Raw genomic sequence first — 72,089 nt, 5'->3', positions numbered from 1 at the left:
GACTGGGCTGGCCGACTGCCTGAGCCCTGCCATAATGATTTATAATTGCAGAGTAGAATCCACTGAATCCCCCAGAACCTCGAGACGTCTTGGTCTCCTTAGTTTCCTTTTTTCCTTACCCCGAACACATTCTAATATCTTGGCAATTTGTACAACTAGCAGAAATGAAGTATCAGCTTGTAGCTCCCGAGTCGTACAAAATTTATGATCATAATTGAGTCCTTTAATGAGTATGTGAACTCGCCCTCTGGCTGTAGGAAGCAAAGTAGGAGTATGACGGGCTAACTTATTGAACTTGATGGAATATTCTGACACCGTCAATGGTGACCTGACGCAACTGTTCAAACCCTATGTGCCACATATTACGGAGAGTCCGGGAAACAAACTCTTTCAAAAGCGTTTCTGAGAACTAAGCCAAGTGGGCGGTGTTGCATTGACTGGTCTGCCCTATTCATAGGCTTTCCACGAATACCGGTGGAGAATTATCTCTCCCAAGGCAAATTTCTTTTTTTGTTATGCTGACTCAACACTATTGAGTTGGCCCATTTCTTAACATACTCTTCGATTCTTCTTTGGGGTAACCCTTACCCCTATTTATACACAATGATCACAAAAGTAGAGCTCCATACAGACAAATTTTGCCACGAACCACATAGTCCAGACTCTCGTCAACAAGTGTACTTCCTCCGAAGCACCCCAAAATCCATAACAGTGACGTCCACGCTGAGTAGACCTTCTAAAAATTTAGAGTTGTTTCTATAACTTCTTTGGTATTGAAGTATAGGATTATTAAGGAGGCGGACATACCGCAAGTCCCAACCTTATCCTCTACAAAATCTCAGGCCTTAAACATGTGTAAATTTTAGGGAACCTTTCAGTACCACATATATACATTTCAGGCCCAAAACTGATACAATACATGACCCCGTAATCCACCCATTGATAGTGGACGACGTGAAGTCATAGGTCATAACGTCCGATGATCCACAATAATAACCTTCACAGCTCGTATAAATCAACCAGACGCCAATTTCCGTTGCATCCCGCACTTGATTCACTAGGTGATCTTCAGTCGGAACCATACGTTAAGGCAATGTTTGAGCATCTATGGGTCCCTCGTAGTCCATCTGTAGCATCACGAACCATTGACGCACAACTGATACCGAGTGCGCAATGTCATACATGAGTGGATACAAAGGAATATGTGATATATGTTTCAAGCTAAATCAATGCCGCACGATAAGGAATCAAGGAAATGAATATTTTCCTAACAGTTCCATAGCCTCTGGAAGATAAGTACAGACATCTCCGTACCGATCCACAAGACTCTACTAAACCTGCTTGTGACTCATAACACCTATGAACCTAGAGCTCTGATACCAACTTGTCACGATCCCAAATTCCCTCTGTAGGATGTCGTGATGGCACATATCAATGCGGAATAATAATAAATATCTGAAATAAATAAACTACAATTCAAACAATTTCAACTCCCAAAACCCAGTAGAAATAAGTCACAAGCTTCTAAGAATTTATTCTCTATGTCTCTATACATCAGAGTCTAAAGCAAATAAGGAAGACATCATAGTAAGATAGAAGGCAGATATACCTCGAAGTCTCCTCGTACAGCTAGTTTACTGATGCATGGTCTGATAAGATGTACCTGGATCTGCACAAAAAGATATACAGAAGCGTAGTATGAGTACACCACAGCGGTACCCAGTAAATGCCAAGCCTAACCTCGGTAGAGTAGTGACGAGGTCAGGTCAGACCCTACTGGAGAATAAATAATGGCATGGTAAAATGTAGAAACAATATTATAAGATAAAATGATAATGAAAATGAATCAAGTAGTATGTCACATTTAATTACATCAAATAATGAAAAATAAATACCTTGTGGAAACAAAACAGAATTCTTTCCAACTTTAAGAAAATCACAACAATAATCAAAGTCAAATGCGGCCACAAATCAATATCAACAAGGGCACTCCCGAGGTACCGCCTCGTAGTCCCAAATCATAAACAAATTCACAATATCTCATTTTCTTATCTCACCGCGGGAGCCTTCACAATTTATTTTAAAGAAAATATTTTTTCCGAAATAGCATCCCGCGTTTTAGCCATCCTTATCACACCGCATGCCTTCTAGTAGTTCCCCCTACTAGCCACGCGTATCAAGCCACCCTTATCTCACCGCATGCATTTCAATACCCAAACCTTATACCATCGCATGCGTATCAATATCATAATTTGCACCTCAGGTGCTCAAATAATTTAACTTGCCAAAATAATTTAGCAATAATATTTTTCCACAATAAAGAGCTCACGGCTCATGTCAAAATAATTCAACAATAATATTTTTTCACAATAAAGAGCTCACTGCTCCATCACAATGAGTACGAAAATCTTACAAAAATATTCAGGAATAAATAATTTAGGAAAATAATATTTCAAAATCTTCAATACGTTGCTTCAATATCAAGTTTAAAAATGTCAAATACTTCATATTAATAATATTTAATTTAAAAAAAATCAACCTTCAAATAATGCACAGAATAAAAAAAACCAAATTCCAACTAAACAGATAAAACAATTAGCAGAAAAAAGTCAAGCAAATTTAAAATATAAACATTAAATCAATAGTGAAGAATATAACAAAATGAAATAATTTAATTAATGCGCAACAATGATCTGCACACTTTAAACATAATCTTTCACATTTGGCCCGTGTACAGACTCGTCACCTCATGTACACGACTTTTCACACATTACAATTATAAATCCTAGGAAAAATTTTCCCCACACAAGGTTAGACAAGTCACTTACCTCGACTTGCTCCAATTTAACCAAATATTATGCTTTTTCCTCGATTTTCCGACTCCGATCGACTCGTATCTAGTCATAATTAATTCGATACAGTCAACAAAAATTATAGTAATCAATTTTATAAGAAAATATTACATTTTTCAATAAAATCCGAAATTAGCTCAAAATTTGCCCGTGGGGCCCACATCTCGGAATCCAGCGAAACTTACAAAATCTGACAACTCATTCAATTACGAGTCCACCCATACCAATTTTACCAAATTTCGATAACAACTCGACCTCCAAATCTTAAATTTTCGTTTTTGGAATATTTTGCAAAAATCTTGATTTTTCTTCCATAAATTCATGGATTCATGATGTAAATGAGTATGGAATCGTGAAATATAATCAATATAGGATAAGGAACACTTACCCCAATGTTTTTCCGTGAAAATCGCCCAAGAACCGTACTCCAAAAATCCAAAACGAAATGAAGGAAATGGCCATTTTTGGTCCTTAAGTTTTTGCTCATCCGTCACTAAAAGTCCATTTTCCGTCACTAAAAGTCCGCCAAAACTTGCTTGTACCAGCCTTCTTTCAATCAATTATAACATATATACAAATTTCCAAATGATGAATGGTTTAACTTTCTGGAAACAAGAATCAAACGACTACAACTTTCATGTTTTGACAATTTTCCGATTCCTTATGAATTGCGAGATACAAGCTTCCAAAGTCGGCTCCACGCATTAGAAATTTCTGGCGAAACTGCTCTACCGGCCTTCATTCAATCCATCATAACTTTCTGTACAAATGCCCAAATAGTGAATGGTTTAACTTTCTGGAAACTAGAATCAAACGACTACAACTTTCTTGAACAATTTCTGCTTCCTTATGAATTGCGAGATATGAGCTTCCAAAGTTGGCTCCACGCACCAAAAATTTCTCGCGAAATTTCTGCAATAGAAATTTCCAGCAACCCTCTTTATTCGAAATCCATTCCGTTTACCTTCCGAAATCCACCCGAGACCCTCGGGACCTTAACCAATTATTCCAACATGTCCCAAAATACAATACGAATTTAGTCGAGGCTTCAAACCATATCAAACAATATCAAAACGACGAATCACACCTCAAATCAAAATCTATGAACTTTGAATTTTTAAATTCTATATCTTGTGCTGAAACATATCAAATCAATTCGGAATGACTTCTAATTTTGCACACAAGTCATAAATGACCTAACAGACCTATTCCAATTTCCAGAATTGGATTCCGACCTCGATATCAAAAAGTCAACCCCCGGTCAAACTTTCCAAAAATTTAACTTTTGGCATTTCAAGCCTAATTCCACTACGGACTTCCAAATAAAATTCCGATCACGCTCCTAAGTCCAAAATCACCATACGGAGCTGTTGGAATCACCAAAATTCTATTCCAGGGCCGTTTGCACCTAATTTGACATCCGGACACTATTTAAACTTAAACTTTTAATTTTTCATCAAAATTCCATATCTCGGGCTAGGGACCTCGAAATTTGATTCCGGGCATACGTCTAAGTCCCAAATCATGATACGGACCTACCAAAATTGTAAAAACACTGATCCGAGTCCATTTGCTCAAAATGTTGACCAAAGTCTACTTAGTTGAGTTTTAAAGCTCTAATTCACATTTTAATCCATTTTTCACCTGAAAACTTTTCGAAAAATTTTACGGACTGCACACGCAAGTCGAAAAATAATAAATAGTAATTTTCGAGGTCTTAAAATGTAAAATTAATTATTATATTTAAAGATGACATTTTGGGTCATCACATTAAGTCTCTTGGAAGGGTTATTCACGAAGAAGACAAAGTTGAGAAGATTTTGACAAGGGTTCTGCCAGTCTCATGGGAGAGCAAAATCACTGCTATTCAGGAGTCAAAGAACATCACCACTCTCAATTTGGATGAGCTAATTAGAAATCTCACTGCTTATGAACTTAGAAGGCGAACCATGAAGATGGATGTACCCAAGAAGGAGATGAGACTGGCACTCAGAATTACTGAAGGTTCTGATCTAGAGAAAGATGAAATGGCTATGATCACAAAGGACTTCAAGAAGTACCTAGTGAGAGGAAAGGGTTCTTCAAGAAGTGGAGGCTACAACAAACTAAGGGTTACTGAAAAACAGACCAATGAGGGCTGCTACAAGTGTGGGAAGACTGATCGCCACATCAAAAACTTCCCTCAATGGGAAATTGAATGGAAGAAGGAAAGAGCTGAACGGAGAAACAGAAAGAAGGAACAGGTTCATCCCAAGAAGAACAAAGGATCAACAAAGGCTATGGTTGCTGCTTGGGGAGAAAGCTCAGATGAGGACTCGGATGATGAAGATGGAGATGAACAAGCACTTATGGCAATTGGAGAATCCGATGAGGAATATGAAGTAAGTATAATCCATCTAAAAGACAAGATTAAGTTTTTGTTTAAAGAAAGGCTATCTGAGTTACTTCTAGATTTCATTGATGAATCTGAAGATATAAATAATAAAAAGAAACAGTTGTCTAAAGAATGTGTGATTTTAAAAGCAAAGTGTAAGAACCTGGAACTTAGAGTTAATGAGACTATAAGTGAAAATACTGCACTAAAGAACCAGGTTCATGAATTTGAATTAAATGTCCTAGAACTTAGATCTGAAAATCTAAAACTGAAATTAGGAACAAGTAAGAAGACTGCTGATTGCACACAACTCACTCTAGAAGAAAATATAGGTAAACTAAAAGATGAGTTGTATAGGAAGGATGAGAAGGTAAGAATTTTGAAGGAGGATCTAGGCAAAGTCAAGCATGAACTAGACAGGACTTGTAAATGGAACACGTCCTCCGATGCACTGTCATGCCTACAGGAACATCATAGTAGCAATAGAAGAGGAATTGGCTTTGGGAATCTGCCACCTAAATGGGATCCCAAAAGTAAGTATCTCACACTTCCTGAGAATAAAATTTGCACACACTGTGGTAAGACTGGTCACTATAAAAGTGAATGCACTAGAAAAGAAAAGACAAGTCAAAAGAATAAAAAGTTTGTTCTAGGGAAAAATATGCTGCCAAGTTGGGCTAAAAAGAATTTAATTTATCTTTTTGCATATATAAAGGGACCCAAACTAGTTTGGGTTCCTAAGACTAACCCCTGATTTCCTTTTGCAGGTCCAAGTGAAGGTGAGCAGCTAGATATGGTACATGGATAGTGGCTGCTCAAAGCACATGACAGGAAGCAAGAACCAGTTCCTTTCATTTGAGGACCTCAAAGAAGGTAATGTCTCCTTTGGAAATGGGAAGAAAGGTGAGATCATTGGGGTTGGCAAAGTAGGTAAGACTGACTCTCACTCGATTGAGAATGTCTATTTGATAGACGGCCTAAAATACAGTCTAATTAGTGTATCAGAACTGTGTGATAGAGGTAACTTGGTAGCATTCACCTCTAATAAATGCTTTGTGATTAATCTTACCACTAACAAGATTGTTTTGCAGGGAAAAAGAGTGAACAATATATATGTTGTAGATCTGTCCACATTGTCAGAAAATGAACTCACTTGCTTAAGTGTGTTGGACAATGATCCCCTCCTTTGGCACAAGAGACTTGGACATGAAAGTCTGAGTCAACTCAACAAATTAGTCTCCAAGGACTTGGTGATAGGACTGCCTAACATCAAGTTCAAGGAAGACAAAGTTTGTGAGGCTTGTGCAAGGGGGAAGCGGGTAAGATCCTCCTTTAAATGCAAGAAAGTGGTAAGTACCACCAGAACGGTGGAACTGGTCCATATGGATCTCTGTGGTCCAATGAGAACATTAAGCAGAGGTGGTAAAAGATACGTGATGGTGCTTGTTGATGATTACTCTAGGTTTACTTGGACATTATTTTTAACATCTAAAGATGAAGCATTTGACATGTTCACTTCTTTTGTTAGAAAAACTCAGAAACAACTAGGTAATCAACTTGCATCAATTAGGTCTGATCATGGAACTGAATTTGAAAATGCTAAATTTGCTGAATTTTGTGATGAGCATGGCATATATCATAATTTTACTACTCCTAGGACTCCACAACAAAATGGAGTAGTTGAAAGAAAGAATAGGACACTTGAAGATATGGCTAGGACTATGCTTCTTTCTAGTAAACTGCCCCATAGCTTCTGGGCAGAAGCTATAAATACTGCTTGCTACATCATAAATAGGTGCATGACTAGACCTCTTGTTGAAAAGACTCCCTATGAGTTACTTAAAGGGAGAAAACCAAATATATCCCATCTTAGGGCATTTGGATACAAGTGCTTTATGCACAACAATGGTAAAGACTCCCTAGGCAAGTTTGATCACAGAAGTGATGAGGGAGTATTCTTGGGATATTCATCACATAGTAAAGCATATAAGGTATATAACAAAAGAACTATGTGTGTTGAAGAAAGTGTTAATGTGGTTTTTGATGAAACTAACATTCTTTCTGAGAGACAGGAACATGATGATGAAGCAATTGGACTGGTAAGAAACTTAAATGAAACCACAGCCCAGACTGAAGCTGCACTGGAAGAAGGAACAGGTGATGGAATAGGTCCTTCTACCTAGGGCAACGTGAAAGGGGGAATAGAACAAAGAGGAATGATTCTCAAACCTCAAGGGAACCTGTCCATGAACCTGTTCCACAGCAACAAAGCATTGAAGGAACATCAAGGGGAAACCAGTTGGTTGTAAAACCTTACAAGTATCAAAGTTCTCATCCCATTGAGAACATAATTACTGATCCAACCTCTGGAATAATAACCAGATCTTCATTAAAGAATCTTTGTGCTTTTGATGCTTTCTTATCTCTTATTGAACCTAAAAATGTTATTGAGGCTTTGCAGGATGTAGACTGGGTAAATGCAATACAAGATGAACTCAACCAATTTGAAAGGAGTCAAGTTTGGCATCTGGTACCAAGACCCTTGGACAGATCAGTAATTGGCACAAAATGGGTCTTCAGAAACAAACTTGATGAAGATGGAATTGTTACAAGGAACAAAGCAAGATTGGTGGTTCAAGGATATAGCTAAGAGGAGGGCATAGACTATGATGAATCCTTTGCTCTAGTTGCAAGGTTGGAAGCAATAAGACTCCTCATAGCCTTTGCTGTTTATATGGAATTCACCCTTCACTATATGGATGTCAAGAGTGCCTTCCTCAATGGCTATCTAAAGGAAGAAGTGTTTGTCAAGCAAGCTCTAGGGTTTGAAAGCAAGGAGGGTCCTGATCATGTGTACCAACTTGACAAAGCACTTTTTGGGCTCAAGCAGGCGCCAAGAGCATGGTATGAAATATTATCAAAGTTTTTGCTTGAGCATGACTACAAGAGAGGTAAAATTGAAAATACTTTGTTCTTGAAAGAAAAAAGGTAAAGATTTCTTGGTAGTTCAGATATATGTTGATGATATAATCTTTGGAGCAACTACTGATAAGTTAAGTAAAGAATTTGCTAAACTAATGGGGAGTGAATTTGAAATGAGCATGCTGGGTGAGCTTAATTTCTTTTTAGGCTTACAAATTAAACAAAATCCAAATGGAACTATGATCCATCAGCAGAAGTATGTAAAAGAGTTGCTTAAAAGGTTTAAAATGGAAGATTCCAAAGAAATTGACACTCCTATTGCAACAGCTACAAAGTTGGATATAGATGAACCTGGTTCATCTGTCGATCAGAAGTTGTATAGGGGAATGATTGGCTCATTGTTGCATCTCACTGCTAGTAGACCTGACATTGTTTTCAGTATAGGCCTTTGTGTAAGATTTCAGGAAAATCCGAAGGAGTCTCACTTGACCGTTGTCAAGAGAATTTTGAGATATCAAAAAGGCACCACTGATCTTTGTCTTTGGTATCCAAAAGGTAGTAATTTCAATCTTGTGGGATATGCTGATGCTGATTATGCAGGTTTTCTTATGGATAGAAAGAGCACCTCAGGTATGGCACACTTTCTTGGCTTATGTCTTGCGTCTTGGGCCACCAAAAAGCAAAATTTAGTGGCCTTATCTACTGCTGAAGCTGAGTATGTTGTTGCTGCCTTATGTTGTGCTCAATTGTTAAGGATCAAACAGCAATTAATGAACTTTGGAATTGATGTTGGTTGTATCCCCATTTTTTGTGATAACACTAGTGCAATTAGTATGACCAAGAACCCGGTTCATCACAAAAGAACTAATCACATAGATGTTAGGCATCACGTTTTAAGGGATAACTATAAAAATGGGTTGATCACTGTGAAATTTTGTGCTACTAACAAGCAAATAGCTGACATCTTCACAAAAGCCCCAAGTAGAGATCATTATGAAAGGAACATGTTAGAATTAGGGATGATTAAGATCACCTAAAAGGACCAGTTCAGAGTTCACAACGAAAAAAATAAAAAAAATAAAAATGAAAAAAAAAATTGGTTAGAAAATCTGAAAATTTTATACATAATTAGATTAATTTTTGCTTAGTCTCATACTTTCAATAGTATACTCTTGTGTCATGTGTTAAAATGACTCATTAATCTCTAATGAAATTTTCTCTATTTTGGCAAATTTAGATTTACATAAGAGAATTATCAGTGAAGAACCTGGTTTATCAAGATTACACGGTATGTTTTCTACACTCTGCATAATTTGAAATAATCATGTTTGAATCATGAGCAGAGTCCTACCTAATTCCAAACTCTTTTTGGATTTATCCTTTACAAGTGACCAGTTCCGCTCAAAGACTCCTAACCAAATTAAACTACCTAGATACTAGGGAAAGACTCCACCGTCTTTTCAAAGATGAAATTCTATTTGATTAGACTTCTAAAAGTCTGAAAAGCTTGCCGTTACCCATTAATGGCTAACACTCCTAAAAAGGGAAAAGAAAATGAGAGCAAGGGAGTTAGGAGTGTTGTGAGGGAAAATGATAAAAGAGTGGCTGATTCTTCACCCACTCCTGTGAGTTTATCCAAAGACACAGGTGCAATGGTTGTTTAGGAAGAAAAATCTGGTGGAGTAGACGAGATTGTACAGAAAAGAGGGGGAAGTGGGTCTGGCAAAGCTACTAAAGGGCTGGTTCAACTTGGGAAGAATATAGATGAACTTGTTTCATCTAAACAGGAAACCCTCGCAGACCTACTGAAGAGAGTGACTAAAAGTTATAATCCAAAGAAGAAAGGGAGGTTGGTACAAGCAAGGATCATTTTGGGGCAAGTACGCTGCTTGCTTGTGACTATGAAGTCCATACCACTCCTAAAGAACCTGGTTCATCTAAGAAGGTACCAGTGAATAGCAAGGTGTGAGCCTTGGTGCAAGAAAGTGGGGCAAAGGATGCTGAGATTGAGAGGATAAAGAAAAGGTTGGCTGAGGTGGAGACTGAGAGAGATGCTCTCAGAACTGAGCTGACAAGAGAAAAGGAGAATAATGATGGAATTCTTCAGGATATGCTGAAACTCCTTCAAACCAAAAACCAAACACCCAGTTCTTCCCAGCCTTAAGCATCCTAACCTAGGGTAGATCAACCAGTGACCCAGTTCGGGATTTTTTTTTTTTTTTGCTCATGTTTCCAGTATATTTATTTCTTTTTATGCTTTGTGGAAGAATCGTATCAATCATCAATGAAATTCACTATCTTTTGCTCTAACTGTTTGTTTATAATTCTTTGATTGTTAAAATTCTTAGCTTGATCTATGATGATTAATCCATGGTTGTATTTGAAGTAGCCCCAGTGGCCATGAGTAAGTTTTAAGATCTGGTTATCTCACATTTTTTATGCAACTTTTCAATGATGCCAAAACGGGGAAAAGGTTGTGCTTTTCACTTTGAATGTTTATAACCTAATGAACCTGGTCCTTGATGATAAGTGATAAAATGGAAAAATATTTCTATCATTGTGTTGATGTTGAGCTAAGTTGAAACATGGCCTAAGCTTATGAAAATCACAGAGTTTGTCATCATCAAAAAGGGGGAATTTGTTGTCCTAAGTGAAGGTTAGTTTTGAAGATTGACAAAGAAAACTCAGGCATGAACCAGGTCCATCACTGGTAGACATAGACACAGACAGATTCAAAGCACGTGATATGCACATGCAGGAAATAAACGAAATTTGGCATAGTAATAGATATCTCCTGATCGAAAAGATTGCATAAATGATAAGGAGAAGGACTCCTTACCCAATGAAAACATTATCCAAGATAAGGGAAGAGTTAGAGGTTGAGATCAACTAGAAACCTTCCACCAAGGAAGAGTAGCATTAGAACTCTAGTTGTTTTCTACTCTACTAACTCTATAAATCGCAGGAAGTTCTCATTCTAACTCTAGTTCTTTTCGATGATGCCAAAAGGGGAAAAAGGTTGTGCTTTTCACTTTGAACAGTGATGTTTATAACCTAATGAACATGGTCCTTGATGATAAGTGATAAAAAGGAAAAATATTTCTAACATTGTTTTGATGTTGAGCTAAGTTGAAACAGGGCCTAAGCTTATGAAAATCATAGAGTTTGTCATCATCAAAAAGGGGGAATTTGTTGGCCTATTGAAGGTTAGTTTTGAAGATTGACAAAGGAAACTCAGGCATGAACCAGGTCCATCACTGGTAGACATAGACACGGGCAAATTCAAAGCACGTGAGATGCACATACAGGAGATAAACGAAATCTGGCATTATAACAGATATCTCCTGATCGAAAAGATTGCATAAATGATAAGGAGAAGGACTCCTTACCCAACGAGAACATTATCCAAGATAAGGGAGGAGTTAGAGGTTGAGATCAACTAGAAATCTTCCACCAAGGAAGAGTAGCATTAGAACTCTAGTTGTTTACTACTCTACTAACTCTATAAATCGCAGAAAGTTCTCATTATAACTCTAGTTCTTTTCGATGATGCCAAAAAAGGGGAAAAAGTTTGTGCTTTTCACTTTGAACAGTGATATTTATAACCTAATGAACATGGTCCTTGATGATAAGTGATAAAAAGGAAAAATGTTTCTAACATTGTGTTGATGTTGAGCTAAGTTGAAACAGGGCCTTAGCTTATGAAAATCACAGAGTTTGTCATTATCAAAAAGGGGGAATTTGTTGACCTAAGTGAATGTTAGTTTTGAAGATTGACAAAGGAAACTCGGGCATGGACCAGGTCCATCACTGGTAGACATAGACACGGACAGATTCAAAGCACGTGAGATGAACATGCAGGAAATAAACGAAATCTGGCATAGTAATAGATATCTCCTGATCGAAAAGATTGCATAAATGATAAGGAGAAGGACTCCTTACCCAACGAGAACATTATCCAAGATAAGGGAGGAGTTAGAGGGTGAGATCAACTAGAACTCTTCCAACAAGGAAGAGTAGCATTAGAATTCTAGTTGTTTTCTACTCTACTAACTCTATAAATCGCAGGAAGTTTTCATTCTATAGGTGACGCACAAAAGCAGAAGTTAAATGTGAATTGAGAGCAAAATAGCAAGACATTTTGCAAGCAGTTCGTGTGTGATTTAAATATGTGAACCTGAAGCTACATGAACCAGACAGAAGAACCAGTTTCAAGTGTCTTTCTTGTATTCTAGTTCAATTGTAGTAGGTGTTTTCATATTGTACCTTTCAATTTTATCTAGAGGCAATTTTAATAGGTATTCGGAGTATTCAAGTTAGAGTTAACTTGAGGTTGTCGCAACAGTTAGAGACTGTGTGCCACAACGGGATTAGAGTTAATCCTAGGTTTACAAAAGTATTTTGTAAATACAGTTTTTGGCTCAGTGATTTAGTGAAGAGTTTTGGAAAAATCCTACTAGGAAGTAGGTCGTGGTTTTTTTTACCTTTTGAGCCAGGTGTTTTCCACGTAAAAATCCTTGTGTTCTTTAATTTCTGCATTTATTATTCCGCAACAGTAGGATAAGGAACACATAGCAGAACCAGATCCTTCTATAATCTGTGCACGCAAAAAATTGGACACCACACAAATCACCCTTCTTGTGTGGTATTGAAGTTAAAATATCAATGTCACATAGGTTGTCGTTCTTATCTTTACTTAGACCTACATGGTATATTAAATATAGTACCGAGTCTTTCAGTGTTCTTCTTTCATTTGTACACAATTACATTATTCAAACAACTATTGCCTGTTTGTGAAAAATTTTCCCAGGTACCATCTGTCTTCCTTACTTGGTTATTTTTAATGAATTTGTTTTTTGTTTGTTTTGGTTGAGTTATGTGTGAAGTTATTTGACAAGGACAGATCACAGAACAAAAGGTCGTGTGAATCACTTCATAAGAAGAAACGAACTACAAGTACAATAAAATTGTACTTCAAAATACATATTTTATTAGTCTCAGTTTACGTGTCCAAGTCACTATTTGTAGAATCAAAAATTTTCTACTAGAATCTTCTCAAACATTTTTAAATGTTTATTGTAAAGAATTATAACTTATATTACTATTATGTAGTTTTTAGATATGTAAGTTTTAATATAAAATAACATATAACTGGTATCAGAATTTACACTTTGAGAGAAATTTTCTCCAAATCCTCCTAAATATCTTACGAGTAGCTGAGATCACTGCTTAATTATGTCATAGGTTGCTGTTCTTAGTTATCTTCTGTATATTCTATGCACAGATCTTCATCACTAACGGTCGTTTGATCCACTTGTATATAAGTTCTCTCACGTTGATTCATTTTATGTAATTATTTTCCCTTTCTGCATCTCATTACTTTGCCATTACTTCAATCAGATTCAACTTCAATAAAGAAAAGTCTTCAAAGTATATACTATGATAAGTTATATGTACATTGTTATATTTTGACGATCTAACAAATTTAATGACAAGTACCAAATAAGGAACATGATACACATCCTCAAGTACGCGGGAATAACAAGTCTCTGGAGATATAAATCAACTCTTCAGAAGACAAAGAAACAACAAGGGGAATAGATGGACATCAGTTCCCCTGGTTACCGTACCCAGTCAACTCTCCAATAACTGTAAAGTTACTGCCTGCACACGCAACAGTGCAAAACAGTGCACCAGTCAACTTCATTGGGAATGCTCATGTATCAAACATGCTTGCATAATTCAAGTGATGTCACCAATGTTATATTAACATTAAACCAAAGGCAAAACATGACTTGAACATTGAAGAATTCATCGAGCACTCTCTCCAGTGACCAAGTGATTCTCAAGAGCATAAACAAAGAACAACATAACAACGGACCAGTTTCCTGTATTGAGTTATTACATATCCTTAGTTGTGTTGCACCTTTGTTAAAGTTCTTTACTTGTAATTCCTACTTAGCTTAGTTAGAAGCATTGTGTAGGAAACATTTGTAAATCATAAACTCTTGTGTTTGTGTCTTGGATAGAGTTAGTCGAGTTATAAGTCTTTGTAATAGAGTTATTACAAAGTGGCTTGTAATAGAGTTTTTACAAGTTAGTGAGGGATTAAGAGGTTAATTCCTAGGTTACAATAGGTTGTAATCTAAAGTTTGCTCAGTAGTGAAGTTGAAATCCTACAAGGGTAGGTCGTGATTTTTAATCCCGTGAGCTGGGAGTTTTTCACGTAAAACTTCTTTGTGTCATTTACTTATTGCAGTGTGCGTGTGTTCTGTGGGAACTAATAGAGAACCTGGTTCTCTATATAGTTTGGTGGACCCTTAAATTCTATCAATTGGTATTAGAGCAGGTTCTTTCTATCAGGCTAACACCTAGAAAGGATCCTCGTGGCTGCTCCACCAAACTTTGAAAAAGGTCAATCTACCTACAAGCCACCAAGATTCAATGGCCAATACTATGGATGGTGGAAGAGAAGGATGCACGACTTCATCATGGCTGAAGACTCAGAACTCTAGGACGTCATCTGCGATGGACCCTTAGTCCCTACAAAAACTAGTAGTGACCCAGCAGTAACAGTTCCCAGAACAAGAAAAGAATTCAATGATGTTGATCGCAAGGCCATAGAGAAGAACTTTTGAGCAAAGAAAATTCTTATCTGTGGTATTGGACCTGATGAATACAATAGGATTTCAGCATGCCAATTTACTAAGGAGATCTGGGAAGCTCTCCAAACAGCTCATGAAGGGACAACCCAAGTTAAGCAATCAAAGATTGACATGCTTACCACATAATATGAGCTTTTCAGGATAAAAGACGATGAGTCCATCCAGGACATGCATACTCGGTTCACCTCCATCATCAATGAACTTTATTCTCCGAGAGAAATCATTCCAAAGAACAAACTAGTCAGGAAAATACTCAGTGTTTTACCCAGTTCCTAGGAAAGAAAAGTGAATGCTATCACAGAGGCAAAGGATTTGCCGAAGCTAACCATTGATGAACTTGTTGGTAATCTGAAAACTTATGAAATGAAGAAGAAGAAGTAAAAGGATAATGAGATAAGAGAGCCCAAAAGTGAGAAGAACCTGGTCCTCAAGACAAACATCAATGATTCAGGTGGTAAAGATGCTGATATGGCTTACCTGACAAAAAGATTCCATAAAATGGTTCGCAGAAATGGAGGCATTCCAAAAAGGGGCAACTCTAGCAAGCCAAAAAGTTATGACCTATGTCATAAGTGTGGTGAGCCAGGACATTTAATCAAGGATTTTCCTCTCCTCAAGCAAGATCAATAAAAACACAACACAGACAAAGCAACTAAGAGGAACCCGGTTCCTGACAAACATTTCAAGAGGAAAAATGTCGCTGACAATGTTGTGAAACAAGCTCTTGCTGCATGGGGAGACTCTTCCAGCAAATCTGAAGAAGATGATGATCAAGGTGACAGCTCCATGATGGCAGTGGAAAGTGAAGCAGTTGAGTATGACTCTATCTTTGCCTTGATGGCACAGTCTGATAATGATGAAGATGACGACGACGATGATGAGGTAAATTTTCTAGATGTTCAAAGAAATCTGAAGTCTTATTCTCCTAAAAAACTCATGTTCTTAGCAAATATTTTAATTGATGCTTATCACAGTCTTATAAATGATAAAAATGCATTAACTGTAGAACTAGGAGACATAGAACATGAAAGAGATGATCTAGTGGTTGTTGTGGTCGATCTAAAAGAGACTATTGAGTGTGTTAAAAAGGAAAAAGAAGCTTTAATTGAAAAGGTTACTAACATAGAGCATGAGAGAGATGACCTATTAGTAGTAGTTGTAAATCTGAAGGATACAATTGAGGAACTAAAAAAAGAAGGTAGGCATGAGATTCTTCAAAAGGGAAATGAAGTTGCGGATGAAACACATCTTAGGCTTGAAAATGAGATAAAATCAGTGAAATCTAGTTTGTGTGTTGAACTCGAAAAAAACAAACAACTTCGGGAAGAACTAGGTAGAGTCAAAAGTGATCTTGAAAAATCACTCAAGTGGACCTGGTCCTCTGAAGTTATCACTGCCATGTACACGAGCAATGGGGGAAACAGACAGGGAATCGGGTTTCAAAGGGAAAAATCTCCCTACAACCCCCATAGCAAGTATGTTACTGTACCTGACAATTGGCTCTACACTCAATGTGGTAACACTAGCATTTTAAGGAAACCTGTAAGGCCAAGTTTCAGTCTCAACAGAAAAATAAAGTTTTTACTAAAAAGGTAATTACTGTTAGAGAACCTGGTCCCTCATATAAAAGACGCATGATGCTTGCTTGGACCAAATGAACCCTCATTCATCCCTTTACTCATTACAAGGGACCCAAACTTGTTTGGGTTCCTAAGTCTAACCCTTAATTTCCTTGTGCAGGGAATAATGGAGAGCAGCCAACAATGGTACGTGGATAGTGGTTGCTCAAAGCACATGACTGGAAGTACAAACAACTTCTTTTCACTGAAGGCCCTGCAAGGAGGGAGTGTATCCTTTGGAAATGGCAAGAAGGGATATATTCTAGGAGTTGAAAGGATTGGGAAGTCTCTCTATCACTCTATTGAAAATGTGTACTATATGAACAGATTGAAGTATAGCTTGCTGAGTGTTTCCCAAATATGTGACAAGGGAAACAAAGTGGAATTTGTGTAAAAGATATGCATAATCACTAATCTTGTGACTGGTGAAGTGGTGTTAGTGGCGAAAAGATATAAAAACATCTATGTTGCTGATTTTGAGTCCCTGCAGAGTGGTGATCTCAGTTGTCTAAGTGTTGTTGCTGATGATACTGAACTATGGCACAAAAGACTGGGTCATGCATGTTTCACGTTGCTGAACAAATTGGTCAAGAAGGACCTGGTTTGTGGTCTGCCCAAGTCAAGCTTCAAGGATCACAAGGTGTGTGATGCGTGTGTAAAAGGAAAACATGTCAGATCCTCTTTCAAACCCAAAAAGGAAGTTAGTACCTCAAGGCCACTTGATCTTCTCCACGTGGATCTATGTGGACCTATGAGGGTGACAAGCAGAGAAGGAAAGAGGTACATCTTCGTTATAGTGGACGACTATTCCAGATTCACCTGGACTCTGTTTCTCAGAACCAAGGATAAAACCTTCCAAGTATTTGTTGCATTTGTCAAGAGAATCCAGGTGAAGATGAGTAATAATGTAGTATGTATCAAGTCTGACCCCAAATTCAACGAATTCTGTGTTGAAAATGGCATCACTCACAATTTTTCAGCTCCAAGAACACCACAACAAAATGGTGTTGTGGAAAAAAGAATAGGACTCTTGAAGACATGGCAAGAACAATGTTGATTGACAGTGGTATTGCAAACGTTTCTGGGTAGAAGCAGTCAACACCGCATGCTACTTGATAAATAGGTGCATGATCAGGTCCCTTCTGAATAAAACACCATATGAATTGCTGAGTGGAAGAAAGCCCAAGCTAACACATTTAAGTACCTTTGGATGTAAATGTTTTGTTCTCAACAACGGCAAGGAAGCACTTGGGAAATTCGATGCCAAAATCGATGAAGGAATCTTTCTGGGATATTCATCACAAAGCAAAGCCTACAAAGTATACAACAAAAGAACTCAATGTGTTGAGGAAAGCATACATGTGATCTTTGATGAATCTCACCACTCTTGTGAAAAGGATTTGCATGATAAAAGTGATAAAGATGGAGAACATTCAACTGTCCCTGGTGAAGTCATTGACATGGCGAATGGGAAGGCTGACATGATGAGTCACGTCAAGGAGTCAAATGAGGATGGTACAACTATATCTCCAACTGATGGAGAGGAACCCAGTCCCGCAATTACAACAACTGAAGCTGAGAACAGAGTTGTCGATGTTGTCCAAGGCACCCCACATGCTGAGATGAGAAGCAGCCAAGGACCACAATCAGAAATACATGGATCATCTATCAATGAGATTCATGTATCTTATTGGGAGCACAAAGGTTCACACCCTCTTGAAAACATAATCACTCCTCTTGATTCAGGAATTCAAACCAGATCAAAGGCTAGAAACTCACTTGCCTTCTCAGCCTTTCTTTCTCAAATAGAGCCCAAAAATATCAAAGAAGCATTAAAAGATGCAGACTGGATTGCAGCTATGCAAGAAGAGCTCCATCAATTTGAGAGGAACATGGTATGGCACCTGGTTCCACGACATGCAAATCGAACTGTTATATGAACCAGGTGGGTATTCTGGAACAAACTTGATGAGTTTGGAAACACAACAAGGAACAAGGCAAGGCTAGTAGTTCACGGCTACAATCAGGAAGAAGGGATTGACTATGATGAAACCTTTGCTCCAGTTGCTCGAATGGAGGAAATCAGAATTTTTATTGCCTTTGCATCGCATATGAAATTCAAATTGTTCCAAATGGATGTCAAAAGTGCATTTCTGAATGGTTTTCTAAAAGAAGAAGTCTTCGTCAAGCAACCACCTGGATTTGAGAATCATGAGCATCCCGAGCACGTCTTTAAACTTGACAAGGCTTTGTATGGGCTAAAGCAGGCTCCTCGCGCTTGGTATAAAAGGTTGTCAAAATTTCTTCTAGAAAATGGCTTTACAAGAGAAAAAATTGACAACACCCATTTTCTGAAGAAACGAGAGAGGAACCTGCTCATTGTGCAAGTCTATATTGATGACATCATTTTGGAGCAACAATCGACTCTCTGTGTGAGGAATTTGCAAAACTAATGGGAAGTGAGTTTGAAATGAGCATAATGGGGGAATTGAATTTATTCTTGGGTTTACAAGTGAAGCAAACTCACAAAGGGACAATGATAAGCTAGCAGAAGTACATTAAGGAGATGCTGAAGAGATTTGACATGGAAGCATCAAAAATCATTGATACTCCCATTGCCACAGCCACTCGTCTGGACATGGATGAACCTGGTTCCTATGTGAATGAGACCATGTATAAAGGTATCATAGGGTCACTCCTGTATCTCACAGTAAGTAGACCAGATATTATCTTCAGTGTGGGTCTTTGTGCCAGGTTTCAATATAATCCAAAGGAATCTCATCTGAAGACAATTTTGTTCTCTATATCCCTCAGGAGACAATTTTGATTTAGTTGAGTATGCCGATGCTGATTATGCAGGGTATCTGGTGGATAGGAAAAGCACTTCTGGCATGGCACATTTTCTGGGTTCGTATCTAATTTCATGGGGTACAAGAAAACAAAACTCAGTGGCCCTCTCAACTTCAGAAACTGAATACGTGGCGGTTGCCTCTTGCTGTGCTCAACTGCTGTGGATTAAACAATAGATAGAAGACTTTGGAGTGTTCTCTGATTGCGTTCCCTTACTCTGTGACAATACCAGTGCACTCAACATGGCCAAGAATCCAGTTCAACATAAGAGAACAAAGCACATCGATGTGCGACACCATTTTCTGAGAGACAATATTGAAAAAGGGTTCATCTGTATGAAATTTTGCAGCACAAAAAATCAAATTGCAGACATATTCACCAAAGCACTGAGCAGAGAATACTTTGAAAGGAATCGCTTGGCGCTAGGGTTGATAAAACCAAGCTGAGGATCTGGCCACTCGATGATTGGCTATGAAAGAAATGTACATGTAAATTAGCTAAAAAGTGTTTTATGGCAAAGTCTAACTCATTTCTATACTGTTACAGGTAGACACGCGTGATGATTACAGATCAAACAAGCAGCTAATGCATTGCACGTTGGTCAAAGGATGAGGCTTACATTTGCAAAATCTGTCAGGGAACCTGGTTCCCCTGACACAGGTTAGTAGTTTCTCTGTACTCTCATGCACAATTTTTTAAACTGTTGAAACAGTGCCACGTCATTACACTGTAAGTTTCTTTTCTTTCCAGATTTGTCAACCCAAATGTCTCGCCCGTTATGAAGCGACCCGACTACCCAAATTGCCACATATTCCTAATCGGTCCCTCACCCCTCTTAAATACATCTATTCACAATCACTTTCACCATTGTTCACATCAAAAAATCCAAAATTCCTATTTTTCTTTCTTCAAACCAAACTCTCTCTTCTTCAACTCACTGCACTCTACCATGTCTGAACATCAAGAAACACAATATGTTCCAAGTGTCGTCCCCACTGTGTCCTCACCTATTGAAACGACAATGATAGAACCCACACTCTTTACTCCGACCAGTCCAAACCCTAAGATATAGTCACACCACCCTCTGCTTCCTCTCCAACCCAATCGAGTACTGGTTCTCATCGGATTCGCAAAACTTTGACTCCCAAGAAGTTTGTGGCTGTGACCACTCCTTTTTCCTCGCCGAAAAAAATGGTTGAAGAAGATACAGTAGAAGAAGAAGAAAATCAAGAAATTTCTAGTCTACCAATGGAAGAAAGCTCTGGCAAAGACCAAGATGTTGGTCATATCCATGATGAATCGAAAATGACTGCCCCTGGCCTTGAGTCTACAGGTAATGCTCCTTATACTTCTGGGTTTACCATGGGGTTACAAGAACAAGAGGCCATAGAAAATATATTGTCAATAGCTGCTGAGGGATGTGTTATTGAGGTTGGTAAAGGTGTGTCTGAGTCTCAGGGGGAAGAAAATAGTACACTAGTGGAGAATAGGGAACTGGTGCCTGTTGAAACATCAACACCGGACAGTACTACTGGGGCACTAGCTGAGGGACCTGATCTCTCCACCCAAGAGGAGCCAACCCTTGGTTCCTCTCAAGCACCCCAGGTTAGTACTGATCTTTCTCTATCTCCTCAATTTTATGTTGAGCCTTTGTCCGTGGTTGTTCCTGAAATGAGATATTTATCTGAAGAGAAGAATGAGGATAGTAAATATGATTCTGATAATGTGGATATTGCTAGTTTTATCAGGGCTAGGAGTAGACAGGCCACTACTCAAGTTCCAAATCATAAGAGACCTACCACTAGGTTGCAAAAGAAGGAGGCTCTTGAGTTTGTTATTATCAAAAAGCCAAGAACAACAAAAGAGGAGAAGATTGGTAAAGAACGGGAAGATTGTGAATGAGAATGTAGTGCATGTTGTCAATGTTGATGATGAAGTGGATGAGGAACCTAGTTCCTTAACTCGCAAGTTCTCACAGAAGCACATTATCCCCAAGTCAAAAAGGGGGTCCTCTATGAGTACGGAGTGTTTGAAAAAAGTTGAAGGTGACAACTCTGGTGAAAAGGTAGTTGCGGAATCTGGAGAAAAAATGACAGAATAATCAGTTGAAAAAGTATCTCAGAAGAGGATGTCTGAGAAATCTGCTGAGAAAGGAAAGAGTGCTCGTAAATCAGTAAAAGGAAGGGTGATGCCAGTAAGGAACCTGGTTCCTCCAAAAAGACCAAGGTTGATGATACCCAGGATGCTCGCAAGGTAAAGTTGAAAAATCAAAAGGTGTTGTGGGACCGTACATTTTCCCCTGATATTCTGGATATGGCTGGCATGCGCCAATTGGTGAAGATCTATGAATTTCAATAGTGGACACACCTGTTCACAAGTGACAACCCCAAAGTTTTTGAGGAAGGAGTGAGTTGTTTTTATGCCGACTTCTTTAAAGTTGAGGATGATCATATTTGTATGATGGTTAATGGTGTTGATTTTGTGATGGACTCTGGTGTGCTGGGAAATCTTTTGGGATTTCCTTATGAGGGTTTGTCTTCTATTCAGGGAAACTGCTCTTCGAACTTTAGAAATGCTATCTTGAAGGATAAGGTAGTTCAACAAGGGGAACGGGCACACAAGAAGGCCTTCCTTCCACTGTACAAACTGGTGTTTGAATTGGTGAAAAATGTTTTGCTCCCTCGTGCAGAAAGAAGGTCCATTACATCTCGAGCAGACCTGGCTCTCCTGGAAGCACTGGATGGCTAAACAACTATCAACCTGCCTGGCATCATGATATAACACATGCAGAAGGTGGCAGAGTTCAAGGATGGTAATCATGGTCTGCCTTACGGGTTCCTCCTCACTAAGATTTTTGAGTTCTTCAAAGTCCCTTTGGGAAAAGCTAAAGTGGGTACTCATAAGCAAATCTTCTCCAAGACCACCCTTGAGGAATATGAGTGCATTGATAAGGTTGGAGGGGTTGGTAGCACTTCTACTATCTCCAGTTGATCAACGCCCAAAATAGTGCCACTGATGAGATAAGGAAGTTGAAGGCAAGAAATGACATTCTTGAGGGTCAACTAAGTCAGCTTTAGGAGGCACCTGGTTCCAGCAGCTCTCACGGCACAGAGGTTGCCCGTCTGACCAAAGAAAATGCCGGCCTCAGGAAACAGGTTGAGGACCTGAAGGAAAAACTGCTCAATGAGCAGATATCAGCTAATGCTCGAATGGACATCCTTCTTAAAACCCTTGCCTCTCCATCTAAGCCTTCACATTTTAGTGCTCCCTAAAAAGTGTTCCCTTTCCAGTGTCTGTCCCTTGTTTAGTTCTGATGATGTTTATGACTGGTACTTCTATTTTTGCCGTTTTTATTTGTGGATGTATTGGTAACAATGGAACTGCTCCTTGCTTAATATCCAAATATTAATGAAAGCTTCCTCATTTTGTTGTGTATGCCTTGCTCTTATGTTCTATTTTTAATCATGTTTGTGTGCACACATGTGGCATGAGTTAATCAAGCTAGACTTCTTTTTGCTTATTGCTTGTTGGTGTTCTTTTTATGATGCCAAAAATGAGAAAAATAATTGAGGGGGAACAGATTCAGGGGGAATACAGGTTATGTGTATGTCATTCTGGTTCTTAGGGGAAACTTCAATTATAAGTTTGTCCTCATCAAAACGAGGGAAATTGATAGGTTATATGTACCTTGTTATGTTTTGATGATCTAACAAACTTAACGACAAGAACCAGATAAGGAACCTGATATACATCCTCAAATACGTGGGAATAACAAGTGTCAAGCTGGAGATGTAAATCAACTCTTCAGAAGACAAAGAAACAACAAGGGAAATAGATGGACATCAGTTCCCCTGGTGACCGTACCTAGTCAATTCTCCAACAGCTGTAAAGTTGTTGCATGCACATGCAACAACGCAAAATAGTGCAACAGTCAACTTCATTGGGAATGCTTCTGTACAAAACATGCTTGCATCTTGATGTCACCAATGTTATATTAACATTAAACCTAAGAAAAAACATGACTTGAACATTGAAGAATCCATCAAGCACTCTCTCCAATGACCAATCAATCTGGCAAGTGATTCTCAAGAGCATCAAGAACAAAGAACAACATAACAACGGACCAGTTCCCTGTATTGAGTTATTACAAATCTTTAGTTGTGTTGCACCTTTGTTAAAGTACTTTACTTGTAATTCCTACTTAGCTTAGTTAGAAGCATTGTGTAGGAAACTTTTGTAAATCATAAATCCTTGTGTTTGTGTCTTGGTTAGAGTTAGTCGAGTTATAAGTTTTTGTAATAGATTTATTACAAAGTGGCTTGTAATAGAGTTGTTACAAGTTAGTGAGGGATTAAGAGGTTAATTCCTAGGTTACAATAGGTTGTAATCTAAAGTTTGCTCAGTAGTGAAGTTGAAATCCTACAAGGGTAGGTCGTGGTTTTTAATCCCGTGAGGTGGGAGTTTTTCACATAAAATTTCTTTGTGTCATTTACTTACTACAGTGTGCGTGTATTCTGTGGGAACTAATAAAGAACCTGATTTTCTATATAGTTTGATGGACCCTTAAATTCTATCATACTATATACTATGCCAAGTGCACCTAATATCATGTGATGACTTTGCTAAACGTTTGTAGTCTATGTCAACTTTACTGGATTAAATTTAAAGGTGAAAAGGATGGTGGTTACTATATAAAATTAACGGCAAAGGGCCAAATGTACCCCTGTACTTTCGAAAATGGTCTAAGAATACCCATCGTTATACTATTGGGCTATATATACCCTTCCCGTCATACTTTGAAACAAATATACCCTTATTTCGGATGGCGTGCCACGTGTCAGCACCAGATGAAAACGACCCATTTCTTTTTTTTTACCCGATCCATTTTAAAAAATCCACCACCCAACCCGTTTTAAAATTTAGTTTTTTTAAAGCATATATTTTGTAAAAACTGAAATTTATTTTTGTAAAAACTGGAAAAAAAAAAGGAATTTGCAAAATATATATTTTTAAGTCTTTTCAGTTTTTAAAGTATTATTTTTTGTAAAAACAGAAAAAAAAATATTTTTTTAAAAATATTTTAAAAACTAAAAAAAAGGAATTTGTAAAATATATATTTTTAAGTCTTTTCAGTTTTTTTAAAGTATTTTTTTGTAAGTATTGTGTGCGTATAAATATTTAACAAACGAAAATGGGCAAAGTTTTTTGAAAAGAAAAAATGGCAAAGCTGTAACATGCCAATTGTCAAGTGTAAAAATTTATTTTTTTTCAGTTTTTATAAAAAAAATACTTTAAATTTTTTTTAAAAACTTAAAAATATATATTTTACAAATTTCTTTTTTTTTTTTCAGTTTTTACAGAATATATATTTTTTAGTTTTTAAAGCATTTTTAAAAAAATATTTTTTTTTTCAGTTTTTACAAAAATAATACTTTAAAAAAACCGAAAAGACTTAAAAATATATATTTTGCAAATTTCTTTCTTTCAGTTTTTATAAAAAAAATTCAGTTTTTACAAAATATATGCTTTAAAAAAACTGAATTTTAAAACGGGTCGGGTGGTGGGTTTTTTAAAACGAATCAGGTAAAAAAAAAAAAAGAAATGGGTCGTTTTCATCTGGTGCTGACATGTGGCACTCCATCCAAAATAAGGGTATATTTGTTCCAAAGTATGACGGGAAGGGTATATATAGCCCAATAGTATAACGAGAGATATTCTTAGACCACTTTCGAAAGTACATGAATATATTTGGCCCTTTGCCGTAAAATTAAAGTCCCTGTGCTCCATCCTACATGAAAGTCAACTATTCTGAATTCAAAATGTACCTCAACTTCAATTTAAGGGTTTGTCTGAAACGATTATTGAGGAAAAAGCTGAATTCTTTTTTACATCTAATTAAATGAAAGAGAGCTAACATTGATACATATATATATATATATATATATATATATATATATATATATATATATATATATATAAACCTAGCTCTTCGATTTCTGAAATGGTCGCTTGATTATCATTCACATCTCTAATGATTATATATAATATTACTTTGTGTACCCATGTGTATCTAATTAATCTTATGTGATACATCAATAATGCTGCTGCATTTAATATGACAATTGGTAAAGACGAAATGGGAAGGAATCTACCCATGTGCATACAAGGAATAAATAATGTGGACTTACTTACAATAAGTTGACTTGCTGCTTATAATTGATGCAACTAAAATATATGTGGAATAGTAAAATTCTGAGCAAGGGGAAATCAAAGTGAAGTAAGAAACAATAAAAGGTTGTGCGAATACATTTGATTTGTATCTCAACTTCTCTTATTCTTTTTCCGCTTGCAGTTCAAGTTCAAGAATCCCTTCTACAAATATCGGACTGCGGTAACTTTTGTAGAAAAAGTTACTGTCTTGTAAAGACCTTCAGCAAGTTAATGTGAGAACCTGGTTTTTAGCCTGATTTTTAGCACATGTTCATTGCGCACACTTGTTAATCATCAAAACACATAAATCAACAATTAATAAATTGAAGTAGAAAAGTTTGAGCCTATTTATTTATGTCCGCACAGGTTTTTTTCCCCTTCTTATTATAATTTGCGTTTAATCTTTTCGATCTTTTTTAGTTACTCTATGCTTCTAGTTAATTTATCTAATTTTTGCTTTCTTATCTCCTCTCCTCCCTCTTATGGCGGAGCAGAGGTAGTATTTTTATCAAGGTGATTTTACGGCATTCTCCTAGCTCCGCCCCTGTAGGTAGATCTACCAGTATCCATGTGATATGATTACCTAATTAATTGTGTATTTAAATTGACAATTAATAAAGAACTGAAAGGAATCTGATCGTGTCATATAACTACATGCTATGTTGCTCACACTATCCATGGCACGCACTCAACTACATTTTTGAAGAGTTCGATTAATATAGACCACAGGGAACAAATAATATGGGCGTACTTACAATAAGTTGACTTGCTGGTTATATTTGATGCAACTAAAATATATGAGGAATGGTAAATTACTGAGCAAGAGAGGAAACCAAGGTGAAGAAAGAAACTATAAAAACCTGCTGGAAGGCGTCTTATTTGTATCTCAACTGCTCTTCTTTATCCCCCTTGCAGTTCAACTTCATAATAGTTTCTTTTGTCACAACGTCTGAGAAAGAGGGAGAGTAATGTCTTCAGACAAAGATTTGTTCAATCTGAAAGATGGCTTCCTTCAATTACGAGAACACGATAGCGTATGCGATGTTGTGAGGGATCGTATGAATTTCTTTGTATGGGAATTAAAAATGGTGGATAGTTTTCTCGGTTTGCAGAGCTTTCCCTTCGCTGGTGAATGCGGCATTATGCTAAATGTCACACAGAAAATGCTCAAAATTTGGAAGACATTGTATGCTACTTTGGACAACCCAAATGCAGAATCCTATTTGGAGGAGTTCATTGTTACACCCCGACGGGACGAGTTCCTTGATTCAAATACTGATCCCTTTACCTTTCACGTGCCAACAGAAATATGGAAGACTAAGCTGGAATTCATAGCTAAATACTCCTTTCCCAAAATACCTCTTTCAGTCAACAAGGTGGATGATATTATTCCTACCCCCGATTTTTTGATGGAATTTATCGATTCTGTAGAAGAAAACCTCAGTGTTCTAGTGCAGATCGACAATCCATGTTCTTTGCTTTTTGTTCCGGGACCCAAGGACCAAATAGAAGAGGTTCTAAAGGAGTTGAAGTTACTGAGATTTTTTATCCTCTTTCTTTCACACAAATGCATAGATCCTCAAAGCCAACATTCTTTCTTCACTCACGTTTTAATTGAGGCTAGCCACGCAGCACTGGTTGCATGGTTGTATCTGCAAAACCATGGCAACAAAAATCAAGACTTGGCTCCTAGTGAGATGAATGTTTCGTTTTCTGATCTCCTGAAAATGAAGACTAACGCCATTCTTCCAGGCATTCACAAGGTCTATGTTAATGTCCTGCAAGCTTTGAAGCCGACAATACAACCAGGATGGCATCCCACTAATCAAAATGAGCATGCACCTGGCAGTGTCTTTATTGTGGAGACTGTCGCGCACAGTTTGGTGGAGCTACCAACTGTTAGTAATCCTTGTCAGATAGTTGGTTTGAACGATCAAATGGAAATCCTTCGAGAGATGCGCAACCTATTAAGAGACAATCTCATCAATTTGCCAGTACTAGATCTTGAACACCATTCTCAAGATATGGGCACTGTTATTGTTGATGCCGGACTTCTAATTTACTCATTTTATGATATCAAGGGGGAGAAGGAAAACACGATGTTAGAGGATGTGAACCGAGAACTTGGTCTTGATCTTCCGAGAAACATCGAGCCTGTCAAGGCGATGTTGTACCTCATCATTCGAAAGGCATTTCAGTCTAACCTATCAAGGATTCATGGTCTAGGCTATGTTGATTTTCTTTTAAACAACCTGAAGGAGTTCCAAAGCCGCAATTCAGATCCACTCTCTTCTGTCATGAGCCAGCTTCAAATAATTCAGACGGAAATTGAGAACTTGCAACCTTTTCTCAAGGATGTTGCTGAAGAGCGATATAATAAGCATGAGGGACCTCAACAGTGGGCTACACAATTTATTGGCAAAGCATATGAGTTGGAGTATGTAACTGATGCTTTCATAAGGAAAGAAGTTCCTCATTGGTGTCTCGAGCGTTGGATCCTGGATATCAAAGAGGAGATTACTCTTATCAGGGCAGAGGTAGCAGCGATTCCAGAAAAGCAAGTGGTCGAGGTTGACTTAGTATCACATGATACCCTTGATACGTCCACTGTTCATACACTATCACAATTGTCTATGAATCGAAGTATGAATGAAGAAATTGTTGGTTTCGACGACGTGAGGGAAGAACTAAAAAACAAACTAACAAAGGGATGCCGAGAACTAGATGTTATCTCTATCCTAGGTATGCCTGGCCTAGGTAAGACGACTTTGGCCTACAAACTCTATTCTGATAATTCAGTTATCTCTCGCTTTGATATTCGTGCACAATGTTGTGTCTCTCGAGTATATAGACGTATGGATTTGCTAATGGCCCTTCTACATGATGCTATTGGTATGAGGGATAGCGTCTCTTGTGAAGCTGATGCAGCAGAAAAGCTTAGGAGAACTTTAATGGCCAAAAGATATCTTATCCTTGTTGATGATGTGTGGGAAGCTAGTGCGTGGGATGATTTAAGTTCTTGCTTCTATGATGCCAAAAATGGAAGCAGAATCATTCTAACAACTCGACATCGTGAAGTTGCCAATTATGCTACATCTGTTAGTAAACCCATACCTCTTCGCATCTTTAATGATGAAGAAAGTTGGAAATTACTTGAAGATAAAGTGTTTGGTAAAGAAAGCTGCTCCTCTACCCTGGAAAAAGTTGGCCAACAAATAGCAAAAAAGTGTGGAGGGCTGCCTCTTTCAATTGTTCTGGTGGCTGGTATTCTGGCAAAGATGGAGAAAAACGAAGAGAATTGGAAACAAGTGGCTAGGACCTTAGGTTCCCACATTCACAGCGATTCAAAGGCTATTGTAGAACAGAGTTACCAGGATTTGCCTTATCATCTTAAGGCTTGCTTCCTCTATTTTGGAGCATTTTTGGAGGATACAGTGATTGACGCTTCATGGTTAACAAGGTCATGGATATCAGAAGCATTTATAAAAAGTTGTGAAGGCAAGAGTTTGGAGGATATAGCAGAAGCTTACTTGGAGCATCTTATCGGAAGAAATCTTGTGATGGTTTCCAAGAGGGCCTATTTAGATGGTAAGGTCAAAGCATGTCGCATTCATGATGTATTGCTCGACTTCTGCAAGAAAAGAGCAACCGAGGAGAATTTTCTACTATGGATAAAATGGTATTGTTCAAAATCAATCCAAGTATTTTTAGTTATTTTTGAAAATTAATGTTATGGTTTTACTAACTTATATATTCACAATGATCAAGTATTCATGTTGTATTCGAAAATCTATGTTATGATTTTGTTAATTTATATATTCACAGGGATCAGAATGTCAATCCTTCTTCCCGTATTTATTCTTCTCGCAAGCACCATTCTCAACCTCGCTTGGCCTTTTGTGAAGTCGATAATCTTGCTGAATGGCGTTCGTCTTGCTCACTTGTTGGCTCTGTACTTTCCAGGCGTGATAACACATCCTTTTGTAAACTTGCTATTTCTGGCATTTTACAGAATTTCAAGTTTCTAAAAGTGTTGGATTTGGAGCAAGACGTTGTTATTGATTCTTTCCCAGCGAATCTAGTTCACTTGAGGTATTTCTCTGCAAAGACTAATCAAAAGTCAATTCCTTCATCCATATCCAACCTTCGGAACCTTGAAACTCTCATAATCAAAGGTCGTAAAGGAGGATATATGTCAGTACCTATTACAGTTTGGAAAATGGTTAAATTGAAACATGTGCATATTTCCGGCAGCGACGGCAACGGCTTCGTTATAGAAGCTGCAGAAGAGGACTCCACAAAACTTCATGATTTGGGAACTCTTTCCACTCCATATTTATCTTGTGTGGAGGATGCGGAATTGATGTTGAGTAAAGCACCTAATCTTAGGGAACTGAAATGCAAATTCACGGGTGATAGCAGCGGTCCATTCCCAGATTTGGATTTTCCAACACGGCTTGAGACGCTGCACATTATCGCAGTATTCTGGTACCAGATGTTTCCTGTATGCATCTCCGGATCAAATCTCAAAGACTTAACAATATTCAAATTTAGATTGGGCAATGAGAACTTATCAAGCATTGCTCAGCTTCAGAACCTTGAGGCACTACAGCTGACTTCCATACAATTTGATGATGAAAAATGGGAAGTGAGCAGTGACGAGTTCACTCAACTCAAAGTCTTGAAACTAATAGATTGTAGCAGTCTTAAAGAATGGACTGTCTCCGATGATGCATTTCCTAACCTTGAGCGCTTGGTTTTGCGTAGATGCTGGAATATTAAGGAGACACCTTCTTGTTTCGGAGACATCTTATCTCTAAAGTCCATTGAGGTAAAGTATTGCAGTGAATCTGTTGTCAAGTCGGCCAGGATTATCCGAGAAACACAAGTTGAAGAATATCAAAATGCTGATTTCAAGCTCGTCATCAAGTAATCCGAATTCAGCTACACTACTGAGAAAATATAACCATATTATGTCTCATTCTTTAGACCTTGCTTTAATTCATTTTCCTTACTTCAAAAAGGTTGCCTTTTACCAACTATTCCTTTTATTTGTCACCTTGTTTAAAGTTTATTGTTTTATTTTAGTATTATATTTTTATTAAAGATAAAAGTTCTTGATATAGAAGTTCACCATCAATTTCTTTTATATCTATGAAACAAAATCAGTTTTATGTATGTTTTGTAGCTCTAAATATTCTAGACAAAGCAATTACTACTACTTTTCGAGCTATTAACTCATTCAATTTTGTTAAACAGAGTATGAAAAGTTTGTAGCTGGAGCAATTTGGAAGATCACTATGTACTTGTTTTATTAGTTTTTTCTTTAATAAATTTTATAAGACTGTCCATCAGCTGTCCCATTAGTTGTAAACTGCATTTCAAAGTTCAACTACGGAACGAATTACTCATTCAATCCTTAACGCTTGGTGTAAGTCATTAGGTTTTGACTCCTGAAGTGAATGTTTCCACTTTGTTCTTATGAGTGATGCTACCATTGTGCTTCTTATGATTTCGCCAAAATGCTGTGATGCCACTCTGCTATAATCTTTCTTCTACATGAAGCAATTCTTTCTTTGCTCTTATGTGTACCTGTTTCTTCCTAGGAAATGCCAGTTTATGTCCTCAACTTGTGTAGTTTCCTTCTTTTAAATTATTGCTCCCTCATTTTCAATTTAGATGATGAAGTTTGACTCGGCATGGGATTTAAGAAAAAAAAAAAAAAAATTGAAACTTGTGGTTTTAAAAGCTTAAAGGGTAAAAGCTTTGTGGGGCCATGACATTTGCATAGTTATAAAATCTTCTTTAAGTGTAAAATGTGTAAAATGAAGAGTTTGAAGTTTAATTATTTTCAATTACAAAAATGTATAATTCTTTTTGGAACGAACTAATAAGGAAAGTGTGGCATTATCAAAGATAAATAGAAACAAGAAGTATAAGTTAGAATATACTATTTGTCATTGTTGTTTGATTTCTTACAAATAGAGAGAAAGCATAACTGAAAAATCAATACTACTTCTAAGATAGCAAACTTCTGCAGCTTGTAATTAGGAAATATTGTAATAAGATCATGCGCTGGAAGTAGCTGATTACTTACCCCTTTGATTATATGCTTGGAGTTCTCAAAGGAAGGTCACATGCCTTCTAGGTGAGAGAGTAAAGTTTATCTATTGGAAGTTTTCCCTGACAAGGAGAGGATCAATATTATTATCTAAGATCCAACAGTTCAAAATTTGTTCTTTTCATCATCATAATTAACATGGTCAACGGCTGATTAAACAACTGAAAGAGAATGCTACTTAATAATTAGCATGACACGGCTAATTAAATTATTGAAAGATCCCACAAAGAATAGACTCAACTACTCCCTATATATTTAGTGGTTTGAAGCTAGGAAGAATATATGAAAGATGCAAGAATCGATGAATTCCATGTTCCTTTTGTGTTTTTATGCCTTTTCCGCTTCAAAATTGACCGTCCTCCTTAATAATCACGTTTAGGGAATATTTATAGGCTAGGGTAGGAGTCTCCATATTCAAAATTGAGTAGCAAATAATTTATTCGCGGATTGGGAACCAGGCTTTAGAGCTCGCGAGGCCTGGTCTGTAGCACGGTTGAGCATGCCTTAGACCAGGCGAGGCGAGGTCTGGGGCGAGGTTGAGTACACCTTAGACCAGGCGGGGCGAGGTATCTTGCCTTGCTCCGATTTTCTCATTTTCGTGCTCTTTTCTTGTGTCTTCAACATCTTTTTATGCAAGTTTCATTCCTTTATGTATTCCAATGATCCTACACAAGCAACTCAATTAAGCTCAAACGTCGCACAATTAATCATTAAAACATTAAAATGTAAGGTACGCAATGCACTAAAAATATATATTTATAGCTGAATATCACTACCCTACACTTAACCAACTCAATATCGCAATGCACTCAGGGCTTGAACACCCAGCATCACAGAGAAGTCTAATAACGTTACATATCCCTCGTGAAACCATGTTCCCTCATAACAAAAACAAGAGAGTAGATTGAATCCACACATTCAAATCAGATGCTCAAATATATTTTAAGGACTCATGTATCAAAGAAGATCTCTCACTCTCACAAAGAAGTCACATGCATGCTATTTGTACCATATGCTTGCCGTTAATGTAAATCTCTACTAATATAGGCTCGCTCGATCTAAAATCAATTAGGACTTTTTTATGATTGTAATGTGGGCTAAGGGACGGGTATGATATATTTAGGAATAGTGGTTCACTCTCCTAAGCATTTTAACACATCATGTGATAAATTTTAAGCGCAAATTCTTCAATTCACTTCAATTTCACAAACAAGATCACACCCAAAAAATATTCTCCCTTTCTTTACGCACTACTTTAGTTCATACCCACTAGCAAGAATAAGATATTAATTTTTTCTTTTGCTACTCTTTTCTTCTCGTGCATATTTCTTTTTCTTTTTTTTTTTCCAACTATTTTTTTTCTTTTCTACAATTCTAGCTAGTAGTGTAATCTTTACAAAACAAGTGCACCTTTCTTCCTTTCATTGGTTCCACTCGAAAGCTATCCAAATTCTCTCCTTACTTCTTTTAACGCTCATTTCACAATTAAAGTGCCTTAAAAGGTAAAAGGATTAAAATAATGTCAATCAAGAATAAAAGAGGGTATAGGCTTGTAATGTGAGTGCCAAATAAAAGTCTATAGGCTCAAAAGGGTTAACTAGGAATATACTTTATTTGTGATAAGCAATAAAGCTCAAAAGGATCACAGAAAGCCTAAACTCATTTTTCAAATCGAGCATCACCTAAAATTTCGCTTCGACTCACATACCGGGCAAGTTCTAGACACAAGCACAATGACATGGACTACACAAAAATCTCACTTCACACGTGGCACATGACTCACTAAGGACGGTCTCATTCTGACTCTCACGGAGCCACAAAATATTAAGCATTAAGCACAAAGTGAACAATAGACAAGTAAATGAGACATAGGTGTCAATAACATGCTATCCAATTCATAAAGGCACCATAAGCAATTTAACACATAGGGAAGATACTACATTATCTACACATGCCAAAGCATAAATATGCTACTATCAAATAAGTCGAGGGCGCCTAGGAATCTCATCATTCATCCTCCTTTTATTTCCTACATCTTACTCTACTCTTAAAAAATATTATTACCCTGTTCAAACTACATCCCATAGAAAAGAACCGAGGCACAAAGAAAAATCACTGAGGATTATTACAACCTAACGGAAACTAAAAGACATGTTTTTGTGTTTTTCTATTTTTAATTTTTTATATATTTTTGGTTAGACTTTAATCCCTCAAGAAAGCTGCCTAGGAGATCTATCGTCAGGAAATGTTCAAATTTTTCTTTGATTTTCTATATTTTTGCTTCTTTTTTCCCATTAAGCTATGTTAAAATAGAAAATAAGAAGCTAATCTTGAACTACTAAACTAAAATAAAAATAGGAAGCTAGCAATTAATCTACTATTTACATACCACAAAGGATTCCCCCCCCCCCCCCCACACACACACTTAAAGTATGCAGTGTCTTCAATGCATATAAACGTAATTAAAATTCAGCCCCCCCCACACACACTTAAAGTATGCAGTGTCTTCAATGCATATAAACGTAATTAAAATTCAGAAGGGTGGTAAGAAAACTTCCTGGTCACTCCTCGTCTTCCTCCTCATCAGCTCAACATGTGGTCATAATGACCCCACACATAAAATTTCAGCGCATGGCCCTTCCATTAAATCAAGGTTACTTAGACTTTACCTTGCACAATTTAAGCACGCTAGCATCATCCAATCAACTATTGCATGCAAGCACAACGTAATCACCATACTTTTAACAATATACCCGGCTCCGGTGAGCCACCCCACACTTAAAATCTTATGTTAATCACGCTCATAACCCACTAGTGTATCTATCTAGAGACTCGGGCTCCAATTGGGGGAAAATTTCATTTGAGTCATTTTAATAAATACATAGCGCGTACTAGTTGTGTAAGCTTTTGTGTGGGTGAGAGATTGCCTCACTCTCCCAAATCAGCTTGGGATTTGAATGTACGCACTCATATAATCAATAATCACATTCCTATGGGTTCATGGGGTTGTGTGTGCTTGTGCGGGAAGGGTGAGATAAAGATAAAAGAAGAGAGAAGAGAAGACTTACTCGGGCATCGCGAGCTAGGACGAGAGGCTTCCCGCGCAACTATGGGTAGGGGTGGTGTGGTGCATGGTGCGAGGTGTCACGCGAGCTGGAGCTCATGCCTAGGCAAGCGCCACCAGGTGTAACGCGAGGTCCCTCACTCGCTAGGCACTGTCTGGGACATGCACACGTGAGTTTTCAACCCGTTTTTGACTCCTTTATGCATTTTGACCTCCCGATCTCGCTCTCGTACCTATTCAAACACCAAAAATCAACCCATTAGTACCCAGAAGCAAAAAAGAAAAACTCAAATTAAACTAAACTAATCTATAAATTGAGTTGCCTCCCAACAAGCGCCTTATTTAACTTCATGGAATGACATTTAATAAATTACCATGGGTTGCCTCCCATGAACCGCCTGATTTAATTTCGCGGCATGATATGAACCACTTGCTTAGGTTGGACAATTTTGTTTCCTCCTCTTTGATCCACGTCCAATCCGCACTTTATAATGAGTGGAAACGGTCGTTCGAAGAATAGTACCCAACAAGAGTCAGGGCTGATTTCTACAGGGAGTTACTAGGGGTGTTAGGAGTATACACATGACGAAAGCGAATGGAATAACTAAATTGAACTTCCACAGAAAGTTAGGATTTCTAATTCTAATTTCACTTTAACAATTATAAAGTAAGAAAAGAAACTAGAAGCGAATCGATATTTTTGGTGTTTTTCCAAATAATTAAAAAGCCTAGGGACGTGACCATAACCTAGGTGTCCGCCTAATGGGTTAAATATGTTAATATTTATTTTATTTATTGGAGTGTATTATAGCTCTCAACTCTACGTTACCCACTCAATACCTCTCGGTCAAAGAGTGATTTTTCTCAATTTGGCTTTCTCAAACCCAAATGAGTATCAAACATAATAGTTGATATGAGCTCAAGTCGGGTTCTTACTATCTCTAGTTTGAACCCTTTAATTAGGCTAATCAAACCCTTAATTAGCCCCAATTCCTTGTTAGCCAAGTTATCCTAGACTAGGTCTCTCTTTCTCAAGTAGAGACTAAGTCAAAAAGGAATGAATCAATGTTTGCAACCATTAATTCTAAAATTGAAGCATAAACTAAGCTAAATAATCAACATCCAATCATAAACAAGTATTAAATTAAATACCCATAAGGTTTACACACTAGAGTTGGGTCACAACCGTAGTAAGAATCTAGCTACTCATAGTGAGAATTGAAGAAAATAAAGAAGAAATGCTAATTAAACTCATAATCTAAGATTAAAATGATAAAATAGAATGTTTAAACACTAAAATAGTCACAAAGTTCCTAAAATGGCAAAATGTTACGGCTACAGCAGCCCAAACTTCGAAACTTGACCTAAAAATGTAAAACTCGTCTATTTATAGTTGCCCAAACTTCGCTGACAAAAATACCCCTCAGGAGGTTCTGCGGCCGCATAATTCCATGTGCGGTCTGCAGATTTCTTCAGTTGGAAAGATCTTGGATTCTGCAGTCGCACAATTCTGGATTGCGACGGCGAAGCATCTTCTGCGGCCGCACAATTCTTGTGCGGTCGGCACTTCAGCATGGCTTCGGGTCTTGGTCTTTTGCACACTCTCTGAACTTTGAATCATTTGTCGGTGTAGACCTTGTACTGCGGCCGCACAATTCATGTGCAGTCCTCATATTGGCCAAATTTATGTTGGGCTCTTTCACTTGATCTGCAGCCGCAGATGGAATTCTGTGGTCCGCACTTTCTTGTGCGGCCACAGAATTCCTTCTGCAGACCATACTTCTTTAGTTCTGCGCCCTTTCTTTCTTTGTGATTCAGAACACTCTTTTTTGAGTCGGATTTTATCATGGGAGACCAAACTTCCAACATTCTTGCAACTTGCACACTTTCATAAGTTTCGGGAACATAAATCAATACCTTCAGATTAAAACAAAAGCAAAAGGTGCTAATAAGTAGTCAAAATCCCCACTTATCAACTCCCCAAACTTAAGTCTTTTCTTGTCCCCAAACAAATAAATTAGCTCCCACATCCTAGAGTTAAGGGTCATTTCAGTGAGTCAAAGGTGATCATGTCACACATCAGTTGGGACCAACTATTACTTACACTACTTATGCATTATCAACAAGGTGACAAGTCAAATATTCATGCACATATAGTTCTAATGTGACATTTGAGCTTCAAGAATAGACTTTACTCATCAAGGACACTTGTTCTATTATGTAGTTCATGGTGGACTCCAAACTCTTCCTCCTCTACTTTCCATTTGCCAAGCTCACTTAAGAAATTAGCACTCAATCTTAAGATTCATGAAAGGTTCACTCGTCTCTCACAAGAGAATGCCACAAGTACGACTTCAAGTACCATAAGCTTGCCCCTAATGTAGATCGCCACTAATGTAAGCTCACTCGGTTTGAAATCAAGTAGGACTTCTTTCGGGTTGTAATGAAGGCTTTTGGATTAGGGTAGGATACCATATGGGTAAGTGGTTATACCTTTCCTTAAGCACTCCACACTTTCATTTCTCGGCTCACAATTGCCAATTCTTAGAGGGTTTTTCTTTTCATTGGGGACTAGAGAGACTTAACATCACTCTTTCTTATTAATTTCATTCTTTTTCTCCCATTTTGATTGCTCATGCTAGGGATCATTACCTCCTTTTGAATCCATCAACCCTTCCACTTATTCACATTTTGCATTTTTCTTTTTGTTCTTTTCTTTTCTTGCCTTCTCTTTTCATAGAGATCATTTCTTTTCTATTTTTGTGCCTTGATACCTTTTTCAAATTCTTCATCTCTCCCTCAAACTTATGTTTTAAGCCACTTGTTTCACAAGAATGTTAAGGAAAGTCTAGGTGCCAAGAGAAGGTCACGACAAAACGGGTAAAGGCTTATAACATGGTTATCAAATGAGAAAGGCTAGAGGCTCAAAGGGGTTGACTAGGTATAACGACATTGGTTGGCAATAGAAAGCTCAAAAAGGCCAAGGAAAGCCTACAATCACTTCTCAAACCAAGCAGGACTTAGGATTTCTCCTTGAAACACATTCGGGGCAAGTTCTAGACCCTTCGCACGGATACTTGGATTTGCAATAATTCATCTCACTCCTCACACAACTAGATTGTAAAAGAGGATAGAGTCAAAAACCTACAATGACCACATTCAATTTTAAAGATCACTATGATACAATTAAACCATTCGATGATTACCAAAGTCAACTCAAGAGTCCTAAAGTCACTAACTAGAGTTATTTCTTTCAAAAACCTTGTCTCTAACAATAAGCACATAGTTAAGTGTGTCGATAAAAATTGAAGCATGGTTGACTCTTCGAGCATGACTTGATTAGGTATTTTTATTCATTACTACTACTATTATTACCTAAATACAAAAATAGACTCATTTTTTTAAGAAGGTTGTCACGCTATCCATCGTTGGGACGAGTCACCCGGTTCACACAACAACTACCTTTGGAAAGAACCGTGGCGTTAAGAAAACCAAAGGCTTATTATCTACTAAAGCATAAAAAGAAGCTAATTAACAAAACAAGGGCTAATATAGAAAAAATAAAGAAACTAATAAGCAAAAACTACTAAGAGACATAAATATACATAAGAGAAGAGAGATAAGCTAGATAAATACAAATAAGAAGAGAAAGAGTATCATCAAATTATTACATACCAAATGTATCAAAGTGTACCAATGTGTCAAATAAACTTCACCCCCGAATAAAAGTAAGCATTATCCCCAATGCTTAGCAAAATAATAGTAAAAGAGGAGAGAGTGAAGAAAACTTCCTATGGATCCTTGAACATCTCAGTGTCCCCAGCAATGGCATCTCCCTCAGGATCAGCCAACTGAATCTCATCATCATCAAATCTAGGTATGGCTGGGTTGGCGAACATCTCATGCACTACCTCAGCAGTGTCGGCAGCAAGGTTTGGCTCGTCAGACTGGCCAGCTGGTGCTACCGGTGCAGATGGTGCTGAAGGATCTGGGGAGGATTGGTGTGGGTCAAGCAGCGTGTCAAAGGAAAGGTCGCCAGCTGTAGCAAGTCTAGTAACTTCCCTCCAGAGCTTGTCCACTGATTTCTTGCTGACCTGGGACTTCCTCAAATCTTCTTTACTTCCTTTTCCAGCTTCTCAATCACTGACACGTGATGTACCAAGGTATCCATGATCTATTTTTGGTTCTCTAAAATCTCTTTCAATGTCTCATCATTGTAAGAAGGAGCTTATGGTGCCTGGGAAGTGGACTGTGGTGCAACGGTACTGGATAGGTCAGACAACTTAGAAGTAGCTGTCTGTATCCAGTTGTTGAGACTAGCCAATGTTTGGGAGACTCATAGAGCAGATAGGGGAACTGTGGGCAAGGGAACTGCTTTAGAGAAACTTTATGGGCTGTGGTAGGAGCTGAAGATGATGGTAGAGGCATAGTAGTGGCACTAGTAGAGGGCTCGACATAGGTGGATGGAAGATCAGCTACCTCAGAAGCTACCAATATTGGCTCATCATACTAGCCTGTGGTAGTAGAAGGCTGGGCTTTCTTCTTTGGGTTGCTCATATCCATCAGTGAATACCAATCGAAGGGCTTATTTGCCCTCACCTTGGTGTCAAAATCCCTCGGCTTTACCTTTGCATCGGTGAGGTACTCTGTGATAGTGTTGGGATAAGGGTAGGTTGAGCTATTATGCCGTGCAATCACTGAAATGTTGGCCGACATCATGACACCCACATTGATTGGGTAACCGGCCATGATGGAAGCCACAAGCACTGCCTGGGGGATAGGAAGGTGAGTCTCATTCTGGCATGGATCTAACCTGCTACAAACAAAGGTCGGCTACCCTTTAGCCTCAAAGTACTCCGCTGAATAGGAACCCCCATCTCCAACCTTTCCCAAGTAGTGCTTCACCCGATGACCATTGACTCGGAATACTTCATTGTTTTTGTTCTTCAAGTCTAATGCACCAAAAGGTGTCACACCCACAATTTCAAAAGGACCACTCCATTTGGATGCTAGCTTCCCGGGAAACATCCTCAACCTTGAGTTAAACAACAATACAGTATCGCCCACCTTGAACTCTTTGTTCCAAATGTATTTGTCATGAAGGTATTTCATTTTTTCTTTGTACAAGGACAAACTCGCATAAGCATGGTATCGGAACTCATCCAATTCATCCAAATGTGCATCCCTCAAGTTAGCGGCTACTTCCCAATCAAGATTCAACTTCTTTAGAGACCACATGGCCTTATGCTCTAATTTTACTGGAAGATGACAAACTTTCCCTAACACTAACCGGTATGGAGACATTTCGATAGATATTTCATAATCCGTCTGATAAGCTCATAATGCATCATCAAACTTCTTTGACCAATCCATCTGATTAGCATTCACCATTTTTGGAAAAGATACTCTTTATCTCCCGGTTGGAGACTTTCACTTGCCCACTAGCTTGTGGGTGATAGGGAGTCTTGACTTTGTGAGTAATACCATACTTGCTAAGTAAAGTGTCGAAAGTCTTGTTGCAAAAATATGACCCCCTATCACCCCATAGCTTATAATTGCACGTGGAGTACCAAACATTGTGAAAATATTCTTCTTCAAGAAAGCCACCACACTTCTCGCCTCAATGTTGAGTAAAGCAACGGCCTCAACCCATTTGGACACATAATCCACCGTGACCAAAATGTATGTGTTTCCACAAGAACTCACAAAAGGGCCCATGAATTCAATATCCCACACATTGAAAATATCAATCTCCAAAATGGTTGTGAGAGGCATTTCATTTTCTTTGAGATTCCACCAGCCCTTTGACATTCATCACATCTTTTCACTAACTCACTAGAATCTTTTAAAGAGTAGGACAATAGAATCTGTAACTAAGCACTTTGGCCTCCGTTCTTGCTCCACCATGATGACCACCATATGGTGAAGAATGACAAGACCCAAGAATTTTACCTTGCTCTTCTTCCTGTACACATCTTCTAATTACCCCATCCGTACAAATCCGGAAAAGGTATGGTTCATCCCAATAATAATGTTGACAATCCCATTTGAGCTTCTTCCTTTGGCTTGAAGAGAACTTCAACTCCAGGTAGGAGGCTCTTCAATAGAAGGCTTTGTAGGAGGAGTTGTCCTATTTTCAAGATACAATGAAAATTTTCGGGGTGCATAGTTGTACGACCCCATTCCCTACAAAGAGTTCACACATTCCATGAAGACATCCATCTTGTCATCATCAAAGTTGAGCAAGACTGCCTCCAACATATCACCAACATTGATTGTAGCACTTGTTTCATCAACAATAACATTGGTCACCAAGTCCATAAAAGAACACACCTCATTGCTATTTGGTTGCCGCATGGACTTACAAATATGGAATACCACTTTTTCATCACCAACCCGGAAAGAGAGTTCTCCGGCTTCAACATCACAAAAAGCCTTACCCGTAGCAAGGAAAGGTCTCCCAAGAATAATCGGCACTTCATAATCAATCTCACAATTTAGAATGACAAAATTCGCCGGAAGAATTATCAACACAAACCAAAACATCTTCGATCACTCCCAAAGGCCTCTTCATAGTATGATAGGCCATTTGCAATCTCATAGAGGTGGGTCTTGGTTTCCCAATTCCCAAAGTCTTGAAAACCGAATAGGGCTACCCCAAGATCACAAAGAGCTTTAGCAAAGTCGGCACTTCCAATTGTACAAAGAATCGTGAAAGCATCGGGATCCTCCAACTTATGAGCCATTGAATGCACAATTGCACTCACTTGATGAGTGACTTTGATGGTATCAAAATTCATTGACCGCTTCTTTGTCACAAGATCCTTCATAAACTTTACATAACCGAGCATTTATCTCAAAGCTTCAACTAATGACACATTAATTGAGAAACTCTTCATCTTTTGAATGAACTTCTTGAATTGATTCTCACTATTTTTCTTGGAGATTCTTTGAGGGTATGTAGGTAGAGGCTTAGTCAATGGTGCCTTAGCCTTTTATACTACCGGCTATGGTATGTCAATAATATATTCCCTAGATGGGTTCACCTCCTCTTGAGTATCTTCCACATTATCATCAATGTCAATCCGAACTTCATCATTAGGTTGCACCACAATGTTTGGGATCTATTCTTCTTGCATCATTTGATCATCATCAACAAGTTTCCTTCCACTTGAGGTGGGTGCATTCTCGCCTCTTCCACTTCTTGTGATAACCACCATGGCATGTCCCGTGTTGTTACCACCCTTTGGGTTTACCACCGTGTCACTTGGTGGTGCCCCCTTAGGGCGAGAATTTAGAGCTTGAGAGATTTGCCCCATTTGAACTTCTAGGTTGCGGATTGATGTGTTATGTGAGGCAAGTTGGGCATCCGAATCAGAATTTCTTCCATCACTTGCTTGAACATATTTTCAATACACACCATCTCATTGTTTGAAGAACTCGAACTATGGGAAGGATAAGGAGGTGGGTTGCTTGGTTGTTGGTACATTGGGGGCCTTTGAAAACCCGACCCCTGGTTGCCTTGATTGTTGTTCTATCCGCCTTGATTGTTACCTCCCAAATTTCCTTGATTATTTCCACTCCAATTTGCTTGATTGTTGTTGCTATGAAAATTCCCTTGATTGTTGTTTCCACTCCAATTTCCTTGATTGTTAGAATTCTAATTGCCTTGATTATTTTGAGGTCGCCATTGTTGTTGGCTTGGGCCTTGGAAGTTGTTTCTTTGCCCTTGAAAATTATTCGCATATTGCACTTCCTCTTCTTGTTCATTATAGGACTTATCTTTCTTAAATCCACCATCTTTTTGCGCTTAATTCTCCACTCGATTTTGCACTTGTGGATCCTCTGTCCTCCTCTTGTTCACTATCATGTTCACTCATTCCATAATATTGACTTGCTTCGGAGTTTGCACTTGATTTAGTTGGGCCTTTGCTAGTTGAGTCATGGTAGTTGTCAATTCGGTAATGGTTTGCCCATGGTCTTGAATTCTTTGTGAAGGTGGATCATATTCGAGTCACCTTGTGGAACATTGGCCTAGGATTGCCAACCCAACGACGTTTTTGCCATCTCATCCAAAATCTCACACGCCTCCGCATAAGGCATAGTTATAAAGTTCAAAATGGTTAGTTGATTCACTACACATTGGTTGGTTGTGTTAATCCCACGATAGAAGGTTTATTGAATCATGTTTTCCGTTATATCGTTGTTGGGACATTCCTTAGCCATTGTTCTATAGTGCTCCCATATCTCGTGTAGTGGTTCATTTGGCTCTTGCTTGAATGCCAAGATCTCATATCGAAGTGTATCCATGTGTCTGGGAGAGAAGAACTTAGCAATGAACTTTTCAGCCAACTCATCCCAAGTGTGAATTGAATGGTTCGACAATCGTTCCAACAAATTTAAAGCTTTCCCCTGTAGAGAGAAGGGAAAAAGCCTTAGCCTCAATGTATCTTCGGAGACACTTTTTCGCTTGCTACCCCAATAAGTGTCCACAAACACCTTCAAATGTTTATAAGCATTTTGTGTTGGAGCACCGGTAAAGAATTCCCATTACTCAAGCAAATTGAGCATCACATTGGTTATTTGGAAGTTGCCCGCCCTAATATAGGGATGGACTATTGTACTAGCATAACCTTTATTGAGAAATATCCGGTGTGGAGCCGCTCATGGTGGAGATGGGGGTGGAGTGGGCATATTGTCATGAAGAACCCGACCTCTTCGATTGGCTTGAGGTTCAAGAGGTACCTCCTCAACTTGCTCATCCTCGCAGTCCACATCCCCCAAAGGCACATTTTTGAGATCATTGTTCACCGCCATGGTTGTACCTAAAATTTCTCACACTAGTTAGTAACATGGAAGGAAAAGAAGATATTCCAAAAACAAACCCAAATATATAGCTAACATCGTACTAACTCCCCGACAATAGCGCCAACAATTGATCCACGTCCAATCCACACTCAATAGTGAGTGGAAATGATCGTTAGAAGAATAGTACCCAACAAGAGTTGGGGTCGATTTCCACAGGGAGTTACTAGGGGTGTTAGGAGTATACCCTAGATGAAAGCGAATAGAATAACTAAATTGCACTTTCACAGAAGGTTGTGATTTCTAATTCTAATTTTACTCTAACAATTATAAGCTAAGAAAAGAAACTAGAAGCGAATAAATATTTTTGGTGATTTTCCAAATAATTAAAAAGCCTAGGGATGTGACCATAACCTTGATGTCCTCCTAGTGGATTAAATACGTTAATACTTATTTTGTTGATTGGGGTATATTATAACTTTCAACTCTATGTTACCCACTCAATACCTCTCGGTCAAAGAGTGATTTTGCCCAATTTGATTTTCTCAAGCCCAAATGGGTATCAAACAAAATAGTTGATATAAGCTCAAGTCGGGTTCTTACTATCTCTAGTTTAAACCCTTTAATTAGGCTAATCAAACCCTCAATTAGCCTAATTTCTTGTTAGCCAAGTTATCCTAGACTAGGTCCCTCTTTCTCAAGTAGAGACTAAGTCAAAAAGGCATGAATCAATGTTTGCAACCATTAATTCTAAAATTGAAGCATAAACTAAGCTAAATAATCAACATCCAATCATAAACAAGTATTAAATTAAATACCCATAAGGTTTACACACTAGGGTTGGGTCACAACCCTAGTAAAAATCTAGCTACTCATAGCGAGAATAAAAGAAAATAAAGAAAAAATTCTAATTAAACTCATAATCTAAGATTAAAATGATAAAATAGAATGTTTAAACACTACAATAGTTACAAACTTCCTTATATGGCAAAATGAAATGGCTACAACAGCTCAAACTTCGAAATTTGACCTAAAAATGTGAAACTCGTCTATTTATAGTGGCACAGAATTCGCTGACAAAAATGTTTTGCGGTCGCACAATTTCATGTGTGGTCCGCAGATTTCTTCAATTGGCAAGATCTTTGATTTTGCAGCCGCACAATTCTGGATTAAGGCTGTGAAGCATCTTCCGTGGCCGCACAATTCTTTAGTTCTGCGCCCTTTCTTGCCTTGTGATTCGAAACACTCCTTTTTGAGTCGGATTTCATCATGGGAGACCAAACTTTCAATATTCCTGTAATTTGCACACTTTTATTAGTTTCGGGAACATAAATCAATACTTTCGGACTAAAACAAAAGCAAAAAGGTGTTAATAAGTAGTCAAAATCCCTACTTATCACTCTGTCCATGGAGTTTTGCCTTCTTGCGTGCTCTAGGAGGATCTCCTCTTTTCTCTCTAACCCTTTTCTCTTTTACCTTTACACATTCAGCTCGCAACACCACTTTTTCTAACTCAAATTTCCTTTCTATGCTACTAGACTCCACAAAAGACCTTGCTCTATCAACTTTGATTCTATCACAAAGATCATGCACAAATTCTCATAGTGCTTGGGAAGTGTAAGCGCCTTGTACACATTAAAAGTGACTTCCTCATCACGTGTTCTCATCTTCAACTTTACTTTCTTCACGTCTATAATTGCTCCACCCGTAGCCAAGAATGGCCGTCCCAAAATAATAGGCACTTTTTTATTTGCCATGTAGTCAAGTATAATGAAGTCTGCGGGAAGGATGAACTTCTCAATCATACGAGAACATCTTAAATATTCCCTTATGGCACTGCCAATGACCTATCCGCTAGTTGTAAAGTGTGTGTTATAGTCCTAGGCGCTCCTAATTCAAGTTGCTTAAAAACGGATAAAGGCATCAAATTAATATTTGCCTCTAAATCACATAATGCTCTACCAGCCTCCTATTTTCGAATGGCCAATGGAATTATAAAACATCCAGGATCTTTCATCTTTGGCAGGAGTTTACTTTGCACTCTAGCACTACACTCGTCATCCGGAAATTGGTCACTCGTGTGACCTTCTCCACAAATTTTATAACATATGGCCATTCTCTGAACTTGCTGCATCTGATGCCCTTGGCCCATTGCCATCTTAGTCACTTGGTTGGTCAGCTTAGCGATCTTTGCTCGCATTGCTAACATCTTATCTAGCCTGAGTGTACCTGTTGCGTTCTATTTTATCATTCTTTTTGGTTCACTCTCACTTTGCCAGTTATGATCATTCGTAGTGAAGTTTTTTACTAGGGTTTGAATTTCACTATATGTCTTTTACAAATGCAATACCTCCACAGGTTGAGTCTAAATTCAATTTGGAGGTCTCGTACAACCCATCCACAAATGTGTGACCCAAAACATCATCAGTTTGACAGTGATGCAGGCAATCTTTGAGTAGCTTTTTATATCCCTCCCAGGCTTGACATAGAGTCTCGTAATCTTTTTGTTGAAACTCGAGAATTTGGCTTCTCAATGACTTTGTTTTCTTTGTGAAAAAAAATTTAATGAGGAATTTTCGCGTTAGGTCGTCCCATGTGCGGATTGAGTTTGCTGGCACTTTGTTCAACCATTACTTTGCTTCCACCAGTCTGACATAGTCCTTGAAAACTTTCGGATAGTTGTATGTATCCGTAATCTCCAAAAAATTATATATATTCCTTTGGGGATCTTCACTCGATAATCCTACAAATTGCCTTGTGGATTGAATCAGTTGCACCATGTACTGTGTCAGCTCGAAGTGCCTAGTTATTTCAGGCTTCACGATAGCCTGAGTCATATTCGCGAGAATAGGCTTTGCAGCCTCAATCACCGGTCTCTCATCATTCTCTGAAATCTCGATTGGCTGTGGTTAGACTACAGTGCCCAACTCTACAGTTCTTGCTCTTGCTTCCGCCTCCCTCCTTAATTTGTGAAAGAGTCTTTCGGGTTCAGGACCAAAAGGAGGAAGATCGTTCAAGTTGTTACTTCTTCTTAGCATTCAATGTGAACACCTGTAGAGTTAGAAACAGTAAAACAAATTAAATCTCGTACAAAAACAAATAAAAGCTTATTTTAAACAAGTAGCTAATTTCTAAATCCCCGGCAACGGCGCCAAAAACTTGGTGGGGCCAAACATATACACAATTATACGCGGTCGATAAGTATTAAAGTGATAAGAAAGTATCGTTCTCACGAGAATTTATGATCAGTTACTGCCTAAACAAAACTAGTCACGAGGTATTTGTTCAAGAGATTTTGAGGAAAATGATTGTGTTTTTTACTAACTAAATTATTATGAAACTAATAAGCAAATAAGAGAATAAGATCGCAAGTAGAGCAAATAAACATGTAGGAGTGAATTCAAGATGATGGGGATATTTCGGGGTTATGGGGTTAATGACTCTCCTATTGTGTTTTGCCGGCTGATTCAACTATTTAATCTATCTAATTTATTGATTAACGGGATCTAAACTGCTTGTGAAGTTCTTTTGACGCCCGCTCGCATGTGCAAGCCAACCTAATACTATATGTCTATAGAATCAGAATTAACTAGAACGAATATGCACTACCTGCAATAATAACCAAGTAAGGCAACTAGAATATGTCTATCCTAATCGCGATTCTTTTCTCCAATATCCATATTTAAGAACTTACTCTATTCAATCTTGTATGCAATCTATAGTTTCCGCTTTCAAGTTCAACTATAAATTCTTAGATAGTATTCTATTGTTAGCTACGCCGTAAAATAATTGAGTGCAAGATTGAATAAATAAATTAATATGATAAAATCAAGCATTATCATCAACCGTCAAACAACAATAGTCAATAATAATTCATAACCCCAGAATAATGAGGTTCTTAGCCACTCATGTTCATAACAATAATCAAAATATTATTTTTAAATATAGAAGCTACGAAGACTAGATGAAAGATAGAAGAATCAATGAATTTCGTGTTTTGTTGTGTTTCTATGCCTTTTCCTCTTCTCAATTAATAACCCTCTTTAATAATCACGTTTAGGGGGTATTTATAGGCTAGGGTAGGAGTCTCCAAGTCCAAAACTGAGTAAAAAATAATTTATTCGTATACTGAGAGACCAGGCTTTAGAGCTCGCGAGGCCTGATCTGTAGCACAGTTGAGCGCGTCTTAGACCGGGCGGAGCGAGGTAGCTTGCCTTGCTCCAATTTTCTCCTTTTCGTGCTCTTTTCTTGTGCCTTCAATATCTTTTTATACAACTTTTATTCCTTTATATATTCCAATTATCCTACACATAAAAGCAACTCAATTAATCTCAAATATCGCATAATTAATCATTAAAATACTAAAATGTAAGATAAGCAATGCACTAAAATATACATTTATAGTTGAATATCAGGAGAAAATAACATTCATAGAAATGAAGACTAAGAATCAGCTGATGAAAATGAAACAAGCGAAGAGGAAGAAATGATGGGTGTGGAAGCATATGCAGAGGAGGATTAGCCGGATTTTCAACTACTTTTATAATATATATTAGTTTATATTGTTATTCTAACATATATTATCTTATACAGATGGCAGGAAAGGGTCGAGGTAATGATGATCAATTTAACCCTCGTGGTCGAGGGAAGAGTAAGAGGGATAAGAGGCGACTACATTCTGTAGATAGTAGCACTCCATTTTTTCCATTCACATCTTTTCGAGTTTTTAGTCAAAATTGTCCCTTATTTTGGGGGGTAAGTCTAACTTTGTCCTTTATCTATTGCCCTGAACACTTATTGTCCTTTAAGTTTGCTAAACTTGAGCGGGTTTAGTCCATTTAACAAAATATCCAAAGGGAGACCTAAAAACTCACATTGATTTCACTGAGTCAATTGGGTAAAGAAACTTTCAGTACTCAAATTTTACAGAACCGATGTAGTGAACCTAAACCTGTTTAAAACCAATAGAATCATGCATATATTTTTATCCAGACACTGGGTCCTCCATCACAAAGCCATAGGACTATACGTCTGCCATATGGTCTACTTGCATCACAACCACTTGGATCCCAGCCTTTTGGACCACAACCTTATGTATCACAATCACCTAGATTGCAGCCGTCTTCATCAACTACTCCTAGCATTTGCCACCTTCTACACTAACTATGCATGCTTCTGATACACAAGCTGAGGATAATCCAGAGAAAGTGCATTATGATCGTTATGGCAGACTCATCATTGTCCCCGAGGGGAATGGGCAAGATTTATCTGTTACTTATTTTTTATTTTATTTTATGATTCTTCAACTAAAATCTTCATGTGTTTTTATTGCTATATTGCAAGTTAAACCCTGACCGCCTCACTACAAAGATAATCACCAATGCCATTGCCAGCCTGTATGATGCCCCCTATGTGACTTGGAGTAATTTTTTATTCCAACTAAAGCAACAAATTTTCAATTAGTTTAAGGTATGAATATTCTTTTATGGAGTTTTAGGCTCTATATTTATCATGTTTTCATCTAATGCTTAAATTTTAATATGCAGAGTAAGTGTACATGGGAAGAGCACTATAGCAAGGCAATGACTAGTGATATTTAGTTCAAAGCCAGCAAGAGATTAGCCGATCTTTTCTCAGATCTTCGGAAGAATCAAAGGAAGCCTGAATGATGTCTACAACTTTTATAGGATGATTTATTAAGGCAATAGGTAACTAAGAAATTTTTGATGAAGAGCGAACAAGGAAAGAAAATCTCAAGATGAGTTATTCAGGGAAAGAAAATCTCAAGATGAGCTATTCAGGGAGATCTATATTCAGAAGAAGAAGAAGAACCACTCAGATCTAGATAAGTGGGTCGAGGACCGGGTAGAGACTACCTATGTAACCTTCGGATGAGGACGCCGAAAGAATTTGGTTGGAGGTTGTTGGCGGTCCAAAAAAGAGGAAGGAATACCGGCTTTCATGAGAAATCATTGCATCGCTACATGTGTGGAATATAAGGAATAGGGGCTTTCTCACAGGCCAAGGCACTTGATAGCGAGACCCTCTCGGCTATGGAGAAGAAGGTGGCACAACTTACAGTCGAGCTTGAAGCGGCGAAAGAAAGAGATAGAATTAGAGATGAACAATTTCATGGTCTTCATGCTCAAATAAGAGCTCTCCTTTCTACTAGAGCTTTTCTATTGCCCCAATCTCGTGAGTCATCGCTTGAGGCTCGACCTCCACGTGATCGTTTTGCCCGAGAGGAAGATGAATGTTCTTCACGCAGTGGAAGACTTAAATAATAGAACTTGTTTTAGAACTTGAATAATTTGCTAATTGCTATTTCTATAAAAATAATTAGAACTTATTTTAGTAGTTTTGAGTTAGAAGCTATTTATGCTTGAACTGTGCCTTTGTCGGGCTTTGGATGATTGTGTGTCCTTGTCCGGCCTTTTTTAAGTTTTGGGTATTGTGTGCCCTTGCCGGAGTTTTTGGTGCTTGTTGTTGGTTATGATTTATTTGTCAAGGGGTGCAGCTGAAAAACAAATACTTTCTGCCAATTTTAATCAGAAAATCGACTTCGGTCGGTAAAATTAGAAAAAATTAATTGTTAAATACCGATCAAAGTTGGTTGGTAAATTTACCAAAACTTTTCAGAAATTGCTAACTACCGATCAACGGCATTTGATTAGCCCAAAAAAAAAGGAAAATTATTTAGAAATTGACCAACATCATCGGCCAGCTAAATTAAATTTCTCAAATATTTAAATATATAGACCATTATCAATCGGTTCTCCGAAATATTCACAAAATAATTAATAAACTGAAATTATTTCACTGACCAAAGTCGGTGAGTTTTATTATTAAAATTTTAAGAAAATGAAATAAATCTGATTTAAAATATTATATTTATTAACCGATATCGATCGATTTATTAATTTTACTTGAGTCATGTGTGAGGCATTTGTTTTTGGTCTTTTTTAGGCTACTGACCACTATTGGTCGGTTGTATCCGACAGAAGTTGGTCTGTCTGCTTTACCGATCTCGCGATTATCGACCGCACCAGTCGGTTGCTTTTCGGAAGGTTTTTGTCAATTATCGACTAACATCGGTCGATTTTTGGCGGTCAGTTTTTGTCAGTGTTAATTGATTATTCAAATCTCTGATTATTGTATATAATAGTATTAATTAGTGTAGGTAGATGTACGTGTACCCATGTGATATGATAACCAAATTAATCTCTGTGATTGATCAATTAATGATAGTTTCACAATTGATAAAGAAGAAAGGAAAGAAACCTTGCGTCACATGGATACACGGAACAAATAGTGTGGACGTACATAAAATAAGTTTACTTGCTGGTTGTAATTGACGCAATAAAAATATTCGTCGAATAGTAGATTAATTCTGAACAAGAGGAATCCAAAGTGAAGAAATTAAAGAAACTACTCCGTCAAAAGGCTGTGTGAAGAAGTCTGATTTGCATCTCAACTTCTCTTCTTCTTCCCCTTACAGTTCAAATTCTAAACAGTTTATAGTAATTCTTTTGTCACAACTAGTGAGAAAGAGGGAGAATGATGGCTTTTGACAAAGATTTGTACATACTGAAAGCTGGCTGTCTTGGATTGCAGCGAGAGGATAACTTCGATAGCGATATTAAAAGGGATCGAATCAATTTCTTTGTATGGGAGTCAAAATTCCTGGAGAGTTTTCTCGGTTTGAAGAGCTTCACCTTCGCTAATGAATGTGGCATGCTTGGTTAGTTGGTTTCACACAAAAAATGCAAGAAATTTGGAAGACCTTGTATGCTGCTCTCGTCTCAGATTCACATGCAGATCCCTTTGACGCGCAAACAAATCAAATTTGGAACACTAAGCTGGAATTTAGATCAAAATACTCATTTGCCCAAACCACTTTCACCCAACAAGGATGATATTCCTACCCCCGAATTTGTAATAGAATTCATCGATGCTGTTGCAGAGAATCTCACCGTTCTACTGCAGATCAATGATCCATGTTCGTTGCTTTTCGTTCCCGGATCCAAGGAACAGATAGAAGATGTTTTGAAGGAGTTGAAGTTACTGAGACTCTTTGCAAGCTTTGTTTCAGACTAATGCATAGAGCCTCAAAGCTAACATACTATTTTCACGTTTGTTTTAATTGAGGCTAGCCACGCAGCAATAGTTGCATGGTTGTATTTGCCAAGCCATGGCAATGAAAATCAAGACTTGGCTCCAAATGAGATGAATGTGTTGCTATCTGATCTCCTGCAGATGAAGATTAAGCAGCCGGAAATCAGCAAATTCTATATTGCTGTCCTACAAGCCTTGAAGTCAACATTAATACAATCAATTGGCACCCCAATATTCAAAATGAGCATGCAGCTGACAGTGGCTCTATGGAGACTCCCGCACACAATTTCGTGGAGTTGACTGCAACTGTTAGTAATCCTAGTTGGGTTGTTTCTTTGAATCATCAAATGGCAATCCTTCAAGGGAAGGAAGACACGACGTTGGAGGATGTGAACCGAACACTTGGTTTAGATCTTCCGAGAAACAATATTCAACCTATCAAGGAGATGATCTACCTTGTAATATGGCCAAATTTTCATGACATTTGCCATGACATAATATCCATTATAACAAATTTGTGGTTCATGACATTTGCCATGACATAATATCCATTATAACAAATTTGTGGATCATGACATTTGCCATGACATAATATCCATTATTAGGCTAAGGATTTCTTGCTATAAATAGAGGAGTTTCTCCTCATTTGTAGAAACACCAACAAGACTTGTCTTCAATTCTTGTTTCTTCCTTTCTTCCTTTATTAAGAGTATTTTGTATGAGAGTTAAGTGTTGGGAAGCACTTGTGTGAACCCTTTCTTTGGAGTGATCTTGTGAGGTTATTCTCTTAGGGTATTTGGGATTAATTAGAGTATTTACTCTAATTTTGTACTCTCTTTTGTACTCTTATTGTTATAGTAAATTGCTCTTCTCCGCTTGTGCACGTAGGTCACTTTAACCGAACCACGTTAAATTTGTGTCTTCTTTATCTACTTTAATTATCGTCTTTATCAACTTCAATTGTCTTTGTTATTGTCATTATACCGTTGTTTCGCTATATTCTGCACTATCCGGGTTCCCGATCCTAACAAATTGGTATCAGAGCCGGATCTAACCGGGTTAGTTTCAATAGTCAAAATGACTCTAACAAAGACCTATGTTTAGAAATTTGACCGAAGTGCAAACTTCGGAATGTGGCAATTAAAGATGGAAGCTATCCTAATTCAGGATGGCTTAGACTTGGCGTTGCAAGGAAAGGAGAAGAAGCCGGATAAAATGACGGACGAGGAGTTTGCCATCATAGACAAAAAGGCAAAAGCAGGTATTATTTTAAATCTCTCAAATGAGGTTTTGCGTGAAGTTTCTATAGAAACCACAGCTAAAGGCATGTGGGAAAAATTAAAAACCTTATATATGAAGAGGACGGTGGAAAATAGACTTTACCTGAAGCAGAAGCTTTATACAATTCGTATGAGTGAAGGTCCTCTATTCTCTCTCATCTTGACACCTTTGATTCCATTCTTATGGATTTGAGTAATATAGATACTGAAATTAAAGATGACGATCAAGCTGTGTTACTGCTTTGTTCTCTACCCCCATCTTTTAAGTATATAAGAGATACTATGCTTTATGCAAAGGATAATATCTCTTATAAGGATATTAAATATATCTTAAAATCAAAAGAACAGATAGATAGTGATATTATTGAGGAAGCTAGTGGAACTCAAGCGGAAGTTGGCTTGTTTGTTAGGGGAAACTCCGACTCCATATCCAGATACAATAATTTACAGTGTCGCTATTATCATAAGAAAGGTCACATTATCTCCGAATGCTATAAGCTGAAAAATAAAGAAAAGCATAAGGAAAGAAAAAATGAACACAAAAATACTGACACCGCCGAAGCTAGTGTAGCAACTGATGAGATTGAGGAAACTATATTTTTAGCAACTGAAACTAGTTTCAGATTAGACAATGAGTGAATTTTAGATTCCGGTTATTCATATCATATGTGTCCTAGAAGGGACTTGTTTTCTACATATGATTCAATTGCAGGTGGAGTTGTCCAATTGGGTAACAATGTTACTTGTAACGTTATTGGCAAAGATACAATTCGGGTCAGAATGCATGATGATGTGGTGAGAACTCTCACCGATGTTAGATATGTTCCTGAGTTGAAGAAAAATCTCATATCTTTGGGCACTTTAGAATCCCTTGGGTGCAAATTCACTGGTGAAGGTGGAGTTCTGAAAATTTTTCAAGGTGCTCGTTTGATTGTGAAAGCACACAGATCTGGTTCGTTGTATACTTTATTGGGATCCATTGTTATAGGCCCTACTACAGTTTCGGAATCAGACAATTTGTCTGATTTTGATGGCATTAAATTTTGACATATGCCCATTGGGGCTTTTGCGGAGAAGGTGGAGCAAATTTACTATATCAGCCAAAATTAGGCCAATGTGGAGATTTGTAATATGGCCAAATTTTCATGACATTTGCCATGACATAATATCCATTATAACAAATTTGTGGTTCATGACATTTGCCATGACATAATATCCATTATAACAAATTTGTGGATCATGACATTTGCCATGACATAATATCCATTATTAGGCTAAGGATTTCTTGCTATAAATAGAGGAGTTTCTCCTCATTGTAGAAACACCAACAAGACTTGTCTTCAATTCTTGTTTCTTCCTTTCTTCCTTTATTAAGAGTGTTTTGTATGAGAGTTAAGTGTTGGAAAGTACTTGTGTGAACCCTTTCTTTGGAGTGATCTTGTGAGGTTATTCTCTTAGGGTATTTGGAATTAATTAGAGTGTTTACTCTAATTTTGTACTCTCTTTTGTACTCTTATTGTTATAGTAAATTGCTCCTCTCCACTTGTGGACGTAGGTCACTTTGACCGAACCACGTTAAATTTGTGTCTTCTTTATCTACTTTAATTTTCGTCTTTATCAACTTCAATTATCTTTGTTATTGTCATTATATCGTTGTTTGGCTATATTCTGCACTACCCGGGTTCCCGATCCTATCATACCTCATCATTCGGAAGGTGTTTCAATCTAACTTGCCAAGGATCCATGGACTAGGCTATGTTGATTTTCTTTTAAACAACCTGAGGGAGTTTCAAAGCCGCTATTCAAATTCACTCGCTTTTGTCATGAACCAAATTCAAATGATTTAGAAGGAACTTGAGAGAGCACAACCTTTTCTTGAGGATGTTGCCAAAGAGCGACATAACAAGCACGGCGGACTTCAATATTGCGCTACACTATTGATTGGCAAAGCATATGAGGTGGAATATGTTGTAGATGCTTGTATAAGGAAAGATGTTCCTCACTGGTTCCTCGAGAGTTTGCTCCTGGATATCATAGAGGAGATTACTCGTATCAGAGCAGAGGTAGGAGAGCTTCAAGGAAAGAAAATGTTTAATCCAGTATCACATGATACCATGAAGACTGCAACTGATCATAAGTAGGGAGGAGGAAATTGTTGGTCTTGAGGACGTGAGGAAAGAATTGAGAGATAAATTAACAAAAGGATGTCGAGAACTAGATGTTATCTCTATCGGCATGCCTGGCCTAGGTAAGACAACTTTGGCCAAAAACTCTATTCCGATGAGTCAGTTGTTGGGCACTTTGATATTTGTGCACAATGTTGTGTGTCTCAAGTATATGATCGTTTGAATTTGCTATTGACCATTCTAAACGGTGCTATCGGAAAAAGACCTAACGTCTCTACAGAAGCTGATGTAGCAGAAAAGCTTCGGAGATCTTTGATGGTGAAAAGATATCTTATCCTTGTTGATGATGTGTGGGAAGCTAGTGCGTGGGATGATATAAGTTCTTGCTTCTATGACGCCAAAAACGGAAGCAGAATCATTCTAACAACGTGACATCTTGAAGTTTCCAATTATGCTACGTCTGTTAGTAAACCCATTCCTCTTCGTATGTTAAATGATGAAGAAAGTTGGAAATTACTTCATGACAAAGTCTTTGGTAAAGAAAGTTGGTCTCCTCTCTTTGAAGAAGTTGGGAGACAAATAGCAAAAAAATGTGGAGGGCTGCCTCTTTCCATTGTTTTGGTGGCTAGTATTCTGGCAAAGATGGAAAATAAAGAAGAGAGTTGGAAACAAGTGGCTATGACTTTAGGTTCCCATATTCACAAAGATTCAGAGGCCATTATCGAACAAAGTTATCAGGATTTACCATGTCATCTTAAGCCGTGCTTCCTTTATTTTGGAGCATTTTTAGAGGATACAGTGATTAATGTTTCAAGGTTAACAAAGTTATGGACATCAGAAGGATTTACAAAAAGCTGTGAAGGCAAGAGCTTGGAGAATATAGCAGAAGGTTACTTAGAGAATCTTATTGGAAGGAATCTAGTGATGGCTGCTCAGAGGACCGATTTAGATGGTAAGATTGAAGCATGTCGCATTCATGATCTATTGCTCGAATTCTGCAAGAAAAGAGCAACGAAGGAAAATCTTCTACTATGGATACAATGGTAATATGCTAATTAATGGAACTTTATTTGTTCAATCAATCAAGTATTTCAAGTTATATTTGAAAAATTAATGTTATGATTTTACTACTACTCATATTTTCACTGATCCAAGTATTCAGATTATACTTGAAAATCAGTGTTATAGATTTGCTATTTTATATATTCACAGGGATCAGAATGCCAATCCTTCTTCTTGTATTTACTCTCACAAGCAGCATGCTCAATGTCGCTTGGCCTCTTCTGAAGCACGTAATCTTGAAGAATTAAGCTCGTCTTGCACACTTGTCGGCTCTCTACTTTTCAGGAACGATACAGAATTCTTTGCCCTTCATGGCATATCCTCTTCAAGTCTCACAATTTCACTCATTTTTCACAATTTCATGTTTCTGAAAGTGTTGGATTTGGAGGACACCGCTATTGCTAATTCTTTCCCAGCTGAGCGAGTTTGTTGAAGAATGGACTGTCTCAGATGATGCATTTCCTAAGTTTGAACGCTTAGTTTTGTGTCACTGCTGGAATCTTAAGGAGATCCCTTCTTGTTTCGTAGACATCTCTTCTCTAGAGTATATTGAGCTATCACGTTGCAGCGAATCTGTTGTCAAGTCAGCCAGGGATATCTGCGAAAAACAAGTTGAGGATTATCAGAATTCTGGTTTCAAGCTCTTCATCAAGGAATATCCAGTATCAGGTACACTACTGAGAAAATACAACTACATTCACTCTCATTTTAAAACTCTGTTAGATGCATTTTCCTTGCAATAAGTTCCCTTTTACTAAATACTCCTTTGGTTTGACACCTTGTTTAAAGCTTTATATTTACCAGTATTTATTGTATTAAAGATAACAGTTCTTGAAATATACATCAATTGAAAAAAAGGAAAACTTCTTTAGTATTTTATTTTATTAAAGATGAGAGTTTTTGAAATAGAAGTACCATCAATAAAAGAAATAAAGAAAGATGAATTCTTTAGCAATGATAGATGGATAAAATCATCGAAGCCTAGTCCTTGTCTATGTAAACAATTAACTAGGAAATTCTCTCATGATATACATTTTTTGGTCAAGGCAAATAGCAGATAGTCGTTGTAATGACTACATCCGCAAATTGTTGGTTTTGGAGCGTAGCAACAACTATATCTGTTGGAAGATAAATGAACACTAAGGAATGTCTGATGCTAAGTGAAATGTCTATGGACAAAATAAGTTTTTGTTATTTATTGGTCTGAAACTTTAAAAGTGTATTCCTCAAACAAAAATTTTACACCAAAAAGACAACTTTGTCTCGTCATTTGTTTATGTATGTTTTGTAGCTCTAAATACTCTAGACAACAAATACTGCTATTTCTTGAGCTATTAACTCATTGAGTTTTTTTTTTTTTTTTTTCCTTAAGACAGAGTATGAAGAGTTTGTAGCCGGAGCAATTTGGAAGATTACTATGTTATTTCTTAATTAGCTTTTATTATTTTCCTATGAGTTGTGCCACAAGACACCGTTGTGTGTCTTATGATTTCACGAAGATGCTGTTATGCCACTCTTCTAAACTCTTTCTTCTACATTAAGCAATGGTTTCTGCTAAACTGCCAGTTTATGTCCTCATGTTGGAAAATCCTTCTTAAACATAAATCATATGCTATGTGAATTTCCTGAAGAACATATGTTAGAAAACTAATTCAAAGTTGTAATAGGAAACTTTAATATTTGCTAATTTATTTAATTCATGTCTAAATAAGATTTTTAGTCAAACTTATACAGGAAATACTTTCCGTCCCATGGATCTCTCCTGTATTGTGCTTGCAGCTATTTAAAGCATTCTTCTTGAGTCAGGATTCTATACCAGATAGACAGCATGCCTACTTTAGCAGAAAAAGGATACAAAAGCAGAGTTTTGCCGGAAGAGTATTAGACACCCGAAAAGTCCTTATTCATACCATCAGTAAGAATACATCTTTTAGAATACTAATAAGGAGGGCTTTGTAGAAAATAAATAGAAACAACAAGTATAAGTAATAGTTCAAAATTTGTTCTTTTCATCATCATAATAATTAACATGGTCAACGGCTGATTAAAAAACTGAAAGAGAATGCTACGTAATAATTAGCATGACACGGCTAATTAAATTATGGAAAAAATTCCACAAAGAATAATAGACTCAACTACTCCCTATATATTTAGTGGTTTCCAGCTTTCACTTAACTACATATATTTTAAGTATTTTGGTTCCTTCAATATATATTCCAAGAAGTCAACTTATTCTTGTGTGTTCAAATTTACTTGTTCTTTATGCATATGAGTTGTGACACACGACATCTCTTATGTCATTTCTTTTAGTTTTTGTAATTTCGATTTTAAATCCTTCAATCTGATAACTTGCAGCAACAAGTTTACAGCAATATGCATGATCATATCAATTATAATATTAAGGATGGTAGACTTCAATTACATACGTGTAACAACTTGGCTGATCGTTTTTGTTTACCCGTAAAATGGTACATTTGAATTTATACGTGAATTCTACACAAGTAAACTAATTTGATCCTAAAATAACATAATAATCAAAGAAATACTCGGTACTTAACCTTGGAATGTAGATGAAATAACAAAGATAGTGATTCTGTGAACACGGTTTCCGAACACAATAATGATGAGATCAAAAAGTAAGAGAGTGAAATTGTATAAAGCTTTGTGTAGAGTATAGTATATGTTTTTGCCAGAAAATTCGTATCACATACAATGGTAATTGAGTTAACTATTTATAGTTGTGCCTAGGGAAAGAGATCATAGGATCATGCCCTCCTTTAATGCTAATTATAAGGGTCATTGATGAAGATGTAACGTTGAGCGTAAATGCCAAATTCTTTGTAACGGACCGTCGCTCTTAATTTTATAGAATATTCCTTAATAAATGCTACCGGGCGCAGAGCATTTAGTACACTTTTATGAATATTATCCGTTCCGGTGACAAGCGCAGTGGCTGCGTTCGGTCCTCAGCCATTCCATCTTGGATTCCAAGTGTCCTCCTTTTAGTCATCCACGTGTCATATCATATTTTACCCTATACAGATAGTCCTCCTGCTTTCCGGTGACATAACTTTGTATTACCGGAAAGTTGGTAGAAACATTTTTTTGGCGGGAATTACTATAATTCTCTCTGAAGGTCTCTGACAGTTGATTAGACGCATATCTCTCCGCATTTAATGCTCTGAACACGTGTCATCCCATGATTCAGCACAGCTTTTGCCGATTATCGATATAATCATGGCCATGAATTTAGCTGCCAAAATTGTACTTATACGCAACTTTCTTTTCCTTTGCATTTCACAATTGCTTGAGCTTCTCATTTGCATCCTTGTTTTCCATACTTTTTCTAATTTTCTTCAAACACAAACTCTTTACTTTCTTCTTTTCCAATGGCTTCTTTCTCCAAAGGTTCTACAAAGAATAAGAATAAAATCGAGGATTCCGTTCCTCTAATAGTGGATTCCATCATCCCAAGAAGGCTTAGTACTTCAAAAGATTTTGAAGAGAAATTTCCTACTGCTAACCCTCGTACATGGGTTGTTAGTAGGTACCCTTCTTTCATTCGTCTTTCCAGTATTCCTACTGTGAAGGAGGACTATCGCTACAATGAGTTGAAAATTATCGCTCCTGATCTATCGGAGCGAGTGACCCTTCCCAAGGAAGGTTTTACATACTTGTCCACATATCCCTTTACTTTGGGTGCATTTTCTTTGAGCGAAGAGCTTGATTCCATGATTGCGGAGTTTTGCCTTCACTATCGGGTATGTTTGGCACAAGTAAGTCCTTCAGTGTGGAGGATGATCGCCTACCTCCGACGCTTATGCCAAGAAACTGGGGAGGAGCTAACCTTAGCTCATGTGATGAATCTCTATTCTCCCAAAATCTTCAGCGGGGGAATGATAAACCTTTGCAAGCGTGGCCACCATGCTTTGTTGTCTAGCATGGATGATGACAACGACTATGGGTGGATGAAACGGTTCGTTGCAGTTGCCACCAACGACATCATTCCGACAATGGCTTCATCCTTTTCGGCTGCTTGGAACCGCACTCGTAAGTTCTTTGTACAATACTCCTCTTACTAGATATTCTTCTATGGCTGTATCATCTCTTCACCCTTTGTATGTTTCAGCAACTCGATGGCTCCTATCGGTGGTGAAAGTTTTGAACCGGTGGGTTCAGAAGATTTTGGACGTTACAACGTCTGAAACTCGTTCGTGGAAAGAACTAACCCTTAAATAGGGGTGGAAGGCCAAATATTATGGTAACTCTAATTTACCTTGCTTCCATTTTTGTATATGAAGAACTTGGTTGAACCATTCTAACTTTGTACATGGAATTAGGTCTACCTGCGGGCTCCGTTGCTGTCCCCGATGAGGACGTTCTGGATGATCCTGCTGATGCAGCGAGGCTACTTCAGGAAGCACTTACTCGAACAGGTATCTCCTGGCCTGTTTCGGGTGCAAATATTTCTTTACGGAGTCCCCGGCCGGAGGATAAACAGACAAAGAGAAGATGCTCCTCCGCGGCCGGGGAAAAGAATAAAAGGGCAAAGGTTGCAAATCATCTCCCGTGGCGATGGTGATTGGTCCTCCTTTTGGGCCGGTCGTAGACACCGTGATGATTGATGATGATAAATAAGTTGTTGATGAGGGAGCTTCTTTACACAAAAGGCGATGATCCTTATCATCTCAACCGGATGCTCAACTTGTTGAGATAGCTACACCACCTAAAGACGATGTCTCGGCACTTTGGGGAGATTCCGATTTAGTAGAATATGCCAACTCCTATTTTCGGCCCCCAATTGCTACAACCGGTGCTGTGGGGATGAGTACCAGGTCCTTGCCGTCTTTGGTTGGCGAGCATCAAACAACCAGCACTGCATTTGATACAGCTGCTTCTCACTCTTCAACTCCATCAGCTTCATCTCCACCGTCACCAACACCAGCAACTGCTATATCATTTCCATCTTTGTCTATTCTTCCACCAGCGGTTGCTACACTATCTCCATCGGCCGCACTGACCATGAAGAAGGTGTTCCTCTTTCACAATCCCAAGTTCGTGGGAACTTGGGGCAAAATTATGCTGCTCTTTCTAAAGATCCACAAAGGAGGAGGAACATCATTCTTTTGGTCTCTACCGGGTGCAACATGTTATCGCGGCCGGTGGAGCTTGCTAATTACCTGAAGCCTTTGGTTTTAGAAAAAGACTGGAAAAGATTCAGACACTCTCGGGAGAGTATTTATTGAACAATGTTATGCATAATGCCGCAGCGGTACGTTCCTTCCTTCCTCTGTTATTTCTTTTACTTTGAACGAATGTATTCTAAATTTTACCTCTTCTTATTTTATAGGCCAACTTTCTCGCTTCTGAGGGCCTTCAAAGGTTGATTCGTGAGAAGGAAGAACTTAATTCTGAACGAGATTAGCTTTTGGCGGAACGGGACCAGACTGTTCTCCGCCTCTCGAAACTGGAAATCAGAGCTGTTGAGGCCGTTGATTTGAAGGCTCGCTTGCAGCAAAGCGAGCAAGAAGTGTTAACCCTTACCCAAGAAATTGGGCCGCTGAGGGTTAGATTTGATGAGGCCAATGCCAAATGGGCAGAAGTCCAGAATGTCGTTCTTGCTGCAGCCGGCCGTGAGGCTGCCACCGCTGAAAGAGTGATTAACTTGGAGGCAACCTTGAACTCCAAAAGTGAAGAGATTGTTGCCGTGGAGGTGAAACATGCCCAGCTAGAAGAGAAGTACAGGAAAACTATTAAGCATAATAGGCTCTTTAGTTCAACTGTCCGCGAGCTCGATGTCAGCCTCAAATTTGCTAGATCCGCTCGGGAAAACCTTTCCGTCGAGGTTACTCAACTCAAAAAAGAACTTAAGTGTCGAGCGGCTTTTCTCATTGTTGAAAAAACTTATTTTATGTATAGCATGAGGAGAAAAACCTTAGAAGAGGCCAAAGCTGGTATCATTGATGTTGATGCCGAAATTGCTAAGGCCCGAGAGCTTGAGTTGGCTGCAAAAACTGGACTCCCGGTGCAGTCTGATGCTCTAGGTTCTTCTGATTCCGGTTTTGAATTTTTGGAAACTGAAGGGGTATCGGAAGGCGATGAGGCCGAAAACCAAACTAGGGAAAGCGTTGAGCCATCGGCGGAACCACCTACTCTTCCCGGCAATGCGGATACTTTTCTTCCTCCTAGTCCCGGAGGCGCTGCAGTTTAGCTTTTTCTTAACCCATTTTGTACTTATAACATTTTGGCCCGTTCTTGTAAATACAGATATATTTTCTTCTTTTTGTTTAAGTGTTGTTTGAGTCTTACTTTCATTTGAATATCCATGCAAGCCTTTAACTTTTGCATTTACTCAAGTATTCTGTGCATGTTGTTCAATTCGCGCTTTATTATGTGTAGTCTCAAATGTCTTTTCTTCAAAACATTTTGGTTCCGAGTATTATCCATTTTACATCACGGTTTTTATGAATATTTACGCAAGTTTCCCTTTTACATGAGGGTCTCTATGAATATTTGCGCAAGTTTCCCTTTTACATGAGGGTTTCTATGAATACTTGCACAAGTTTCCCTTTTACATGAGGGTCTCTATGAATATTTGTGGAAGTTTCCCTTTTCACATGAGGATTTCTATGAATATTTGCGCAAGTTTACTTTTTGCGTCCTTTTCATATGCGGCTTTGGGTATATTTTTTCCCGATGGCATTTTGGATTCCGGGCATTGATTCTTCCGGAACCAACCCTTTAATGTGAGGATTTTTATAAGAGAGGGCCCTCTTATATTTACGGTGCTCTTGAAGAGGACGTCTCTTGTTCATTACGACACTAATATTTGAAGTACTTGTTTAACTTTCAAATGACAAAGTTAGCTCATCGTTCAGACAAGAAACAAGATAAAAGCAGAAGGATTTCCTTTTATTCCTTCTATTTTCAGAAATTACATAAGCATTGTACAGCTTGTTTCTAGGGGCTGGCTGCACAGTCCCCAGAACCGATGATGCATTTTGTTTCCGTATTTTCGTTCCCAGTTGACGTGGCAGTCATTGTTGCAGTATCCTTATATCATTCCCCCCCCCCCCCCTATTTGAATGTTAAGAATGAGAATTAGAACACTGGAAGTCTTGTATCTTCGAATGTCCCACCAATGAATTGCTAGGTAATCCTTCACTCGGCAATATATCTTGTTTCCTCTTAGGAATCCATGCTATCGAGTGAAAGAATACCTAACAATCCCCTAGCAGTTTGTGTCTGTGAACGGTCGGGTAACCTCTGTTCAGTAGCAAACTTCACTACCCAATGGGAATTTGCTATCGAACCAAAGATTACCTAATCATCCCCGAGTGGGAGCTTGTTCGTTTGCCTTGCTATCAAAGGTCTTGTTGTTGTTGACTTCGTACATTGCCTTCTGTCACTGCCTCATTAAAAACCTTGCCAGAAAAACCCAATTGGGACAAAAACTGAACGAAGGGAAAAATAGTGCAGCACATACTTTCTGTTTGAGTGTTGTTCATTAGCAATAATATTTTTTGAGGTGTGCCACGTTCCAGTTGCTCGACAAGCTCGACAACTTGTTCCCATTCTGGTTCTCCAACTCATATGAACTTTTTCCAGTGACAGTTGAAATCCAGTAAGGACCTTCCCACGTTGGACCTAGCCCTGTATTTTATGTTACTTTCCTTAGAACCAAGTCTCCTACTTTGAAAAAATGGAAATTGTCTCTTCGATTGTAATATCGCACCATCTTATGACTTTGAGCTTCCATTCTTACATGCGCCATGTCCTTGTGTCCCTCGAGCAGTTCCAAGTTGATTAGCATTGCTTCATCGTTCGATTCTTCATCTATCTGAGAATTTCTCAAATTGGGTTTGCCCACTTCAACTGGGATTAGGGCTTCAGCACCGTACACGAGGGAAAAGGGAGTTTCTCCTTTACTTGATTTGACCGTTGTTTGGTAGGCCGATAGAACTTTGGGCAACTCTTCGGGCCATTTGTCTTTTGCTGCTTCCAACCTTTTCTTATGGTTTATCGCTTTGTATGTTGACTCCGCTTGACCATTTGCGCTCGGATGATAAGGAGAGGATGTGATTCTCTTTATTTTCAAGTCTTCGAAGAACTTTGTAACTTTTGCATCGATAAACTGTGGCCATTGTCGCATGCTATCTCTTTTAGTATTTCGAACCTGCAAATTATATTTTCCCACAAGAAATCGACCACTTCGCGTTCTCCGATCTTCTGATAAGAACCTGTTTCCACTCATTTAGAAAAATAATCAGTCAAAATTAAAAGAAACCTTACATTTCCGAGAGCCTGTGGCAGCATTTCGACAATGTTTATCCCCCATTTCATGAACGGCCACGGGGATAGAACCGAGTGTAAGGGTTCTACCGGTTGATGTACTAGTGATGTGTAGCGTTGTCACTTATCACATTTTCATACGAAATCTTTGGCGTCTTGTTCCATGCGAGGCCAATAATATCCTTTCCGTACCAATTTCAACACCAAAGACTCTGCGCCTGAGTGATTACCGCATATCCCTTCGTGGATTTCTCTCATGACATAGTCAGCTTCTGATGCTCCTAAACACTGGGCAACGGGCCTTGGAAAGATTTTCTATACAAGTGGCCTTCCTGAAGCTATAACGTGCAGCTTTGGTGCGTAACGCTTGTGACGCTTTGGGATCGTCGGGCAACTTTCCGTGCTCGATGTAGTTGATTATTTCGTTTCTCTAGTCCCAGACCAGACTAGCCGAATTCACTTCATAGTAACTATCTGTATCAAGGACTGAACTCATTAGTTGTACCACCATTTCGGACTCCAATCCCTTTATTTTCGTCGATGAACCTAAGTTTGCTAATGCATCCGCTTCTGCATTATCCTCTCTCGGGATATGAGTGATTGACCACTCACGGAATCATGCCAAAAGAGCCTGGACCTTTATCACATATTGGTGCATACGTTCTTCTTTGGTATCAAAGATCCCGTAAACCCGATTTACCACTAGGTGTGAGTCACATTTGATTTCGATAACCTCGGAATCAAGTCCCCGGGCCAATTCGAGCCCTACAATCAAAGCTTCATACTCTGCTTCATTATAAGTTAAAGGAATTGTTCTGCTAGTTTGCCTTAAAGTTTCCCTCGAAGGCATGATTAAAACTATTCCGAACCCAGACCCTTTTACGTTCGAGGCTCCATCCGTAAATAAGGTCCAAAGCCCTGATGTCGATTCTGACACCATGACTACCTCCTTGGTTGCCAAAGGTAGCAGTCCCGGACTAAAATCAGCCACGAAACCAGCCAAGATTTGTGACTTAATTGCAGTCCTCGGTTTATATTTATGTCGAATTCACTCATTTCGACGACCCATTTGGCCAATCTGCCCGAGAGTTCGGGTTTATGAAGGATGTTGCACAAAGGGAAAGTAGTCATCACAGCTATTGGGTGGCATTGAAAATAGGGCCTCAGCTTTCGAGCGGCGACTAAGAGAGCTAAGGCCAGTTTTTTCAAATGTGGGTAGTGAGTTTCTGTTCCCGTTAAAATTTTGCTAATGTAATAAATAGGAAACTGCATACCTTCATCCTCCTGGACTAAAACCGCACTTACTACAACTTCTGAAACCGCGAGGTAGACTAGCAATGTTTCGCCTACTTTTGGTTTCGAGAGCAATGAAGGGTTTGATAAGTACTTCTTCAAGTCACTCAAAGCATGCTGGCACTCGCGTGCATTCGAAAATTGTTCTTCTTTTTTAGCAATGTAAAGAAGCGATGACACTTTTCTGACGACCGGTAAATGAACCTGCTCAAAGCTACTAACCTTCATGTGAGTCTTTAGACTTCCTTCATGCTTGATAATTGATCCGGGATATCGTCTATGGCCTTGATTTTGTCGGGATTTACCTCAATTCCCCTTTGTGAGACCAGAAACCTAAGGAACTTACCAGAGCTGACCCCGAACACGCACTTTTTGGGGTTAAGTTTCATGTTATGCTTCCTCAGGATATCGAATATTTCTTGCAAATGCTTAAGGTGGTCACCTGCATTCAAAGATTTAATGAGCATATTGTCTATATAAACTTCCATGGTTTTTCCTATTTGCTTTTCAAACATCTTATTTATGAGCCGTTGATAAGTGGCTCCGACGTTTTTCAACCCTAAAGGCATTACATTGTAACAATATGTACCAAAATTTGTTATAAATGAAGTATTTTCCTGATCTTTCAGGTTCATCTTAATTTGGTTGTACCCAGAATAAGCATCAAGGAAACTCATCAGTTTATGCCCGGTCGTGGCATCAATCATTTGATCAATAAGCAGTGGAAATGAATCTTTCGGTTACGCCTTATTAGGATCTTTATAATCTACACACATACAAAATTTATTGTTCTTCTTAGGAACTACTATTACATTGGCTAACCAGTCTGGATATCTTACCTCTCTGACCGAACCGATTTTAAGCAAGCGAGTTACCTCTTCTTTGACGAATTTATTCCTGGCCTTGGCAATAGGGCGCTTCTTCTGTCTTACCGGTGGTACGTTAGGATCCAAACTCATCTTGTGCACTGCTATTTCCATTGGGATACTTATCATATCCTCGTGCGATCATGCAAAACAATCAGCGTTAATTTTAAGGAATTCAATAAAACCAGACGTGAGCTCGGGGTGCAGTCATGTTCCCAAATGAAATTTTCTTTCTAAGATTTCTTCGAATAATGACACTTGCTCTAGTTCCTCTGCCGTGGATTTCGTTGCATCCGTTTCTTTCGGAACTTGGAAATATCTCGGCACCTGATATTGTTCTGATCATTCTGCCCCTGGAATAACCTCTTCTAACTCGGGAGTAGGCGCTGGTTTCTATAATTGCTATGTCGTGCACTTCTTCCCTTTGCTACTGGAAACTGAGATTGCATTCATCTCCTTCGTTGTCGGTTGGTTACCTCTTATATGCTTGATTCCTTTGGCATTGGAAACTTCAGTAATTGGTGATACGTCGAAGGTATAACTTTCATCTCGTGTAACCATGGCCTTCCTAAGATTATGTTGTATCCCATATCACCATCCACTACTTCGAAGAGAGTTGTTTTCATTACTCCTTCAGCATTCGTGAGCAGCAAGATCTCTCCCCGGGTCGTCACACTTGCAAGGTTGAATCCATCGAAGAGTTTTTGTTACCGGAATAATGCTTCCGATGAGTTTAGCTTGTTCCAATGCTCTCCATTGTATGATATTAGCCGAAGTTCCTGGATCCACTAGAACACGCTTAATTTTAAAATCTAACACATTTAAAGAGATTACCAGTGCATCTTGTGTGGTAACAGCAATCCATCTATGCCTTTCTCCGTGAAAGTGATATCATCCTCCCGGAGTCTTTTATTGTGATTTATCGATACTTTAGTCTTCTTTGCCACCGAAAAGGTGACCCCGTTAATCTCGTTCCCCCCAAATATCATGTTGATCGTTTGGCCTGGTGATTCTTTTCCTGCTTTCGAGGATTCCGTTTTGTGTCTGTTGCGATCGTAATTGTTCTTAGCTCGATCACTCAAGAATTCTTGGAGATGACCATTCTTCAATAGGGTTGTCACCTCCTCCCGAAGATGTCGGCAGTCCCCTGTCCGGTGACCGTTCGTCCTGTGGTATCACACCATATATTGGGATCCCTCTGGCTGGAATCGGACCTCATAGGTCTCAGGAATTGTTCTTCTTTAATGTTCCTCAAGGCTGACACCAGTTCCACTACACTGACGTTGAAGTTATATTATGATAACCTGGGGTAGAAAGATCTCGAGACCCCGACGTTTGTTTATATTGAAATGATCTATTGTTTTGACCACGATCAGTCCCTCCGTCAATGGTGAACTTGTTTACTACTCGAAAATTTCTACCATGGCCTTCGGTACGCTCGTAGGGCAAAAACCGACCCCTTGTAGTCCTCATATTCGCGTCGTAGTCATCCTTTGATTTTTCTCTAATCTTCTCCCGTCCTTTGGCCGATGATGTAGAACCAACCTGGTCATCTTCGATCCTTATCTTCGACTCGTACCGGTTGTGAACATCTGCCCAGGTTGTTGCTTGAAACACAAGCAGGCTCTCCTTCAGCTTCCGGGAAACGTTTGAACTTCTCGGATTCAATCCTTTGGTAAATGCTTCAGCTGCCTATTCATCCGGGACGGTCGAGAACAACATTCGTTTTTTGTGAAATCGGGTAACAAACTCTCGTAATAATTTTAATTCTCCTTGTGCGATTCTGAATATGTCAGCCTTTCGGGCTTGCACCTTTCTGGCCCCATCATGAGCTTTAATGAAAGAATTAGCGAGCATTTCAAAAGATTCAATGGAATGCTCGGGAAGTAATGAATACCACGTTAAGGTTCCCCTCGTGAGAGTTTCGCCGATTTTTTTTAGCAACACAGATTCAATTTCGTGAGGAGCTAGATCATTTCCTTTCACCGCCGTTGTGTAGGTGGTGATATGTTCATGCGAGTCTGAAGTTCCATCATACATTGGAACTTCAGAATTTTGAAATACTTCGGGATTAGTTCTGGTGCCGCACTTGGCTTGTACGGTAATTAAACATACTTCTTCGAGTTTGGGCTTTCAATACTGGTGGTGCGATCGGGATTTGATCCATGCGGGCGTTTACTTCCCTTATGAACCGTAAAAGCTCATCTTTGAATTAATCGTTCTCGTTGTTAAGACCTAGTCTGCTCCCCCCATCCCCATCGGAGCCAACTTCACCCCTGGAGTGTTGTTGTCGACTCTCTGCATTGTTTGGTCTGCGGGAACAACGGGAGGAATTGGATCGCGCCTGTTTGCATTATTTGAAGCACCTGATAGCGCCTACTTCGGTTCCATCATAACCTGATCCTGTCCCGTGAGATGGCCTAGGATGATTGCCTGTTGCTCTTGCAGGATTCTCACAGCATCCGCTACTTGCTCCCGTCAGCATCATCGGGAATTGTCTCCCGAACCCGTCGAGGGTATCACCTGTCATGAACCGATGCTGCATCATTCCCCTCATTGCGGGTATCATTGATCGAGTCCTTACAATGAGGTTGATCCCATCGAATTTCAGGGTTGCGTGCATCGTTAACAGTGTTATCTACCATTTTTGTGATTTTTTCTAAGAAAAAATAATCAAAACACGTTAGTAAAAAAGGCAAGGATCAATTTAATTACACGACTGTCTAGGCCCCACGGTGGGCGCCAAACTGTTTACCCGTAAAACGGTACAATTAAATTTATACGTTGTTTTTAAACAAGTAAACTACTTTGATCCTGAAATAATATAATAATCGAAGAAATACACAGTACTTAGCCTTGGAACGTAGATGAAATAGCAAAGATAGTGATTCCGAGAACACGATTTCCGAACACAACAATGATGAGATCAAAAGGTAAGAGAGTGAAATTGTATAAAGCTTTATGTAGAATATAGTATATGTTTTTGCTAGAAAATTCATATGATTTACAATGGTAACTGAGCTCACTATTTATAGTTATGTCTATGGAAAGAGATCCTAGGATCATGCCCTCCTTTAATGCCAATTATGAGAGTCATTGATAAAGATTTGAACGTAAATGCCAAATTCTTTGTAATGGACCGTCGCTCTTAATGTTGTAGAATATTCCTTAGTAAATGATACCGGGCGCAGAGCATTTAATACACTTTTATGAACGTTATCCGTTCCGGTAACAAGCGTAGTGGCTGCGTATCTTGGATTCCACGTATCCTCCTTTTAGTCAGCCACGTGTCTTATCATATTTTACCCTATACAGTTTTATGTATTTGAACCCCGTTTTCCTATTTGATGCTTCATGTATGCTTGTTTGTTGTTTTGTGACTTGTGGGGATGGTTGGTTTGGTTTCATGAAGGTTTAGGTTGGAACACTTAGTTCTATTGTTATAAACTTAAGTTGTAAGAGTTGACCACGATTTGAATTTTAGGTATATGATATCGGATTGATGATTTTATGATTTCAATAGGTTCGTTTGGTGATTTTGGACTTAGGTATATGTTCGAATTTGGACTTGGAGGTTCCTAGAAGGGGGAAGGTTGCAGAGACAATTTATTCTTGTTAGTATTACATCGTTTCACACCTGCGATTAGTTGCGGCATTGCAGCTCCAGCACTGAGCATTCAGAAACGGACGCGTCAGTGCCATGTGTGTATTAATAGACAGAAACTGGGAGCTTCAGCACCTTGTATTTGGGCATTAAAGCACCAGTATTGGGGGACTTGGTGTCTAAACTTGGAGACATGTCCCTTATGAATGGATTTGATTTCTTGGCTCATTAGAAAACAGTTAATTGAGGTTCAACAAGATAACAACAAAAGAAATTCTTCTGACACAATCAAACAACAGATTTCAAACAAAGAACCTACAGAAAAGTCCTACCTCTTCATATTGATTTTCATGATCTTGCTCAGAAATACTGCATAATTTCTTGAGTCACGTTAATTACATTGTATTCCTAGTGAATGCTCTAAATTTGAATTCATTGCAGAACACAATCGATTATTGACATTATTGTATCCTAAAGACAATTTCCAGGAACTTTAAATTTCCTGTGCATCAATATGTTGGTAGTGGCTGGTGAATTCAGCTTTTAAGGAAAGATATGTTGTAACTCTTCATAGAGTTTGATCATCTTGCCAAAGAGATACTGCAAAACTTCTAGGGTCAAGTTAGATACTTTCTGTTTCCTTGTGAATGTAGATGATTGGCGTTTATTGTATCCTAAAGACAATCTACGGGAACTTTTTTCTTACGCTAATCATGGTGTCCGGACCAGTTTATACGCACCTCAACTAATTTTACCAGCAACAAGTATCAAGTAAGTCTATCCAATGAGGCTTGGACAAATGAAAAGAAATCACCTAGTAATTTTTCTCTCCACCGAAAATTAAAATTTGAGACCTTATCATTCTAAACTCACTTATTTGGCTGCTAATTAAGCCACGCCCCTTGGATGCAATTTACGATAACTCTTTTGTACATCAATTTGTTGGTAGGGAAATGCCCCCCCCCCCCCCCATTCATGATTTAGTACATATTATAATTCTTAGATATAGAAAGTTATAAAAATTATACAGTCTTTGTTTTAATTTATGTGAGTTTATTTCTTTTTTAATCCGTGCAGAAAAAAATGACCTCTTTACCTATTTGAAAACAATTTATGCAATTGAAACGAAAATATATGTATCCAATTTACATCACAAGTTAAAAGGGAAAAGAAGGTAGTGTTTGAAATGGGGAAAAGGAAAACTTTTACGCGATTGCCATTATAATATTATAATATTAAATACATAAAATAAACTTTTATCATATTAATATTGTAATATGGCCATTATTTTGTCAAATGGAGTTCATCTCACATAAGCATAAGTATCTTTGCAAAGTATATACTTTGTTGGCAATATTCTTTGGGACCCAAAAATATTGCATTGTGTATTGGACATCATTTGCACAAGTTGTATCTCTTCTTTTACACCTAAGAGGTCAAGACTTTTTTGCCTATAAAAGGGAAGGCCATTAGTTCATTTTAGACACACCAACGAGACTTGAGTCTTCATTTCTTATTTCTTCCTTTCTTCCTTTATTAAGAGTGTTTTGTATGAGAGTTAGTGTTGGGAAGCACTTGTGTGAACCCTTTCTTTGGAGTGATCTTGTCAGGTTATTCCCTTAGGGTATTTGGGATTAATTAGAGTATTTACTATAATTTTGTACTCTCTTTTGTACTCTTATTGTTATAGTAAATTGCCCATCTCCGCTTGTGGACGTAGGTCACTTTGACCGAACCACGTTAAATTTGTGTCTTCTTTATCTACTTTAATTGTCGTTGTTATGAATTTCCATTGTCTTTGTTATTGTCATTATATCGTTGTTTGGCTAAATTTCGCACTACCCAGATTCTCGATCCTAACAAATTGATATCAGAGCCAGATTTAACCGGGTTAGTTTCAATAGCCAAAATGACTCTAACAAAGACCTATGTTGAGAAATTTGACCGAAGTGCAAACTTCGGAATGTGG

At 38.2% G+C, this 72,089-nt stretch overlaps 3 protein-coding genes and 1 pseudogene across 3 annotated transcripts; all 4 read left to right on the top strand.

Moving 5' to 3' along the window:
- Positions 1–8,303: 8,303 nt before the first annotated feature.
- LOC138900224 (uncharacterized mitochondrial protein AtMg00810-like) lies at positions 8,304–10,312 on the top strand. The gene is made up of 4 exons (XM_070186944.1): positions 8,304–8,936; positions 9,386–9,436; positions 9,813–10,028; positions 10,145–10,312. The coding sequence occupies exons 1-4, from the start codon at positions 8,304–8,306 to the stop codon at positions 10,310–10,312; spliced, it is 1,068 nt and encodes a 355-aa protein (XP_070043045.1).
- Positions 10,313–15,324: 5,012 nt separating this feature from the next.
- On the top strand, positions 15,325–17,489 carry LOC138900223 (uncharacterized). The gene is made up of 4 exons (XM_070186943.1): positions 15,325–15,390; positions 15,501–16,355; positions 16,554–16,811; positions 16,923–17,489. Exons 1-4 carry the CDS (start codon positions 15,325–15,327, stop codon positions 17,487–17,489), a joined length of 1,746 nt encoding a protein of 581 aa, XP_070043044.1.
- Positions 17,490–26,238: 8,749 nt separating this feature from the next.
- Positions 26,239–30,575, top strand: LOC104102733 (late blight resistance protein R1-A-like). The gene is made up of 2 exons (XM_009610539.4): positions 26,239–29,171; positions 29,318–30,575. Exons 1-2 carry the CDS (start codon positions 26,461–26,463, stop codon positions 30,423–30,425), a joined length of 3,819 nt encoding a protein of 1,272 aa, XP_009608834.1. The 5' UTR covers positions 26,239–26,460; the 3' UTR covers positions 30,426–30,575.
- Positions 30,576–50,888: 20,313 nt separating this feature from the next.
- LOC104102732 (putative late blight resistance protein homolog R1C-3) lies at positions 50,889–62,276 on the top strand (annotated as a pseudogene).
- Positions 62,277–72,089: the final 9,813 nt, after the last annotated feature.

Source organism: Nicotiana tomentosiformis, chromosome 10, assembly GCF_000390325.3.
Source record: "Nicotiana tomentosiformis chromosome 10, ASM39032v3, whole genome shotgun sequence".
Taxonomy (NCBI): Eukaryota; Viridiplantae; Streptophyta; class Magnoliopsida; order Solanales; family Solanaceae; genus Nicotiana; species Nicotiana tomentosiformis.
This window is presented reverse-complemented; position numbering and strand designations above follow the sequence as displayed.

Bases quoted from the DNA above. Each gene is read 5' to 3' on its own strand.
- LOC138900224 (XM_070186944.1), top strand. From the start codon at position 8,304: ATGGGGAGTGAATTTGAAATGAGCATGCTGGGTGAGCTTAATTTCTTT. The intron at 8,937-9,385 runs GTTGGTTGTATC...TGGCAAATTTAG, and splicing joins TAATGAACTTTGGAATTGAT to ATTTACATAAGAGAATTATC. The intron at 9,437-9,812 runs GTATGTTTTCTA...ATGGTTGTTTAG, and splicing joins TGGTTTATCAAGATTACACG to GAAGAAAAATCTGGTGGAGT.
- LOC138900223 (XM_070186943.1), top strand. From the start codon at position 15,325: ATGGAGGCATTCCAAAAAGGGGCAACTCTAGCAAGCCAAAAAGTTATG. The intron at 15,391-15,500 runs GTGAGCCAGGAC...AAACATTTCAAG, and splicing joins TGACCTATGTCATAAGTGTG to AGGAAAAATGTCGCTGACAA. The intron at 16,356-16,553 runs GTAAGGCCAAGT...TTCCTTGTGCAG, and splicing joins CTAGCATTTTAAGGAAACCT to GGAATAATGGAGAGCAGCCA.
- LOC104102733 (XM_009610539.4), top strand. From the start codon at position 26,461: ATGTCTTCAGACAAAGATTTGTTCAATCTGAAAGATGGCTTCCTTCAA. The intron at 29,172-29,317 runs GTATTGTTCAAA...ATATATTCACAG, and splicing joins TTTCTACTATGGATAAAATG to GGATCAGAATGTCAATCCTT.